The sequence below is a fragment of the Ornithorhynchus anatinus genome, chromosome 5 (genome assembly GCF_004115215.2).
Source record: "Ornithorhynchus anatinus isolate Pmale09 chromosome 5, mOrnAna1.pri.v4, whole genome shotgun sequence".
NCBI classification, from domain to species: Eukaryota; Metazoa; Chordata; class Mammalia; order Monotremata; family Ornithorhynchidae; genus Ornithorhynchus; species Ornithorhynchus anatinus.
Genome location: NC_041732.1, coordinates 34,667,075 through 34,734,269, shown reverse-complemented (window position 1 = coordinate 34,734,269; position 67,195 = coordinate 34,667,075). Strand labels below are relative to the sequence as shown.

Sequence of the window (67,195 nt, the reverse complement as noted above, 5' to 3'; positions counted from 1 at the left end):
TGGGGATGAAGACCGTGAGCCCCATGTGGAACAGGGACTGTGTCCAACCTGCTTAGCTTGCATCTACCCCAGCGCTTGGAGCAGTGCTTGGCACCTTGTGCTGTACGGGTAGCGTAACTATTATCATTCCTCTTGCCCGAGGTCGTACAGTCGGCAAGTGGCAGGGCCAAGATTAGAAGCCAGATCTCCTGATTCCCGGGCCCGTGCCCTGCCCATTAGGCCACGCCGCTTCATATCAGGGCAGAGGATGAGAACGAGTTCAGAGCGGGTGCCCAGGGAGTCGGGAGGCTGGCAGAGGGGGGTAGAGAGAAAGCAGCGCCCCCGCCTAACCTCCCCTCCCTCCCCCGCACCCCGCCTCGTCGCAGGGACGTGGCCGCCAACCGGCGGGAGCTGGGCCGTCTGGGCATCACGCACGTGCTCAGCGCCTCCCACAGTAAGTGGCGTGGGATCCCCGAGGCCTACGGGGGGCTGGGCATCCGCTACCTGGGGGTCGAGGCCCACGACTCGCCCGCCTTCGACATGAGCATCCACTTCCAGGCCGCGGCCGACTTCATCCACCGAGCCCTGAGCCAGCCGGGAGGTAAGGGCGGAGCCGGGGAACCGGGGTCCGGGGCAGGAGGGGACGTCGGGGGACAGAGCGTGGCGGAGGGGGGGAGACGCGGCCTCTTCCCTGGGTGGCCAAGCGGGGGCTGGGGCCGACGAGGTCTCCTTGTGGCGTTTCTTCATTTGCTCGTTTGTTTTACTGGTAATCGCTAAGCGCTTACCGGGTTGCAAACACAGTTCTAAGCGCTGGGGGAGATGGAAGTTGACAAGGTTCGACACACAGTCCACGTGGGCTGACAGTCTAAGTGGGAGGGAGAACGGGAGAACGAGGCCCCGAGAAGTCAAATGACTCTACGGGGATTCGAACCCAGGTCCCTCGACTCCCCGGCCCGCGCTCTTTCCACCGGGCCACGCCGATGATGGGTCGGCCCGTGTGACTCCTCCTTTCCGTAATTCTTCTGATTTTTCTCCGGGTACCTCTTCCCCTTTCTGCTTCTCTCCCTACCTGCCTGAACGTCCTTCCGCCGGCCCCGTCCCTCCCCTGGCGTGCCTGTCCGTCTGTCTGTCTCCAGGGAAGATCCTGGTGCACTGCGCCGTCGGCGTGAGTCGCTCTGCCACCCTGGTGCTGGCCTACCTCATGCTGTACCATGGCCTCACCCTAGTGGAGGCCATCAAGACCGTCAAAGACCACCGTGGCATCATCCCCAACCGGGGCTTCCTGCGCCAGCTCCTGGCCCTGGACCGCAGGCTGCGGCAGAGCCGGGAGGCGTGAGGGGCCCCCGCGGGCGGCTGGCTCCCCGGCTCCCGGCCCGAGGGTCCGGCGGGGCCGGGGGGAAGATAGCCGGTAGGCCCGGAGACCCACCCGTCCGCCGGCCCGGGAGATGAGAGAGCCAGAGGCCGTCCCGCCCGTCCTCCCCGCGGACCCCCGGGGAGCTCCAGGGGCCGGGGAGGAGAGGCCGGCCGATCGAGGGGGAGGTGGGGAGGCCTGGGGAGTCGGTCCAAGTCTCGGCTCTGCCGCCGATTTACCGTAGGAGCCTCGACTAGGCCTCTCCTCTCTCCGCGCCTCGGTTTCCTCCTCCGTAAAACAGGAGGGGCCCTCCCTGCCTCCCTCTGGCCCCGGGAAGCTGTGAAGGCGAATGAGCCGAGGCCTGGAAAGTACCCGGGGGGGCGGTGGAGGGGGGGCGGAGGGAGCCGCACGCGTCGTCGCTCCGCTCGTAGGCCCGCGCGGCGGATGGGGGCGGGTGGGGCCCTCGGGCGTCCCCCCGAAATGTAAATACGGCACGTCGGGTGGTGGGGATGCGGGCTCGCTGGAAGAAGAATAAAGATGCGGAGAGAAGGGAGGCTTAACTGGAATCATTGCCCCGTTGGGAGATTCTGCATCCCCCTGCCCCCCGTCCGATCTCCCCCGGTCCCAGGGGATCAGCGTGGGTGGCAGGAGAATGAACGGTTTCCTACCTCCGCTCTGAGATTCCGTCCTGGCCACGACCACGGCGGCGAGCAGCAGCCCGACAAGGACCTCGGACTCTCCCCTCACACGTGGGAAGGAAAGGAGGGGAAACCAAATCGATCGATCCGTCGATCGTGCGCGGGGCACGGTGCTAAGGCCTTGGGAGAGTTCAGTACGACGGAGTTGGTAGACGCGTTCCCTTGCCCACAGTGAGCTTACCTTCTAGAAGGGGAGGCAGAGAGTTAGTCGAGCGTGTTTCCTGAACGTTTACCGTATGCGGAGCACTGTACTAAGCGCTTGGGAGAGAACAACGTAACAATACAACAGACACATCGCCTGCCCACGACGGGCTTGGAGTAGACGCGCGGCCTAGCGGAGAGAGCACGGGGGGATGGGCCTCTGGCTCCGCCACCTGTCTGCCGTGTGACCTTAGCGGAAAGAGCACGGCCTGGGGAGTCAGAGGTCGCGGGTTCGAATCCGGACTCCGCCCCTCGTCGGCTCTGTGACTCTGGGCGAGTCACTTACTTCACTGCGCCTCAGTCACCTCTTCTGTAAAATGGGGATTAAGACCGTGAGCCCCCCGTGGGACAACCTGATAACCTCTTACCTACCCCGGCGCTTAGAACAGTGCTCGGCACATAGTAAGCGCTTAGCGAACGCCGTTATTATTATGGTTATCGTGCAGCTGACAACTTAATAATAATAATGTTGGTATTTGTTAAGCGCTTACTATGTGCAGAGCACTGTTCTAAGCGCTGGGGTAGACAAAGGGGAATCAGGTTGTCCCACGTGGGGCTCACAGTCTTCATCCCCATTTTACAGATGAGGTAACTGAGGCACCGAGAAGTGAAGTGACTTGCCCACAGTCACACAGCTGACGAGTGGCAGAGCCGGGATTCGAACTCATGACCTCTGACTCCAAAGCCCGTGCTCTTTCCACTGAGCCACACCGCTTCTCTGGGCCTCAGTCACCTCAACTGTAAAATGGGGGTTAAGAGCGCGAGTCCCGTGAGGGACAGGGACTGTGCCCAACCCGACCGACTTGCATCTACCCCAGAGCTTGGAACGGTGCTCGGCACATGGTAGGCGCTCATCGGGTGCCATCATCATTATTAGTAGTATCAATAAACTACCGTTGTGGACGTAAGCGCTGTGGGCCCACAGAGCGCCCGTCCCCAGGCGACTTCAAGGGTCCCCCGCTTCTTCTTCTCCTCCTACGCTTTTCTGCTCCTCTTCCTCCTTCTCCGGGAGGACGGCAGGGGACCAAAGTGCCAGCCGGCCCGTAGGCAGCCTCCTGCTTCAGCCCGTTATTCCGGGACCGCTATTTCTCCACGGTAATGTTATTGAGCGCGGCCACGGAGCGGCGGGCAGAGGATCAGGCCGCTGTCCCGTCCCGGCCTCACGACGCCTGTCCTCAACCCGAGCGGCTGGTTCGAAGGGCCCGAGGCCTCAGAGGACTGGAAATGTGAGATATTTTCAAGAGTCCCCGCCTCCCCCGAGGTTCTGCGATCCGCCCTCGCTCCGTTCCTCCCGCTACTGCTTACTCAGACCAGAAGAGGAAGAGGAGGGAGAAGGAGGGAGGGCGGCGAGGGAGCTAAAATCAGAAATTCCCTAGGCTCCAGGTTCTGTCCATCCCCGGCGGTCGGTAAGTTCCAGCCCCCCGGGGAAAGGGAAGGATGATGAAGGTGTCGGAGCGACAGCGGCCAGGTTTTACTGACTGTCGCCTCCTCTGCCGGCCCTCTAGGCTGAAAGTTGGTTGTGGGAGGGAATGTGTCAGTGTGTTGTTAGGGTGTACTCTCCCAAGGGCTTAGTATGGTGCTCTGCACATAGTAAACGCTCAATAAATACCACTGAGTGACCCTGGAGCCTAGCAGGCCCCAGATCATTCTCCCCTCCCTTAATGTTGGTATCTGTGAAGCGCTTACTATGTGCAGGGCACTGTTCTAAGCGCTGGGGTAGAGGGAGGGGAATCGGGTCGTCCCACGTGGGCCTCACAGTCTTAATCCCCATTTTCCAGATGAGGTCACTGAGGCCCGGAGAAGTGAAGTGACTCGCCCACAGTCACGCAGCTGACAAGCGGCAGAGCTGGGATTCGAACTCATGACCTCTGACTCCAAAGCCCGTGCTTTTTCCACTGAGCCACGCTGCTTCCCTTCTAACCTCCTCGCTTCGGTCGCCTCGCCTTTACCTCTATTCCAGCCGGGTGGATGGAGGCCTTAGACCTCGGGGCTTCTCCATCTAACAACAATAATAATAATAATAATAACAACGCTATTTGTTAAGCGCTTACTACGTGCAGAGCACTGTTCTAAGCGCCGGGGTGGATACAGGGGAATCGGGTCGTCCCACGTGAGGCTCACGGTCTTCATCCCCGTTTGACAGATGAGGTGACTGAGGCCCGGAGAAGTGAAGTGACTTGCCCACAGTCACACAGCTGCGGGTGGCAGAGCCGGGATTCGAACCCATCCCTGTCATGCAGATAATGGCCAGGGCCGGTGCCCACCTTACCCCCCGGCAACGGCCTCTGTGCTATAACGGGCTGGAGGGTTGCCCGGTCTGGATGGAGAGTGGGATAATAATAATAACAGCGTGGCTCAGTGGCAAGAGCCCGGGCTTGGGAGTCAGAGGTCATGGGTTCGAATCCCAGCTCTGCCGCTTGTCAGCTGTGTGACTGTGGGCGAGTCACTTCACTTCTCTGGGCCTCAGTTCCCTCATCTGGAAAATGGGGATCAAGACTGTGAGCCTCACGGGGGACAACCTCATTCCCCTGTATCTACCCCAGCGCTTAGAACAGTGATCTGCATGTAGTAAGCGCTTAACAAACACCAACATTATTATTATTATTATTAGTTGTTAAAGTGCTTACTCTGTGCCAAGCACTCTTCCAAACCCTGGGGTTGATAGAAGATTATGAGGTTGGCCCTCATGGAGCTCAAGGTCTTAATCCCCATCAATCACCCATGTTTACTGAATGCTTACTATGTGCAGACCACTGTACTAAGCGCTTAGGAGACTACAACAGTTTTTTTTGTTTGTTTCTTCTTTGCTGGGGGCTTATTACGTGCCCGGCACTAGACTAAGCGCTGGGGCGGATCCGAGCTAATCAGGTTGGACGTAGGCCCCCCATGGGGCTCACAGTCTTCATTCCCATTTTACGGAGGAGGGAACCGAAGCGCAGAGAAGTTTACTAATTTGCCCGGCGCTGCACAGCAGACGAGTGGTGGCGCCGGGATTAGAACTCAGGTCTTCCCACCCCCGGGCCCGTGCTCGATCCACTAAGCCACATTGCTTCTCAGAGTTGGTAGACGTGTTCTCCGCCCACGGGGACCTTACAGTCTGGAGGGGGAGAAAGACATTGATATAAATTAATGTGATTTAATTAATGCAATTAAATGGAATTGATTTAATTAATGTAAACGAATATAAATTAGAGAAGCAGCGTGGCTCAGCGGAAAGAGCACGGGCTTGGGAGTCGGCGGCCATGGGTTCGAATCCCGGCTCCGCCGCTTGTCGGCTGTGCGACTGTGGGCGAGTCAGTTCGCTTCTCCGCGCCTCAGTTCCCTCATCTGTAAAAGGGGGATTAAGACCGTGAGCCCCACGTGGGACAACCCGATGACCCCGCATCTCCCCCCGCGCTTAGAACGGTGCTCGGCACCTAGTGAGCGCTTAACGGACACCGACGTTATGATGATTATAAATAAGGGAATTGTGGAGGTATATATAGGAGTCGTGGGGCTGAGGGAGGGGTGGATAAAGGGAGCGGATCCAAGCGCCGGAGGATACAGAAGGGAGGGGGAGAAGAGGAATTGAGGGCTCAGTCAGGGAAGGCTTCTTGGAAGAGGTGTGCTGGGGTGGGAGGTAGGAAGCGGGAAGGATGAGGAGCCGAGGAAGTGAAGCAGGCAGTGGCTACGAGTGTTGGGCACCGTTGGGCCAAGAGGCCAAACCACACCTAGGAACACGCAGGCGACACTGGGCTGCATGATTCCCACTGCCTCCACCTCGTTGCGGACGGGGAACGGGCCTGTTTATTGTCACGTTGTCCTCTCCCGAGTGCTCAGTACAGTGCTCTGCGCCATCGAATGATTGACGGCTGCCCTCACCAGTCCCTTCCCTCGTTCATTAGGATACACACACATACACACGCAAATGTACGCACGGAGCTGTCACTCCGACGGAAGAGGGGAACCGGGATTTGGGACGGGCCGGAGTGAGCTCGCTGTGGGCTGGGAATGTGTCAGCTTATTGTTCTGTAGTCGTCTCCCAAGCGCTTAGTACAGGGCTCTGCGGGCAGTAAGCGCTCAATAAATACGATCGAATGAACGAGATGCCACCTGTATCAGCGTCCCTTCCCTGCCGCCGCACCTCTGCCGCCGGTGTAACAGCAAGTAAAAACGGTGGGGTCTGGGTGTGGAGGGGAAGCAGGAGTGGGCGTCAGAGGACCTGGGTTCTAATCCCCACTCTGCCGCTTGGCTGCTGTGCGACCTCGGGCAAGCCACTTCACTTCTCTGGGCCTCAGTTACCTCATCTGTAAAATGGGGATTAAGACTGTGAGCCCCACGTGGGACAGGATGATTACCTTCTGTCTACCCCAGCACCTGGAACACTGTTTGGCACATAGTAAGTACTCAACAAATACCATTATTATCATCATTATTATTATTATTATTATTACAGGGACAGTTCTCCCATTTACCTCCAATTCTCCGAAGGAGAACAGAGGCACAGAGATCTGAGGACACGTCATGAGGAGCAGACCGTGGGGAGAAATCCATCCAGCAGTCCATCTATCTATTGTATTTACTGAGCGCTTACTGCGTGCACAGCGGCGTAACTAAGAGATCTTCCGCTAAGCGAGCCGGCGGACACGTTCCTTGCCCACGAGGAGCTAGAGGGAAGCTAAATTCAGAGAAGGTTCAACTAAGCGCCCCCCCCCACCCCCACCAGTTACCCTAAAGACAACTTGGCGTGAGGCGGGGGAACGTTCAGCGTGGCTCAGTGGAAAGAGCCCGGGCTTGGGAGTCCGAGGTCATGGGTTCGAATCCCGGCTCTGCCGCTTGTCGGCTGGGTGACTGGGGGCGAGTCACTTCGCTTCTCTGGGCCTCGGTCACCTCATCTGTAAAACGGGGATTAAGACCGTGAGCCTCACGTGGGGCAACCCGATGACCCTGTATCTACCCCAGCGCTTAGAACGGGGCTCTGCACATAGTAAACGCTTAACAGATACCAACATCATTATTATTCAGGTGAGGCAAAGGCAGAGTGGGGTCAGAGCTAGTCAGATCCCCTTCCCCACCCCGCCTCCCTTATCCCCCGCACACACTCCCCCGACTCCACAGTCTCCCATTCCTAACTGGCATCCCCATTTTACAGATGAGGTAACTGAGGGTCAGAGAAGTTGATTTTTTTTTTTTTATGATGTCTGTTAAGCGCTTACTATGTGCCAGGCACTGTACTAAGCCCTGGGGCATTTACAAGCCAGATTGGGCACAGTCCATGTCCCACAGGGGGTTCACAGTGTTAATCCCCATTTTACAGATGAGGAAACTGAAGCACAGGGAAGTTGAGACGTAAGACGCCGAAGGCAGAGTCCTAAGAAAATGGAAGAGGGGCCTAAAAGTGCCAACCCTTAAAAAAACTTCACCTGAAAGGGCAGGGGACATTTTCTGGGCCCAAGGAGAGGAGCAGAGCAAGGTCGAGGCGATCCAAACCGACCGTCTGGCCGGCAAGACTGGGGTCGCTGACAGCCGAGCAGATGAGGAAAGGCTGTTGGGCTGGACCAGGACTGGAGGGGAAGCTGGAGAAGAGGAAACACAGTAGAAGGGAGATTCGCTTCTCTCTCACATCACTGCTAATGGAGATGAGAGAAGGTAGCCATGACAGGTCGGGCCTAAGTCTCATGGAGAGCCCAGGCCTCCCCCTTTCCCTGAGAGGCAGAGTAGGCTGGGGCGAAGGGCCGGGGGAAGGTCAGCCCCACGCCGAGTCAGTTCCAGCATCATCCAGGTCAGCCGTGCCGTTTTTTTCCCCTCATTCTCTTCCTCGCGATATTCCTTAAGCGCTTACTATGTGCCGGGCGCTGTACTGAGCACAGGCGTAGAGCCGAGGTAATCGGGCCGGTCGCGGTCCCCATCCCTCGTGGGCTCACGGTCTCCATCTCCTTTTTATAGACGAGTTAACCGAAGCGCAGAGAAGTGAAGGACTTGCCCAAGACCGTACAGCAGACAAGCGGCAGAGTTGGGAATTAGAACCCGAACACTTATTATGTCCTAGGCACCGTACCGAGTGCTGGGGTAGATGAAAGCTGGGGGGCGGGATCACTGGGAGGCCAGAACAAACCTCGCGAGAAGCAGCGTGGCCTAAAGGGGAGAGCGCGGGCTTGGGAGTCAGAAGGACGTGGGTTCTAATCCCGGCTCTGCCGCTTGTCTGCTGTGTGACCTTGGACAAGTCACCTCGCCTCTTTGCCCCTCGTTTACTTCATCCGTCAAAGGGGAATTAAGACTGCGGGAGCCCCATGCGGGACACGGACCGTGTCCGCTCCGATTAGCTCGTAGCTACCCCGGTGTTTAATACAGTGCCTGGTACCTAGTGAGTGCTTAACAGATCCCATTTGAAAAAATCGACTTCTCCGGCCCTCAGTCACCTCATCTGTCAAAGGGGGATTAATACTGCGAGAGCCCCATGCGGGACACGGACCGTGTCCGCTCCGATTAGCTCGTAGCTACCCCGGTGCTTAATACAGTGCCTGGTACCTAGTGAGTGCTTAACAGATCCCATTTGAAAAAATCGACTTCTCCGGCCCTCAGTTACCTCATCTGTAAAATGGGGATTAAGACTGTGAGCCCCGGCTGGGACGTGGACCGTGTCCAATCTAGCTTGGATCTATTCCAGATCTTAATACGCCGCCTGGCCCGTAATGCCACAGCAAGTATCATCAAAACCAATAAAAATAAACAACTGGCCCAGAGGCAGTAGCCATTAAGTGGGTCCTGGCCGGCGTAATGGCATTCGCCGGGCGATCTGGGTGGCGGGGGGCTCCCGGGAGAGCAATGGCAGAGGAGCGCTGTCTTCCCTCCCCTCGTGAGCTTGGACCACGGGGCAGTCCCGCTTCTCTCCGGGCCTGGTTCGCTGCCAGGCACCTTGGTTGTAAAATCCTGTGGTCGCCTGGGTGGCCGAACGTCCCGGTTTGAAAAATCGGGGCTTCCTCTCAACTCCGCTGAGAAGTCCCAGCTAGGCAGGCCTCCTCCGGACGTGTGGCCCCTTCTGGGAGCCCCCTCCACGGGCTCAGTTGCCAGGAATTTTCCGTACGGCTTTTATGGTAAAAGTGCCTGAGGTACAAGGGGAGGTTGATTGTTCTTTTTTTTACGGTGTCTGTTAAGGGCTTACTCCGCGCCGGGCACTGTATTAAGCACTGGGGTAGGTACTAACTACCTCTGTACCTTGTAGGGAAGCAGCGTGGCTCAGTGGAAAGAGCCCGGGCTTCGGAGTCAAGAGGTCATGGGTCCGACTCCCGGCTCTGCCACCTGTCAGCTGGGTGACTGTGGGCGAGTCACTTCACTTCTCTGGGCCTCAGTGACCTCATCTGTCAAATGGGGATCAACCGTGAGCCTCACGTGGGACGACCTGATTGCCCTGTATCTCCCCCAGCGCTTAGAACAGTGCCCTGCACATAGTAAGCGCTTAACAGATGCCGACATTATCATTATTACGGACTAATCACGAGGGACACCTTCCGTATCTCACGTGGAGCTCCCAGTCTTCATCCCTTGTCGGCTGTGTGACTGTGGGCAAGTCACTTAACTTCTCTGTGCCTCAGTTCCCTCATCTGTAAAATGGGGATTAAGACCGTGAGCCCCACGTGGGACGACCTGATTCCCCTACGTCCACCCCAGCGCTTAGAACAGTGCTCGGCCCAGAGTAAGCGCTTAACAAATACCGACATTATTATCATCATTATCCCCATTTTGCAGATGAGGGAACTGAGGCACAGAGAGGCACAACCAATCGATCGATCAATCACTCGGTCGTATATATACTCACTTTAGTAAGAGCTCGGGAGAGCGCAACAAAATTCTCCCTCCCTTTTAGGCCCAGAGCCCCTTTTAGGGCAGGTACTGGGCCTCAGTGATTAGCATAGTGCTCGGCACATAGTAAGAAATTAATAAATACTATCATTATGGTCTTTTTGGACTAAGAAAACGCCCTGGGGGATCCTTGGCAAGCCGCCATCTCTGTCTTCCTCACCTCTAAAACAGGCCAAAACTCTGAGCGGAGAGGAGTGATGCAGACTAAACCGGTCTGGAGTTTGCAAGCTACCTCCCCGGCCCGGAGCTGGATTTTTTTTTTTAACGGCATTTGTTAAGCACTTACTATGCGGCCGGTACTCTACTAAGCGTGGGGTCAGAGGCAAGACGATCAGGCGGCATACAGTCCGTGTCCACCTGGAGCTCGCGCTCTTCACCCCCGTTTTACGGATGAGGTGACTGAGGCACGGAGAAGCGAAGCGACGTGCCCAAGACCGCACAGCAGACAGGTGGCGGGATGGGGATTAGAACCCAGGTCCTTCTGACCTCCGGGCCCACGCTCTATCCACTAGACCACACCGCTTCTCAATCCATGTCCATCATTCTTCCCAGGGCTCAGGGGGAAGCAGCGGGAGACGGTACCGAGCGCCCTGGAAGCCCTTCATTAACGCAGTGACTTGACTGTCCCCGTGAAGAGGCGCGTGGGAGGTTGTCGGACAAGCGCCATTTCTCTGTACCAAGCGCTACGCTAAGCGCTGCGGTAGGTACAGGATAACTGGATCGGAAAAGCTCGGTCTCCCACACAGGGCGCCCAGCGCAAGGGGGAAGGAGATCGAGTTCACTCGTTCGTTCGTTCGATCGTATTTATTGAGCGCTTACTGTGCGCAGAGCACTGTGCTAAGCGCTCGGGAGAGTGCACTTTAGCACTGAACAGATACGTTATCTGCCCGCAACAAGCTCACAGCCTGGAAGGGGAGATAGACATTAATAGAAACGGATACATTTCAGATACGGACAAAAGTGCCGTGGGGATGGGAGGAGGCTGGAATAAAGGGAGAAACAGAAGGGAGTGGGAGGAGAAGAGAGGAGAGGAGGGGCTTAATCAGGGAAGGCCTCTTGGAAGAGATGTGCCTTCGATAAGACTTGGAAGACGGCGGGGAGAGTCACTGTCGGATTTGAGGAGGGAGGGCGTTCCAGGCCAGAGGCGGGACGCGGGCCGGGGGTCGGCGGCGGGATAGGCGAGATCCAGGTGCGGGGAGAAGGTTAGCATAAGAGGAGCGAAGTGTGTGAGCTGGATCGTAGTGATATTTAATCCCCATTTTACAGATGAGGAAACTGAGGCACCGAGAAGTTAAGCCACTTGCCCGAGGCGACACAGCAGGCAAGCGGCATCAGAACCCAGGTCTCCTGACATTCAGTCATTCAACAGTATTTATTGAGCGCTCACTGTGTGCAGACCACTGTACCGAGCGCTTGGGACGGACAGATCGGTAACCGATAGGGACGGTCCCTGCCCTTTGACGGGCTCGGGGTCTCATCGGGGGAGACGGACGGACGAGAACGACGGCGGTCGACAGAATCGAGGGGAAGGACGTCTCGTTGAAACGATGGCGGATACATAGGATCAAGGGGATGTACATCTCATCAACAAAACAAATCGGGTAATAAAAATATAGACAAATGAGCGGAGGAGCACAGGGCTGAGGGGAGGGGAAGGGAGAGGGGGAGGAGCGGAGGGAAAGGGGGGGAAAAGAGGGTTGAGCTGCGGAGAGGTGAAGGGGGGTAGAGGGAGGAGAGGGAGAAGGGGAGCTCGGTCTGGGAAGGCCTAAGCAAAAACTTCTCACTCTAGGCTTCGAGGCTCTCCATCACCTCGCCCACTCCCTACCTCTCCTCCCTTCTCTCTTTCCACCGCCCGCCCCGCACGCTCCGCTCCTCCGCCGCCCGCCTCCTCGCCGTCCCCCGGTCTCGCCCGTCCCCGCCGTCGACCCCCGGGCCGCGTCCTCCCGCGGTCCCGGACCGCCCTCCCTCCTCACCTCCCTCACACCCTCACGCATACGGAAAGCGGCGTGGCTCGGTGGCGAGAGCCCGGGCTTGGGAGTCAGAGGTCGTGGGTTCTAACTCCGGCTCCGCCGCTCGTCAGCTGGGCGATTCGGGGCAAGTCGCTTCACTTCTCTGGGCCTCAGTGACCTCATCTGGAAAATAGGGATGAAGACTGGGAGCCCCACGTGGGACAACCTGAGCACCTTGTATCCCCCCCCCCCCAGTGCTTAGAACGGTGCTTTGCATATAGTAGGTGCTTAATGAATGCCATTATCATTATTATTATTATCCCCCAAGCTAACTCTCTTCTCCTCTTCAAAGCCCTCCTGAGAGCTCACCTCCTCCAGGAGGCCTTCCCAGACTGAGCCCTCCCTTTCTTTCCGCCCCTCCCCATCTCCCCTACTCCCTCCCTCCGCTCTTCCCCCTTCCCCTCCCCACAGCACTTGTGCCTATCTGTATATATTATCGATTACTCGAGGGAAGCAGCGTGGCTCAGCGGAAAGAGCCCGGGCTTGGGAGCCAGAGGTCATGAGTTCGAATCCCGGCTCTGCCCCTTGTCAGCTGGGTGACTGTGGGCGAGTCACCTCACTTCTCTGTGCCTCAGTTCCCTCATCTGGAAAATGGGGATGAAGACTGGGAGCCTCGCGTGGGACAATCTGACGACCCTGTGTCTCCCCCAGCGTTTAGAACAGTGCTCTGCACGTAGTAAGTGCTTAACAAATACCAACATTTTTTTTTAGAAAAGCAGCGTGGCTCAGTGGAAAGAGCCCGGGCTTGGGAGTCAGAGGTCAGGGGTTCGAATCTCGGCTCTGCCCCTTGGCAGCGGTGTGACTGTGGGCAATTCACTTCACTGCTCTGTGCCTCAGTTACCTCATCTGTAAAATGGAGATTAACTGTGAGCCTCACATGGGACAACCTGATTACCCTCTATCTACCCCTGCGCTCAGAACAGTGCTCTGCACGTAGTAAGCGCTTAACAGATACCAACATTATTATTTATTTTGTTAATGACGTGTGGATGCCTCTGATTCAGTTTATCTTGACGATAGGGACGCCTGACTCCTTGTTTTGTCTTGTTTTGTTGTCTGTCTCCCCTGTGTAGACTGAAAGCCTGATGGTTGGGCAGGGACGGTCTGTCTCCGTTGCCCAATTCTACCTTCCAAGTGCTTAGGACAGTGCTCTGCACACGATCAGCGCTCAATAAATACGATTGAATGAATGGGTAATAATAATGTTGGTATTTGTTAAGCTCTGACTATGTGCAGAGCACTGTTCTAAACGCTGGGGTAGATACAGAGTCATCAGGTGGTCCCACGTGAGGCTCACAGTCTTCATCCCCATTTTCCAGATGAGGTCACTGAGGCCCAGAGAAGTGAAGTGACTCGCCCACAGTCACACGGCTGACGAGGGGCAGAGCCGGGATTCAAACCCACGACCTCTGACTCCCAAGCCTGGGCTCTTTCCACTGAGCCACGCTGCTTCTCTATGATTGAATGAATGAATGAGTGAATGAATGGATGACTGATTGATTGAATGAACGAACGAACAATTGAGTGAATGAATGAATGAATGGGTGACTGATTGATTGAACGAATGAATGAATGAATGAACGAATGAATGAACGAACAAAGGAATGGATGATTGAATGATTGAATGAATGAATAAATGAACGAACAAATGAATGGATGGTTGAATGAATGAATGATTGAACGAACGAACGAATGATTGAATGAACGAACGATTGAATGATTGAATGAATGAACGAACGAACGAATGATTGAATGAACGAACGAACGAACGATTGAATGGACGGACGGACGGACGGGTGGAAGGATGATTGAATGAATGAACGAATAAATGAATGAATGAGCGAACGAATGAACGAAAGGACGGATGGACGATTGAATGAATGAATGAATGAATGAACGGAAGAATGCATGAATGGACGAATGAATCAATGAACGAATGAACGAATGAATGGACGGAAGAATAAATGAACGCACGAATGAATGAATGAATGAACGGACGAATGGACGAATGAATGAATGAATGGAAGAATGCATGAACGGACGAATGGGCGAATGAATGAATGAACGAATGAATGAATGAACGAATGAATGAATGAACGCACGGACGAATGAATGAACGGACGAATGAATGAATGAATGAACGCACGGACGAATGAATGAACGGACGAATGAATCGATGAACGAACGAACGAATGAATGAAGGGACGGAAGAATGAATGAACGCACGAATGAATGAACGAATGAATGAACGGACGAACGGACGAATGAATGAACGGAAGAATGCATGAACGGACGAATGGACGAATGAATGAATGAACGCACGGACGAATGAATGAGCGGACGAACGACTCAATGAACGAACGAACGAATGAGTGAATGAACGAACGAACGAACGAAGGAATGACTTGAACGAACGAAAGGGCGCATGAATGCACGGGCGAATGAATCAATGAATGAATGCACGAATGAATGAATGAGGCCAGGGCCCGGCGGGCGGGGCGGAGAGCCACGTGTCCGGAGGCGCTCGGGGGGGGGGGGGGGCCCTCCGCGCAGGCGCAGCCGGAGGCCGGATGCTAATGAGGGGGGCGGGACCAGCCCTCCCATTGGTGGAGAGGAGAGGAGGGGGGGCGCCAGGAAAGGGGGCGGAGACTGCCCGCGGAGGGGGCGCCGCGGCGCCCCCTAGAGGGAGAGCCGGGGCCGGCCTGCCGGGCGCGCCGGCGGCCGGACAAGGAAGGGAAAGGGAGGGCAGGGGAGGGAGGGGACGGGGAGGGGACGGGACGGGACAGGGAGGGGCTTCCCGAACCGTACCACCGGCAAAAGCGGCAGCAGCAATTGCAGCAGCAGCAGCAGCAGCAGCTCCAGCAATTGCAGCAGCAGCAGCAGCAGCAGCACTAGCATCCTCCTCCTCCTCCTCCTCCTCTTTCCCCCTCCCCCGGTCCCAGAGCTCAGCCTCTGCCTTTCATGTGTGGCGGTCTCTGCCCCCTCGAGCCCCTCTTTTGTCTTCTCCTGTTTTCTTCGCCCTCCCCTTTGTTAGTCTGCAGCCGTCCTTCCATGCCCCCTTTCCCGGGCCCTCCTTGAAGGCGGCCCCTCGCCTCCCCTCCCGTCCCTCCCGCTCCCCCTCTCCTCCCGTGCGCCCACCGGAGTGTCCGGCCCGAGGGGGAGAGAGAGGAAGGGGGTCGCCCAGGTGGTCCCCCCCGCGGACGGCAGCTCCAGCCGGGCCTCATCGATGCACCCCTTTCAGTGGTGTAACGGTGAGTAGCCGGGGTCGGGGGGCGTTGGGAGGGTTGGGGAGAGGGGGGTCTGTCGCCCGGATCCCGCCGCTCCAGCCTGGAGAGTAATAACGAGGTGGAGGATGGTGTGCCTTCAGCTCTCACTGTGTGCCGGACGCTGTTCTAAGCGCTGGGCTAGGCGCCGGGCCATCGGACCCGGTCCCCGTCCCGCGGAGGGCTCCCGGATAGGAAACTGAGGCCCGGGGACGGTCCCTGGCCCGCACAGGGGTCCCAGGCTTTCCAGGTGAGGAAACTGAGGCCCGGAGACGGTCCCTGGCCCGCACAGGGGTCCCACGCTTTCCAGGTGAGGAAACTGAGGCCCGGAGACGGTCCCTGGCCCGCACAGGGGTCCCAGGCTTTCCAGGTGAGGAAACTGAGGCCCGGAGACGGTCCCTGGCCCGCACAGGGGCCCCAGGCTTTCCAGGTGAGGAAACTGAGGCCCGGAGACGGTCCCTGGCCCGCACAGGGGCCCCAGGCTTTCCAGGTGAGGAAACTGAGGCCCGGGGACGGTCCCTGGCCCGCACAGGGGTCCCAGGCTTTCCAGGTGAGGAAACTGAGGCCCGGGGACGGTCCCTGGCCCGCACAGGGGTCCCAGGCTTTCCAGGTGAGGAAACTGAGGCCCGGAGAAGGGAAGTGACTTGCCTAAGGTCACGGAGCGGACGAGCGGCCCGGGCCAGATTAGAACCCGTCACCCTCCGGCTCTCGGGCCGGAGCCGCAGCCCCTGGACCGTGCCAGTTCGGAATGGCAGGTCACGGAGCGGACGAGCGGCCCGGGCCGGATTAGAACCCGTGACCCTCCGACTCCCGGGCCTGAGCCGCGGCCCCTGGGCCGTGCCAGTTTGGAGTGGCAGGTCGCACAGCGGACGAGCGGCCGGGGCCGGGTCAGAACCCGTGACCCTCCGTCTCCCGGGCCCGGCTGTAGCCGCGCCAGGTGGGAGCTGCCGATCCCCAAGGGGAGCTCCACTTTTGCTCTCCCTTGCCCGGACCCGGGGACCGTCGCCCCTTGAAGATGTGGCCGCCTGGACGGCGCGGGACACGTCGATGGCTTTGTTGGGCCTCCTTTCCCCCACCTCCCCCCGCTCCTGCCTTTGTGTCTCCACACCGGCCTTTGTTGTGGTCGTCGAAAGGGGGTCGGAGCTTCCTAGAGGGAGCTCAAGTTCCCGGCCAGAAACTTCACTGGCGTTTTCCAAAATGTATACGATGCAGATCTACGCACCGCCGGTCGCCTTTCTCCTTCCCTCCCTTTGTTCCGGGTCTCCGGTGCCCTGGTCCCCACCCCGGGTGGATCTGATCTCCCGGGACCTTCCCACTGGGAATCGTGTGTGGTGGCCAGCGCACCTCAAGGACCGAACCCCGGAATCTTTTCTAAATCCGTTCCCGCCCGGCTCGCCCCAGAGCTAGTCCTGCCCCAGTGCTAGTAATGAGAATGATAATTATGGTATTTGTTAATGATAATAATAACGTTGGTATCTGTCAAGCGCTTACTAGGGGCAGAGCGCCGTTCTAAGCGCCGGGGGTGGATACGGGGTCGTCAGGTCGTCCCGCGTGAGGCTCGCGGTTAATCCCCATTTTACGGAGGAGGTAACCGAGGCCCAGAGCAGTGAAGTGACTTGCCCACGGTCACACAGCTGACAAGGGGCAGAGCCGAGGTTCGAACCCACGTCCTCTCCCAAGCCCGCGCTCTTTCCACCGAGCCACGCTTACTATGTGCCGGGCGCTGTTCTGAGCGTTGGGTTAGAGACCAGCGAGTCAGGTCGGACCGGGTCCCTGTCCCACGCGGGGCTCACGGTGACGATCCTCGTTTTACAGAGGAGGAAACTGAGGCCCGGAGAAGTGAAGTGACTCGCCTGAGGTCGCACAGGAGTGGCCCAAGAGGGATTAGGACGCCCGACCTTCTGACTCCCAGGCCCCGGGCTCTATCCGCTACGTATGTTGCTTCTCTGATCGTTTCCCTGGAACCTCCGCTTTGTCTGGGTGAACTTTTTTCGGACCCCCTCCGCCCCCAGAGCGCGGTCCGTCGAATTCACTGCATTTGAGTCGTAGAGCCCCCTCTGATGCAGCCGTTTGGAGCCGTGGAGAAAGTTCAGGTTCTGTCCAAGCCCGGCGGGACCTCTGGATCTCTCGGCGGGGCGGATCGAAATCCCTGGGCCGCAGAGTTTCCCGGTAGGGGGTATGGAAAGGTGACTGTCTGAGCCTCGGCCCGGCTCTTACCCCGGTAGTTTTAGTGGCGGAAGGGCTGGGGTTAATAACCGGCAGATGGTCCAGCCTCTGGGCATAGATGCTGGCTAGTAAAAGAATTCTTTCTCAGAGTAGACTCTGCCAAAGCTTGGATTAATTATTTCAAGGGGCTTTTGTTTTACGGCCGGGTTTGGAAGAGGGGGAGGGGGAGGGGGAGAGAGAGAGAGAGACACCTCCCCCTCTTACCGCCGTTAACCGTACATCGTTTCGCGAAGGACCGACCGAGCCGCGGCCGCTGAGCCGGGTGCTCGGGGAGACGACGAGACGGAAAAGCGGTATCTGCCGAATCGGAGGAGCCGCTGGCAAATTCACTTGCCTCCTTGCCCCACCCTCTTTGGGACGGAGTAGAGGAGGTGATGAAGAGACGGACTTTCGGACGTCCGCGCTCCAGTGGGAGAGGGTCCAAGGGAGAGACGGTGGACAACGGGCCCGTGGGAAGGATATCGTTTTGCCTTATTAGTTGTTCCTCTTGACCTCTAACCAGCCTAAATCAATCCAGGGTACTGTCCGGGCCCCCCCTCCCCCAAACCCGGGTCTGACTCTCTGAGACCTTGCTTCGGGGGAGCCGGAAGGTTCGCTGCATTCAGTTTTGCTTTCTAAAGCGCCTGCGAACTGGGTTCGGGATGTAGCCGGAGACGTAGGCTTTTATGCAAAACATCTGGGGGCTGCTGTTTTCTTGAGCCACAGTTTCCTGTTCTTTCAAGTTTTGGGTGGAGGAGGAGTTTGGGGCGGGCTGGGGGAGGGGAAATACCGTCTCTAGGTTTCCAGAGCAAAAGAAATCCATCGATCTTATTTACCGTGTGTTTTCCGTGCGCAGAGAACTGTGCTAAGCACCCGGGAGAGTGCGGTACAACAGGAGTCGGCAGACGTGATCCCTGCCCTCAAGAAGCTTACGGTCTAATAAGTCGTCCCCCGATCAGGGTGGCTCTACCAAGCTGCTTCTCTTCCAAGGCTCTCCCACCCCTCCTAGTCCTTAACCCCGGCACCTCAGCAAGACAGGGAATGTGTCCGTTTGTCGTTACAGCGTCCCGAGCGTTTAGTACGGCGCTCCGCGGGTACGACGGACTGACCGAACCACTGACGGGAATCCCCCGCTGAGCCTCCAGGAAGATGTTCGGATGAGCGTGTCGGTCAGGAGAAGGGTGCCGTCACTGCGGAGGGCGGCTCTGCCCGCGGTGGGTCTGGATGCCTGGAGCGGGGAATGCAGATAATATTAACGCTGGGCGCCTGCTACGTGCCGGGCACCAGACTAAGCGTTGGGGTGGGTGCAGACGAAGCAGGTCGGGCACAGTCCCGTCCCACTTGGGGCTCGCGGTCTCAATCCCCGTTTCACAGACGAGGGACCCGAGGCCCAGGGGAAGTGAAGCGACTCGCCCGAGGTCGCACGGCAGGCAGGTGGCGGGGCCGGGATTAGGACTCGTGACCTGCTGACTCCCGGGCCGGGCTCTATCCGCTGTTCCGGGCTATTGTAGTCGCCTTGCCCGGGCGCTCGGGGATTTAGCGCCGGGAGGATAGGGGATCTCCTCCTGGAGAAACCGCTCTGACTGGTCGAGGCCAATTCCGTGAAAGGGTAGAGGGAAAACCCCTACTCTGCCTTCCTTGCGTAGCCCGTGGGGGTGGCTCAGGGATGCATCGCCTCCCGGGAGCAACTCTGGACAAGCCTCGGGTGTCGTCGATGGATCGATGGTATCTATCGAGCGCTTTCTGTGTGCGGAGCTCTGTCCTAAGCGCTCGGGAGAGTACGGTGCAACAGAATTAGCGGCCATGCTCTCCGCCCACGACGAGCTGACAGTCTAGAGTCAGTCGCACGGCCATTCCCTGGGTGGTTTTCCCGGCACCCGCTCCCTCCCCCGACCCGGGCCGTCTCTGAGCCGGGAGGTCCAGAAAGGCCAGAGCCGGAGAGGACGGTGCCCCCCGGGTCCCGGTGGATCCCGGTTCCCCCGCTTGTCAGCTGTGTGACTTTGGGCAAGTCACTCAACTCCTCTGAGCCTCAGTAACTTCATCTGTAAAATGGGGATTAAGACTTGTGAGCCCCACGTGGGACAACCAGGTAACCTTGTATCTCCCCCAGCGCTTAGAACAGCGCTTGGCACATAGTAAATGCTTAACAAACGCCCTCATTATTATTATTATTAACTCCCACCTGCTCCCTGCCTCCTCGGATCACTGCTCTGGGGAGACAGGGCCGGATTGCTACTTTCGGCCCCGGTAGGGAAGCGGTGTGGTCTAGACTGGAAGCTTGTTGTGGGCGGGGAATGTGTCCAGTGATGATAATAATAATAATTACGCTATCTAAGTGCTTACCACGTGCCAGGGACCGCACTCGGCGCCGGTCTGGATCCGAGCAAGCGGGACCGGACGCGGTCTCTGTCCCACTTGGACGGTATCGGTTCCCCTTTTACCGAGGAGGTGACCGAGGCCCAGAGAAGCGAAGCGACTTGCCCGAGGTAACACGGCAGACGAGGGGCGGAGCCGGGATTAGAACCCATGACCGTCTGACTCCTGGGCCCGTGCTCTATCCAGTTGGCCGGGTTGCTTCTCCGTGGTATCGAACCCTCTCCGGTGCTTAGTACGGTGCTCCGCACTCAGCGAGCCCCCGATAAGTACGATCGACTGATGGATCGATCGGTCTCGTGGGAAGGGCGTGGGCTTGGGAGTCAGAGGGCCTGGGTTCGAATCCCGCCTCTTCCAGTTGCTCGGATAGATCGCTTTTCCCTGCCTCAGTTCTACCGTCCTCCCTCCTCCTGAGCCCGTGAGCCCCACGTGAGACAGGGACCGGGTCCGACCTGATTAACCCGCACCTACCCCAGTGCTTAGAACTGAGTTTGACGCACAGTAAGTGCTCAACAGATACGGTAAAAAAATAAAAACGGTAGCACGGCCTCGTGGATAGAGCACAGGCCGGGGAGGCAGGAGGACCCGGATCCTAGTCGCGGCTCCGCCACTCGTCCGCTGGGTGACGCTGGGCAGGTCACCTCCCACCTCTGTGCCTCGGTTCCCTCATCTGTAAACTGGGGCTCCGGACCCCGAGCCCCGCGTGGGCCCGAGACTGCGTCCGACCCGATCGGCTCGCGTCTGCCCCGGCGCTCAGTCCGGTGCCTGGCACGTGGGAAGCGCTTCACGGATGCCATCTCCCTCCCCGCGGTCCGCACCCTCCGCCGTGCCCGGCTCTGAAACTCCCCGGGTAGTGGCGGCTGGGCAGACGGAGCGCCGGAGAGGAGGGAAGCCTCCCGCGACACCACCTGTCGCCCATCGTGCGGTGGCCCCGGAGCCGAGGGAGATCCGCACGGTGGACGGAGCAGGGGAAGCTTCCTTCCCGAGCCCCGTGGGAGCCCGGCATCCGCTCGGCGGCGGGGCGCGTCCCGCTCCCTTTGTCCGGCGGGCAGGCGGGGAAGGAGCGGAGGAGAGAGGGACGGGATGGGACTCCGGGCCTCCGGTCTCTTGGACGGCTCTGGCGGGCTCGCTCCTTCTCTTCTCCTCTCTCCTCCGCCACCTCCTCCTCTGGGCTCTCCCGCTTCCTCTTGGGCCCTCGCTCTCCTCCTTTCTTCGCCTTTCACAGAGGTAAAGGTGCCTTTTAGAAGAGCCAGCCTTGGGGAGAAGCACCGGAGAGAGGGTAAGAGTTAGGGGCACACGCCCTCCCCGTCGAGCCCCGAATTGCCCCGCCGGAAGGCTTCGGGGGGCGTTACCGGTGCCGGCAGCTCACCGGGCGGCGGCGGGAGTAAGACCTATCCCCCTCTTAGCGGCTCTAAGGGTGACCCTCTCTCTTCCGCTACCGTGCGGCCTTTCTGAAATGTGGATTTTAGCGGGCAGCAATGACACGACAACTTTCCGAGGGTCGCCCGGCGGAAAAAGAGGACAGGGCTGGCAGGGAGCAGACATACATTCTCATCCTTTGGGGCTCTCTCCCTTTCTTTTTCTCTGTCTCTCTGTCACCTCTCAGCCCCGCGACATTTATGTCCATATCTGTAATTCGTTTATTTATATTAATGTCCGTCTTCCCCCTCTGAACTGTAAGCTCGCCGTGAGCGGGGAAGGCAACTCTGTTGTATTGCACTCTCCCAAGCGCTCAGTACAGTGCTCCGCACACAGTAAGCGGTCAGTAAATACGATGGATTTCTCTCTCTCTTGTTCTCTCTGCCTTTCTCTCCCTTGTGCAGTAATTAAGGTGCGGTCCTGCCGTGGGGAGGGGGTGCGGTCGGTTGGCTTCCCCGATCCCTTTCCAACTCCGTTCCTGGTTTTTGGAGGATAATACTAATAGCGATCATACTTACGGTACTCGTTAAGCGCTTCCTACGTACCAAGCGCTGGTCTAAGCGCTGCGGTAGATAGAGGTCAATCGGGTTGGACCCAGCCCTGTCCCACGTGGGACTCGCGCTCTCAATCCCCATTTTACAGACGAGGCGACTGAGGCCCTGAGAAGTTAAGTGACACGGCAGACTCGTGGCAGAGCTGGGATGAGAACCCGGATCCTTCCGACTCTGTGCTCTATCCACCGAGCCGCGTCAAGCCCTCCCCCCGTCCCCAGGCGAGCTGCGGAGCCAGATATCTGTTGCCTAAAGCTTGAATCTCTTCCCCTCCTCTCTCCGCCTTTGACGGATGTATTAGCGACCAGTGGATTGCCCAAAAGCAGACTTCCAGAGAAGTAGCTAAGAGCGCTGACCCGGGAGTCGGACGACCTGGCTTCTAACCCCTCGCCCTGCCACCTGCCTACTGCCTTGGGCAAGTCACTTCACTTCTCCGGGCCTCCATTCCTTCATGTGTCGAGTGGGGATTAAATACCTCTTCCTCCCTTTAGACTATGGGACGGGGACCGTGCCTATCTTGCCCATCTCGTATCTACCCCGGCTTAATACGGCGTTGGGCACACGGTAGACGCTTAACCGATGCCACTGGGAAAACCAGGACAGATCGGAAAGGAGGAGGAGAAGGCCGAGTTTAGTGAACGGTCTCCGAGCGGGCTCTCTGAATCCCCGGTGTGTGATGATAGTGTTTCCCTTTTATCCTTCCCAGGGTGTTTCTGTGGTCTGGGACTGGTTGCCGCCAACAGGTCGTGTGCGATGCCTCCCATCAGCTTCCAGGATCTCCCGCTCAACATCTACATGGTCATCTTCGGCACCGGCATCTTCGTCTTCGTGCTCAGCCTCATCTTCTGTTGCTACTTCATCAGGTGGGCGCGCGGAGGGGCGGGAGGAGGGCCCGGGGGTCCGGGGTGGACCGGCGGACCCGGGCACCGTCCTTCGGGCGGGTCTGCCACCCTGAGGTTGCCCTCCGCTCTTCCGGGTCCCCCCCCCAGGCCCTCATCTGTCAGTGCTCAGGCCTCCCGGGTTGTTGGAATGCCAGGTCGTCGCCGTCAAACGGTGCCCCCGTCACACTCGCTCGGTTACCGTGGGCTTGCTCGGAATCGCTGGCTTGTTGCAGCAAGGTTACCCGGTAACGTCCTTCGAATGCCCATCCGTAAGCCCGGGCGTGCTTGCTCCCGGCGGGCGGCCGGAGGCAGCGGGCGTTAGAATACCCACGGCGCTTCCCCCCGGGCTCCCGAGAATCTCCAACCCCATCGCTTTGCCCCAGGCATCAATTTTAGCCTAGGACCTCCTTGCTTATGAGGCCTTGTACTGGGAAAAGAAAAACTGAAGCTATCACTCGATCGGTGGCACGTCCCGAACGCTGACTCTGCGCTGAGCACTCTGCCGAGGACCCGCGAGAGTCCAGTGGAGCAAGTGGGCGCGATTCCCCCCCTTAAGGATCGACGATCGAGTGTATTATTCCCGGCGATCCCCCGAGTAGGACTGCACGCTTAAGGCAGGGCTTGCGCAGGCTGGGATTTCTGGAGTCTGTTTCGCCCACGAAATATTAAGTCGCACGGAACAAACTCCAACGGCGTCTTCTGTCTGGAGGCCTCTGTTAACCCAGCGAGTTGAGAAACTGTTCCCCCTTCCCTTTCTCCTCTACCTGGTTGCACTCACTTCTTTCTCCTCCAGCCCGGAGGCGCTTTTTGCTCCGCCGGCTAGTAGAGGTCCCCGCCCACCCAACCCACTAAAAGATCTAAAATGCTTCGGAGGAGTAACATTTCGGCCTGGGGGAATTCCTGGGTCCATCGCCGTAGGGAACAGTAAAAAGTTCCAAGGGAACTCAGCCGAGATGCCTGGTCCGTTCTTTACGGCCACGCGTATCATCTGCATTTTATTAAATAGAAATGTCTGATGGCAATTCCACTGACCATAAGGTCTGTCGCTCAGTGGTTTTTAATGAGCACGTGCTGTGCTCCGAGCACCGTGCTAAGTGTTTGGGAGAGTACAGTGATGATAATAACAATAATGTTGGTATCTGTTAAGCGCTGACTATGTGCCGAGCACTGTTCTAAGCGCTGGGGTAGATACAGGGTCATCGGGTCGTCCCACGTGAGGCTCACAGTTAGTCCCCATTTTACGGAGGAGGTAACTGAGGCCCAGAGAAGTGAAGTGACTTGCCCACGGTCACACAGCTGACAAGTGGCAGAGCCGGGATTCGAACTCATGACCTCTGACTCCCAAGCCCGTGCTCTTTCCACTGAGCCACACTGCCTGGCACATAGTAAGCGCTTAACAAATGCCATAATAATAATAATTATTATTATTATTATCACAGCACAATAAAGTCGGAAGACGTGATCCCTGCCCACGGGGAGCTTACAGTCTGTCTCTCCCAACTTTACTCCCAACCATCCTCACCTTCTCCAGTCCTCTCTTCCTCATCTCCCCCGGTCGAAGGGCAGGGACCGTCTCCATCTGTTACCGATTTGTCCATTCCAAGCGCTTAGTACAGTGCTCTGCACGTAGTAAGCGCTCAATAAATACTATTGAATGAATCTCCCCCTCCTCAAATCATACCACCTTGATTTTTCCCTCTGTATTCTCATCTTTTTCTTCCTTTATTTCTTTCCGATGTTCCGACTAGACCGTGAACTCTTTGGGGGCAGAGAGTGTGTCTACCAACTCTGTGCTATTGTACCCTCCCAAGCGCTTAGTCCAGCGCTCAGCACGCAGTGAGCGCTCGGTAAATGCGTTGGATTGACGCAGCGTCCTTGACACGTGGGCGCTTGAATAGGTGTTGGCGGGCAGATTGGGTGTGAGCGTACGGGTTTGTGTGAGTGAATATGAGGCTGAGATCTGAGTGTGAGAGTGATTTTCTTGGTCTGTGACCCGCTAAGAACATACGGAATGGCTGCTGTGTCTCAGTGGGAGGGGGAAATAACGCTGAAGTGAGGATTAAGCACTTGAATCTTTGGGCATTTGATATTTGCCTCCACCCCACAACACTTGGGTACGTATCTTTAAATTATATATCATAAATTATTTACCTATATTAACGTCTGCCTCCCCCTCTAGACTCTAAGCCCGTTATGGGCAGGTAAAGAGTCCTCTAAATCTGTCGGCTTGTACTCTCCCAAGTGCTCGGTACAATGCTCTGCGCATACTAAGCGCTCAATAAAGACCATTGATTGGTTAATTGAAACATTTTTTTCCCCGTGACTTTTTCACCTGGGTGGGGAGAGCAGCCAGGAAGGAGGAGAGACAGATTTACTTCAAGACACTTCACTTCTCTGCACCTCGGTTACCTCTTCAGTAAAATAGGGATGGAGACAGCGAGCGCCACGTGGGCCAGGGACTGTGTCCAACCTGATTATCTTGAATCTGCCCCAGCAGCCACTACAGTGTCTGGTACACGATCAGCACTTCGATAGCGTTTTTTAAAGAAAAGAAAAGGGGGAGAAAGACAATAGGAAGACAGAAAGGAAGACAGAAAACGTCTTAAACGTCGGGTGGAGACCTTACATTCCCACTCCCCGGTCCCACAGCACTTACGTATACATCTGTAATTTATTTTTTTAGATTAATGTCCGTCTCCCCCTCTAGACTCTAAGCTCGTCGTGATGCGATCTGTTTATTGCTATATTGTGCTCTCCCAAGCACAGAGGACAGTGTTCTGCCCACGGTAAGTGCTCGATAAATACGGTTGGCCCAGGAGAGGGAGGACTTTTTTTTTATGGCATTTGTTGAGCACCTACTATGCGCCAGGCACTGTACTGAGCGCTTGGGGTAGAGACAGGCCATTCAGGGTGGACAAAGTCCATGTCCCTCATGGGACTCACCTTCTTCATCTCCGTTTTACGGGCGAAGTTACCGAGGCCCAGAGAAGTGAAGTGACTTTCCCAAAGTCACCCCGCAGACAAGTGGCAGAGACGGGATGAGACCGCGGGTCCTTCGGACCGCCTGGCCCGCGCTCTTTCCGTCAGGCCACGCCACTTCTCACTTGCCTCGGTCGGGGCAGTCCGGGAGCCAGCCGTGACTCAGAATGACGGAGAGGTCACGGCCCCGAGGCCGCCGAGAACTCACACCCACCCCTGTTGCTTCAGACTTCCTCTTCCTTCGTCCGGGGCTGGGGGGCTCGGCGAGTCTCCGCGTAGAGGAGAGAGTCCCGTGTTGGGCTCGGTCAGGGGAGGATGAAGAAAGCTGAGTGTTTACTTGGTCTCATCCAGCTTCCGACAAGATGGAGGAAGCGTGGCCTGATAATAGCTCCTTGTGGGCAGGGAGCGTGTCTACTCACTCTTTTATCTTGCACTTTTCCAAGCACCGAGCGCAGGGCTCTGCGCACGGCAAGTGCTCAATAAATGCCCTCGGTTGATAGAAAGGGCCTGCGTCCGGAGTCAGGAAGCCTAGTCCCAGCTCTTCCCCTGGCCTGCTGCGTGACTTTGGACAAGTCTTTCTGTGCCTCGGTTTCCTCGGGTGTAAAATGGGGTAATAATCCCTGCCTCTCTTAGACCGCGAACCCCGTGAGAGAAGCATCGCGGCCCGGGCGTCGGAGGACCTCGGTTCTAATCCCTGCTCCGCTACTTCCATTCCATAGCATTTATTGAGCGCTTACTACGTGCAGAGCGCTCTGCTGAGCGCTTGGAATGTACAGATCGGCAACAGAGAGAGACGGTCCCTGCCCTTCGACGGGCTCACGGTCTAATCGGGGGAGACGGGCGGACGAGAACGACGGCGATAAATAGAGTCGAGGGGAAGAACGTCTCGTTAAGACAGTGGCAAATAAAGAGAATCAGGGTGACGTACATCTCATTAAACAAAAGAAATAGGGTGATGAAGATATATACAGTTGAGCGGACGAGTACGGTGCTGAGGGGGTGGGATGGGAGAGGGGGAGGACCAGGGGTACTCGTCTGCTCCGTGACCTTGGGCAAGTCACAGCTTTCTGTGCCTCAGCTGCCTCATCTGTAATAAAGGGGATCGAGACCGCGAACCTCACGTAGGACGTGGACTGGGTCCAACCGGCGCTTAGTGCGGTGCCTGGCACGTAGAAAGCGCTTCACAGAAAAACAAAAGGACGAGGATCGCGTCAGATCCGTTCTTCCTGGAATGATGGTAATTGTTAAGCGCTTACTATGTGCAAAGCACTGTTCTAAGCGCTGGGGGGATACAAGGTGATCAGGTCGTGCCACGCGGGGCTCACGGTTTTAATCCCCATTTTCCAGATGGGGTCGCCGAGGCCCAGAGAAGCGAAGCGACTTGCCCGAAGTCACCCAGCTGGCACGGGATCAGAACCCATGACCTCCGACTCCCAAGCCCGGGCTCTTTCCGCTGAGCCGCGCCGCTTAGCACGGTGGTTCTACTATAGTGAAGGCTGAGTGAACGCTATCTTCGTTATTGCCGTCTGCATTCCCGGACCCGCGTGTCCCTCCGTAAAGCACTCCTCCCCTCCGTGCCCAGGAGCACGGGCAGGAGAGGAGCTCTTCGGAGCCAACTGCTGGATAAAGGCCGCGGTCGTTTATTTATTTAGAGATTGGAGATTCTCTCCGCAGACCTCCCTGGTTACCGGTGGCGGGGGGGAGGATTTAAAGTTGGGAGGATGGAAGGAGGGGGCAGGGAAGCCGGGCTGGAGAAAAGGTGAGGGGGGCCGAGAGGGGTTGCAGAGGGTCTTCCCCCTCCTCTTTCCCCTCCCCGCCCCACAACCGGGGACGGCGTGGCCTCTTGGGCCGAGGGGTCCGTCTCCGGGCGGGGAGACCCGGGGCCGGGGACCCTCCTGGCTCTTCCTCTCCTCCGGTCGTGCGGCGGCCAGGGGAGCCGGGGAATAGCCGCGCGACGCCCGGGCCTCCGGGCTCCCCTTGCCCAGGCAGCGGGGTCGGACCGCCACCGAGCCCGGCCGGCGCCTCACGTGCCTTTCTGTCCGGGCGTCAAGTACGGCTCTGTTTCGTGTGTGTGTGTGTGTGGGGGTGGGTGCTTCTAAATATAGAAGGATACACAAGCCCAGAAGCCACTTCCTCCCCGCGTGCGTCTCCGTTTCCTTCTCGGCCCAGTTGGAACCATGCCGGCCTCCTTCCCCCGCCCCCGTCTGGGGATGAACTCATCAGAGCCGAGCCGGGCCTCCCTTCGCTCGTTCTTCTGTCCTCCCCCGGGGCCGCCTCCTGCCCCGAGACAGGATGAGGGGCCGGAGAGGCAGGAAGCGGCGGGAAAGGAGAGATTATCTTGGGGCCCGGCGGCGTTGTTCGGCGGGGAGAGGGATCACCCGGGGTTGGCGTCTCCCCCCCCGCCGGGCCCGTCCCCCCGAGCGCTCGCTATTTTTAGACTCCTGCCCGTCGCTGGCCCGACGGGGGGGGGGGGCCTCGGCATCCGTCGCCCCGACGCCCCGCTGCCTCCCGCCCCCGCCCGGGCTCCGCCCTCCCAGCCGGGCCGCCGGCCGGCCGTTCCGTGCTCCGGCCGGCGGGGCCCGCTGGATATAGAGCCCGGGCCCGGGAGTCGGGAGGAACCGGGTGACCTTGGGCAAGTCGCTTCACCTCCCCGGGCCTCAGTTCCCCCATCTGGAAAGTGGGGCTGGAGACCGCGAGCCCCGTGGGGGATGGGGACCGTGTCCGACACGATTGCCTTCTATCTTCCCCGGGGCTCAGTAGAGCTCCTGGCATATAATAAGTGGCTCTGCCACTTGTCAGCCGCGTGACTGTGGGCAAGTCACTTAACCTCTCTGAACCTCGGTTCCCTCATCCGTCAAATGGGGATGAAGACTGTGAGCCTCACGTGGGACCACCTCATGACCCTGTAATCTCCCCCAGCGCTTAGAACGGCGCTCTGCACGTAGTCAGCGCTTAACAGATACCAACGTCATTATTCTAGAGGAGCAGCGCGGCTCAGCGGAAAGAGCCCGGGCTTGGGAGCCGGAGGTCGTGGGTTCGAACCCCGGCCCCGCCGCTTGGCAGCTGTGTGACCGTGGGCGAGTCACTTCACTTCTCTGGGCCTCAGTGACCTCATCTGTCAAACGGGGAGGAAGACCGTGAGCCTCACGCGGGACGACCCGATGACCCCGTTTCTCCCCCGGCGCTCAGGACGGTGCTCCGCACGGAGTAGGCGCTTAACAGATACCAACGTTATCATTATTATCAAGTGCTTAACAAATACCAATAATTATTATTACTGTGGGGGCGGCCGAGCCGCCAGGCCCCGGACGGCCGCGGCGACAGAAGGGGATGGGGGTGGGGCCCGGGGGGTCGCCGCCAGCCACGCTGTTTGCTGGCGAAGGAGATGGAGGCTAGCTGAGGTGGGGTGGGAGGGGGCCCGTCTCGGGCACGGGGCTCCGCGCGGATTTCGCCGCTTCTGGCCGAAAAATCTGGGCTGAGCATCAGGGCGCCCGGCCCCGTTCGCGGAGCTCTGGGGAAGCGGGCGGACTGGAAGAACAAAGTCAGAAACCAGGCTGTCCCGTTAAGAACCGGTGGGGATTCTTGGGCCGTCTTGTCGTCTGGGAAATGGGGATTAAATGTCCGTTCTCCGGCCTCCTTAGATGGTGAGCCCGGTGGGGGACAAGGGACCGTGTCTGACCTGATTGCCTTGTTTCCCTCCCCCGAGCGCTTAGTACAGTGCTTGACACAGAGTAAGCACTTCACAAATGCCATTATAACAATCGTCGTAATAATAGTTTGTCACTGAATGGACCCACGTGCAATTGCTAAAACTAGATCTGCGCGGTACGTTCCCCTGTGACCGAAATCTGAACCGCGTCACGGTTTAGCTTGTACGTACCCCAGGCGCTTAGTACAGTGCTCGGCACGTAGTGAGCACTTGACGTAACGCTGTGATAACAGAAGGCACTTGAGTTATAATCATATTATTATTACATCGTCATCAGTGGCCTTCCCACACTATAGAGAGGACTGTGCCTCAGTGACCGCATCTCCCCTTTTCCCTCTGCTCCCCCTGCTCCCCCTTCACCTCTCCTCAGCTAAGCCCTCTTTTCCCCCCTTTCCCTCCGCTCCTCCCCCGTCCCTTCCCCGCCCCTCGGCACTGTACTCGTCCGCTCGACCGTACATATCTTCATCACCCCATTTATTTTGTTGATGAGATGTACATCGCCTTGATTCTATTTACCTGCCATCGTTTCAACGAGACGTCCATCCCCTCGATCCTGTCGACCGCCATCGTTCTCGCCCGTCCGTCTCCCCCGCTTAGACCGTGAGCCGGTCAAAGGGCGGGGACTGTCCCTATCTGTTACCCGTTTGTCCATTCCAAGCGCTCGGTACAGTGCTCTGCACATAGTAAGCGCTCAATAAATACGATCGAATGAATGAATCTGACAGGTGGGGATTAAGACTGTGAACCCCCTGTGGGCCACGGACCGTGTCCGACCCGGTTAGCTTGGATCTACCCCGGTGCTCGGTACGGTGGCCGGCACGTAGTAGGCGCTTCGTAGATTACGTTACGGAAAAGAGGGGAGGTAGGGGGAGGATCTGGGGCTCAGCCCCGGTAACGACTCTCTGTCTCTGTCCCTATTCTCTCCTCCAGCAAACTTCGCCACCAGGCCCAGAGCGAGCGGTACGGTTACAGAGAGGTAATGGAGCGGAGTCACGGCGTCCTCAGATGGCACACTCATCCGAGCCGGAAAACGGACCCACCCGCCTGCCTCCGGGCAGGCGGGTGCCTCTTAGCCATCCACGGTGCTCGGTTTCTTCCCGAGGGAGCCCGAGGGGCTGGCTAGAAAATAATAATGTCGGTATCTGTTAAGCGCTTACTATGTGCAGAGCACCGTTCTAAGCGCCGGGGGAGATCCGGGGCATCGGGTCGTCCCGCGTGAGGCTCACGGTTAATCCCCATTTTCCAGATGAGGTCACCGGGGCCCAGAGAAGCGGAGCGACCCGCCCACGGTCACCCGGCTGACGAGCGGCAGAGCCGGGAGTCGAACCCGTGACCTCTGACTCCCGAGCCCCGGGCTCTTGCCACTGAGCCACGAAAATGCACGGTTAGGGTGGCTCCTCTCACCTCGCTGCCCCCCCCGGGAAACTCTCTTCTGGGAGGTCCTCAGAGGCCTGGAGTAGAATTCTCCTTCTGCGGGACAGATAATAATAATGGCGTCGGTTAAGCGCCTACTATGTGCCAAGCGCTCTTCTGAGCGCCGGATGTCTGAACATCATTCATTCGGTAGTATTTATGGGGCGCTTACTACGGGCAGAGCACCGAGTGCTCGGAACGGACAATTCGGCCACGGATTCCGTGGCCCGGTGGGGAAGAGCACGGGCCCGGGAGTCAGAGGACGCGCGTTACCGATCCCGGCTCCTCCGCGTGTCCGGTGCGTGACCTCGGGCACGTCGCTCTACTTCTGGGCGCCCCAGTTCCCTCATCTGTAAAATGGGGATTAGGACTGTGAGCCCCATGTGGGACGGGGACTGTCCGATCCGAGTAGCTTGTAACAATAATGTAATAATAATGTTGGTATCCGTTAAGCGCTTGCTACGTGCAGAGCACTGTTCTAAGCGCCGGGGGAGATGCGGGGGAATGAGGTTGTCCCACGTGAGGCTCACAGTCTTCATCCCCGTTTTCCAGATGAGGGAACTGGGGCCCGGAGAAGTGAAGTGACTCGCCCACAGTCACACGGCTGACGAGGGGCGGAGCCGAGATTCGAACCCATGACCGCGGACTCCCAAGCCCGGGCTCCTGCCGCTGAGCCACGCTGCTTCTCTAGTTGTATCTACCCCAGTGCTCAGGACAGTGCTTGGCGCGTAGTAAGCGCTTAACGGATACCACGGTTATTATTACGATCTGCAATTGCAGCGTGGCTGAGCGGAAAGAGCCCGGGCTTGGAAGTCAGAGGTCGTGGGTTCTAATCCTGGCTCTGCCACGTGTCAACCGGGTGACGTTGGGCAAGTCACTTCACTTCTCTGGGCCTCAGTTACCTCATCTGGAAAATGGGGATCGAGACCGCGAGCCCCGTCCGGGGCGACCTGCCCAACTGGTATCTCCCCCAGCGCTTGGGACGGTGCTTGGCCCGTACCGTCGTTATTATCGTATTTATCGAGGGCTCGCCGTGTGCAGAGCGCTGTTCTAAACACTGGGGAGAGGACGACCTGTCAGAGTCGGCGAACACTTTGCTTTAGGCAGGCGGTCTGGTTTCCCAAGGGCCCGCCCGACCGGGAGGAGGCGATTGGGGGCGCGGGGGGCGTGAAGCGCCCCTTAAATCAATCGATCATAGCCATCGGGCGCCTGCCGGGTGCGGAGCACTGTACCGAGCGCTCGGTGAAGTACAGCACGATATACGGAGTCCCCTGCCCACAGCGAGCTTCTTTCCCCGGCGAATCCCGTCCCCCCGCCAGCCCCTCCGGGCCGCGGCTGACGTCGCTCCAGGCTCCTGTCTTTCTTCCTTCCCCTTCCAGGTCGTGCTCAAAGGAGATGCCAGGAAGCTCCATTTATACGGGGTGAGTGAAGCAGGGGAACGCGTCCGTTGGTTGTCGTATCGTACTCTCCCCGCCGCTTAATCCAGCGCTTTGCGCCCGGTGAGCGCTCGTGAACCAACGGTGTGGGAAGGGGTGGGGGGAACGGGGGCTTCTGTTTGTCCCTTCTCCCCGGCGGCTTCCCACCTCTGGGACTCCGGGATGGGAAATCCCACCCGGCCCGGTCCTTTCGGCGGCTTCTCGTCGCCCACCGGGCCCCCGCCTCCTCCCGCCGGCCGTTTCGTTCACCGGTCCGGCCTTCCCGCCCGAGCTCCCTCCGTTCTCCGTCTTTCCTCAGGAAGCTGGTGGACAGTATGTCCTACCTCCCCCCCGCCCCGGTTCCTTCTCCCTGGAGCGAGGCCGCGGCCAGCTGGGCGGGAAGGGGCCGGGGGAGGCCGGGGGGACGGCGGGGCGGGGCCGGGCGGATCGGGGTGACACGTGCCGTCCCCTCCGCCCCCTCCTCTCCCCGCAGCAGACCTGCGCCGTCTGCCTGGAAGACTTCAAGGGAAAAGACGAGCTGGGCGTGCTGCCTTGCCAACACGCCTTCCATCGGAAGTGAGTCGTCGCCGCGGAGGTCGGGTCGGGGGCCGGCGGCGGGGCGGGAAGGGGTGGCCGGGCGTTAAGGGACCGTGGTGAGGTGTCTCCGCGGCTCCCCGGGAAGGGGCGAGGATTCCCGCCCCCTCCCTGAGGTTGTCCTTCGGGCTGGCACTCGTCCGGGCGGTGGCCGGGCGCCGGGAGGGGGGCGGGGGGGGGGGGGGGGGCGAAGCTTTCGGGGGCCGAGGGTGGGCCGGGTCCCCGACGCCGAGGCTCCCGCTCGGACAGGCCGTCCGGGTGAAGCAGCGCGGGCCCGGGACTCAGAGGGACCTGGGGTTCCTGGCGGCGTCCCCCACTCTGCCACTTGTCCCGGAGCAAGTCTCTTACCTCCCCCGTGCCTCAGTCGGTCAATTCATGGCATTCATTGAGCGCTCACTAAGTGCAGAGCAGTGTCCCGAGCGCCCGCGAGAGCACGCTGCGGGAGGAATCAGCAGATACGTAATAGGCTCGGTCGCCTCATCGGTCAAATGGGGATTCGTTTTTTTTTTTAATGGTGTTTTTTAAGTGTTTACTCTGTGCCAGGCACCGTTCTGAGGACCGGAGTAGGGACAGGTCAGTCAGTTCGGACCCGATCCCTGTCCCACACGGGGCTCCCGGTCTTAACCCCCATTATCCGGAGGTAGTATCTGAGTCGCAGAGAAGCGAAGGGACTCGCCCGAGGTCACACAGCAGACAAGCGGCGGAGCCGGGATGAGGACCCGTGACCTTCCGACTCCCAAGCCGGGGCTCCGTCCGCTAGACCACGCCGTTTCCTCCGTAGGTTGAGACGCTGAGCCTCCCGGGGGACGGGGACTGGGACCGGCCTGATTAGCTTGCGTCTCCCCCAGCGCTTAGTGGCTGGCCCGCAGTAAGCTCTCGACGGATACCCTTTAAAGCAAAAAAAAAAAAAAAACAAAAACCCCCAAACCTGGCAATCCCGTATCTACTCCACCACTTGCTACGGTGCCCGGCGCAGAGTAAGTGCTTAACGGATACCATTAAAAAAGAAAAAAAAAAATGGAGGTGGAAAGGTGAGGGAAGGAGGTGGAAGGGGATAAACGAGCCCGACTAGGCAGCGTGGCTTAGTGGACGGAGCGCGGGCCCGCGAGTCCGAACCTGGGTTCTGATTCCGACTCCGCCACGCGTCTGCCGTGCGACCCCGGGCGAGGCGCTTCGCTTCTCCGGGCCTCAGTTGCCTCGCCTGGAAAACGGGGACGGGGAGCGTGAGCCCCACGGGAGACGGGGGCCGCGTCCCACCTGCTTAGCTCGCACGTGACCCGGGGCTTCGAACGGCGCCGGGCACAGGGTGAGCGCCTACTCACCGAGTACCGTCGCGATCGTCCCGCCCGCAGGTGTCTGGTGAAGTGGCTGGAAGTCCGCTCCGTGTGTCCCATGTGCAACAAGCCGATCGCCGGCCCCCCCGAACCCACCCAGAGTATCGGGACCCTGTTGGACGAGCTGGTCTGAGCCGCCCCCTCCCCCGGGACGCAGAGGGCCGGGCGGGGAGACCCCGACTCCTCTTGACCCCCGGCGGCCGGTGACTCCGGCCCGGGAGGGGCACGTTCTTGGCGGGGAAGAGGGTCAGAGGCCGGCCTTGCTCTTCCCCTTGGGGGATCCCAGAAGCCGCTCCGGCGTCGCCCCCGCGGGGCACGGGCGACGGACGGTTGGACCGACGGACGGCCCGGGGTCCGACCGCCCCCCCTTTCTCCCGTCCTTCCGGGGAGGCGGCTCGGCCGTGGGGTCGGGGGGGGGGGGGGGGTGGCCGCCGGGTGTCTTCCCCCTTCAGCTGGGCCGGGGGAGCCCGCGGCGGGCCGACGGCGAGGGGACGGAGGGGGCGATTCCGTCGGCGGGAACCGCCGGCCCACAGTCGGAAAATCAAGTCGACGTTTACAGAGCGGATGGGAGCGTCGCCCCTCCGACCGAAACCGTCGGCCGCGGTCTTAGAGTCGGGGCAGCCGCCGGACCTCGGACGGGCCCCGCCCCTCCCGGGGCGACGACGTTCCCAAATCCTCCGTCCCCCTTGAGGTCGGCGAGAGGCCGGGGGCTCCCGCCGGGGGGGCCGGTCTCCGTTCCGGGCGCCTGCCAGTGGTTAAGACGCCGGCGGTCCCCGAGAGGGTCCTTTCCGGTAGAGGACGGGGGTGGCCGAGATCCTCGGGAGGGCTGGCCGCCCACACCTTTCCGTAAATAGTCCTTTTTGTATCGAATCCTCCCCCCACGTCTCAGGCTTTATACGTGGGCTACCCGGGGCCCCCGGTTTATCCCCGCAAGGGGACGGGGGGGGAACCGGTTCCCGAAGGAGAAAATAAAACCGTCGGCTTCAGCTCTCGGTCTCCGTGGCCGGGACGGGCGGCTCTTCGAGAGGGGTCGTCCGTCGCGGGTCCCGGGCGCGTGGCCGAAGGGCAGCCGCGGAAGGGGGAGACGCGAGGAGAAGGGGCCGGACTCGGGGATTGGCTCATCTGGAAAACGGGACCCCTTCCTCCCGCGGGTTTTGTAAAACGCGGGGAGTGGGCTCGGGGTGGTGGGGAGAGGTCTCTCCGCTGAGAGAAGTCAGGATCTGGGAGCGGGGGAGGTACAGGGAGGAGCGACGTGAGGTTCGCGAGCGACGAAAACGCGAGCTTCCCGAGAAGGTGCTGACGGTGGATTTTCAAGGTCGTCGACGGAGCGAGCCGGACTGGCTTTGTGAACGTCCCCCTCGGCTTCCGAAACAAAGAATTTGCCTCTTAACGGCCATCTGCGGTTCACTGAAAAAGGGATACGGAGCTCGATTGTTCTCCATAGGGGCGGGGCGGGGCGGGGCGGGGGATATCCTGAGATGTAGATTCCGGCGAATTCGCGTCGGGTCTGACCGAGGGGAGCCACGCGTTCGGTCTGAGTGAGAGATGGAGACCGTCACCTCCACCCCCACGCCACTGACTGTCTTAAAACGTTCCGACGTAATTGTTTCCAAGAGATCTCTTCCTGGGTGTACGAGGAGTCTGCAGCAAGTTTAAACGGTCTTAATGTGGGACCGTCTCCCGTCCCGCTCCGCCGACACCTAGAGGTCGACGGAGAGGCCAGCGCGTCGTTTGAGAAAACGTTTCGCCACGTGTCGGACGCCGTTCTAAGCACCGGGGAGTTCAGTAGGTCCGACGGTCCCTGAACCGCGAGGAGCTCACGGTCTAAATGGGAGGGGGGAGGCGTAGCCCCATTTTCCAGTTGAGGAGACCGAGGCACAGAGAGGGCGGGTGACCCGCCCCCGGTCACGCGGCACGCGCAGTCGGGATGGGAACCCAGCCCCGTGCTCTCTCCACGGGGCCCTCCTGCTTCTCGCTCACGTCTCTCTCCGAGACCGGTGGGGTCACCGTATCTCCGTAGCGTCGGGGTAAGACTTCATCTCGCAGGGTGAAGAAAGCGGGTCCCGTCTCAGAACCGACGGATCACCCGACCGGGCCTAGAGTTATCGAGCGTCCACCGCCCGCCCCGTCCCCGGCTGTTCCCGGGGCAGGAGCCGGAAGAGGGGAGAGGGCGTCGAGGGGAGGACGGGAGCAATCGAGGAGAAGGCGGGCAAGGTTCATTCCCGGCGATCTCCCCACGGCAAACCGCGTAGGAGGTGAAACCGAGGGAGCGGCGAACGGGCCCGCGGCGCCGTGAAACCGGGATCCGGTCGAGGCGAGGGCGTCACGGCGGCCGTCCGGAGGTCTGCGGAGTCGCTCTTCTAGAGAAGGATCGTCGATGGCGCCGCTCCCGGGGGGGCGTACTGAGCGCCCGGCCGGCTGCTGGCGGCCGGGGAGCAGATTGGGGAGGAAGAGGGGCCGTGGTCCGATCCCAGAGGCCTCGCCTGCTCCGTGGCCGGGGAGAGGGAGCGGCCTGCGCCGTACGGGATTCGCTCTCTCGGCCGCTGGCTCACCTTATTATTGTGTCCGTCTGTCAAGCGCCTACTCTGCGCTGAGCATCGCGCCCGGGGAGGGATACAGATGGAGGCGCCACCCCCGTCCCGCACGGGGCTCCCGCCCGCGAAGCGGGGTGGCCTAGCGCATAGAGCGCGGGGCCAGGGAGTGAGAAGGAGCCGGGTTCTAAGGCGGCTCGTCCGCGGAGTGACCTCGGGCGGGGCGCCTGGCTTCTCTGGGCCTCAGTTCCCTCGTCTGTAAAATGGGGATGGAGACCGCGAGCCCCGTGTGGGACGTGAACGGCGGCCAACCCAATTAACTTGGGATGACGGTGGTGATGATGACGGTATCCGTTACGCGCTTACTGTGTGCCAAGCACCGTTCTGTACTTCCAGAGCCTGGGACGGCAGCGCTTAACAAATATTATATATATATATTTTTATATAAATTTATATGTTTACACATACGTATCAATATATTTATATAGATTTATATGTTTACATCATATGTTTAGACATGGATATATTTATATAAATATTGTATATATTTTTACGAAAACATTTATAGATAGATATAGATAGATTTTACATACGCACCCTCTCATAGGAGTGGGTTCTCGAGGCTCCACCTGGCTTCCCTGCTCGATCCTCTTCCTCCCCGCCCCTGTAAAATGACGATGATAACGTTGGTATCTGTTAAGCGCTCGCTGTGTGCAGAGCACCGTTCTAAGCACTGGGGTAGGTACAGGGTAATGAGGTTGTCCCACGTGAGGCCCACGGTCTTTCGTCCCCATTTTCCAGATGAGGTCACTGAGGCCCAGAGAATAACGATGACGGTGATGGCATCTGTTAAGCGTTTACTACGTGCAAAGAAACACCGTTCTAAGCGCTGGAGAGGATACGAGGTGATCGGGTCGTCCCCCGTGGGGCTCCCGGTCTTCGTCCCCCTTCTCCAGATGAGGTCACCGAGGCCCAGAGAAGCGAAGCGACTCGCCCGCGGTCACGCGGCTGCCCAGTGGCAGAGCCGGCATTCGAACCCGTGGCCTCCGACTCCCAAGCCCGGGCTCTTTCCACGGAGCCGCGCCGCTTCTCTACGCCTCGGTTACCTCAGCTGTGAAGATCGGGGACGAAGACCGCGAGCCCCACGTGGAACAACCTGATCACTCCGTTTCTACTCCGGTGCTTAGGACGCACAGCGGCAGCGCGGCTCGGCGGGAGGAGCCCGGGCTCGGGCGTCGGAGGTCCCGGGTTCGGATCCCGGCTCCGCCGCGCGTCAGCTGGGTGACCGCGGGCGGGTCACCTCGCTTCTCTGGGCCTCGGCGGCCTCATCTGGACAATGGGGATGAAGACCGTGAGCCCAGAGAAGTCAAGTGACTTTGCCCCCAGTCACCCAGCTGCCGGGCGGCAGAGGCGGCCTTCGAACCCGTGACCTCCGACTCCCAAGCCCGGGCTCTCTCTTCCACTGAGCCACGCCGCTTCGTACAAATACAACAGTAAACAGGCGCGCTCCCAGCCCGCGGAGAGTTCACAGGGCCATCCTTACTACTGCCAGAGAAGCAGCGTGGCAAGAGCCCGGGCTCGGGAGTCAGAGGTCACGGGTTCGACTCCCGGCTCCGCCGCGCGTCAGCTGCGCGACCGCGGGCGAGTCGCTTCGCTTCTCTGGGCCTCGGTGGCCTCATCCGCGAAATGGGAATGAACCGTGAGCCTCCCGTGGGACGGCCCGATGACCCCCGCATCTCCCCCGGCGCTTAGAACGGTGCTCGGCACATAGTAAGCGCCTTACGAACACCCACGTCGTCGTCATTATCACTCACGTACTTCTAAAGCACCGTGATGGCTGCACCGGGTTTACCGCCGCACGACGCCTTTGCCAGCGGAAGAAGCCTTTCCTCTTCGATGGTTAAAGTGGCGCCCCTTCAGTCGTATTTATTGAGCGCTCACTGTGTGCAGAGCACTGTACCGAGCGCTCGGAGTGGACAGACGGGCAACGGATAGAGACGGGCCCTGCCCAGTGACGGGCCTACGGTCTGATCGTCTCCTGCAAAAGAGGAAAAACAGAACATTCATTCATTCGATCGTATTTATTGAGCGCTCACTACGTAGAGAGCACTGTACCGAGCGCTCGGAACGGACAGATAGGTAACCGATAGGGACGGTCCCCGCCCTTTGACGGGCTTACCCTCTAATCGGGGGAGAACGACGGCGGTCGATAGAACCGAGGGCAAGGACGTCTCGTTGAAACGATGGCGGATAAATAGAATCGAGGCGATGTACATCTCATCGACAAAATAAATGGGGTAATAAAAATATAGATAAATGAGCGGAGGAGCACAGGGCTGAGGGGAGGGGAGAGGGGGAGGAGCGGAGGGAAATGGGGGGGGGGAAAAGGGGAAAAGAGGGTTGAGCTGCGGAGAGGAGAAGGGGGGGGGGGGGGGCAGAGGGAGAAGGGGAGCTCGGTCCGGGAAGGCCTCTCGGAGGAGGTGAGCCCTCGGTAGGGTTTTGAAGAGGGGAAGCGAGTTTTCCTCTCTGATGATTAAAATGGTGCCCCTTCATTCATTCGATGTATTTACTGAGCGCCTACGATGTGCAGAGCACCGTCCGGAGCGCTCGGAACGGACAGATGGGGACGGTCCCCGCCCAGCGACGGGCTCACGGCCCGAAGCGTGGCGCGGGGGAAAGAGCCCGGGCCTTGGAGTCAGGGCTCGCGAGTTCGAATCCCACCTCTGCCACTTGTCGGCTGTGTGACTGTGGGCGAGTCGCTTCCCTTCCTCGGGGCCTCGGTCCCCTCATCTGTAAAATGGGGACGAAGACCGGGAGCCCCACGGGGGACGACCTGATTCCCCTGGGCCTACCCCGGCGCTCAGAACGGCGCTCGGCACGTAGTGAGCGCTTAACAAATCCCAACGTTATCATCAGCTGCGGAAGAGGAAAACCAAGACATTCGTTCATTCAAGAACATTCATTCACCGTTCATTCTTAGTAAGCGCCCAACAAGTATCATTCCGATGACGACGACTCAGTCATTCGTTCAAGGGTATTTATTGAGCGCTTCCGATGTGCGGAGCACTGGACTGAGCGCTTTTCGGCAACAGTCTGACCATCCCCTCTCGATTCTATTGACCGCCATCGTTCTTCCTTCCTTCCTTCCTTCCTTCCTTCCATAGTATTTATTGAGCGCTTACTATGTGCAGAGCACTGTACTAAGCGCTTGGGACGAACAGGTCGGCAACAGGTACAGTCATGGTATTCAGCTAATCATGGTATTCGTTAAGCGCTTACTATGCGCTAAGCACCGGACCCTGCGTAACGTGGCTCAGTGGAAAGAGCGCAGGCTCGGGAGTCGGAGGTCGTGGGTTCGAATCCCGGCTCTGTGACTGAGGGCGAGCGACTTTCACCTCTCTGTGCCTCAGTGATCTCTGAGTCCCTGCCGTTTGACGGGCTTACAGTTCTCGTCCGTCTCCCCCGAATTAGACCGTGAGCCCGTCCCCGTCCGTCCCCAGCGCTCAGTACAGTGCTCCGCACATCGTCGGCGCTCGAGAGATACTCTTGGACGAACGACTGAATCGTCGTCATCAGAATGATACTCGTTAGGCGCTTACTAAGAGCCCGGGCTTTGGAGTCAGAGGTCATGAGTTCGACCTCTCAGGGAGAAGCAGCGGGGCCCAGTGGGAAGAGCCCGGGCTTTGGAGTCAGGGGGCATGGGTTCGAATCCCGCCCCTGCCGCTGGGTCAGCTGGGCGACCGTGGGCAAGTCACTTCACTTCTCGGCGTCTCAGTTCCCTCATCTGTAAAATGGGGATGAAAAGCGAGCCCCCCACGTGGGACGACCCGATCCCCCTGCGTCTCCCCCAGCGCTCAGTACGGTGCTCGGCACATAGTAAGCGCTTCACGGATACCGACGTTATTATTACCTCTGGGCAGGTCACTTCACTTCTCTGGGCCTCAGTGACCTCAGCTGGAAAATGGGGACGAAGACCGGGAGCCCCACGTGGGACGACCCGATCCCCCTGCGTCTCCCCCAGCGCTCAGAACGGTGCTCGGCACATAGTAAGCGCTTCACGGATACCAAAATACCAACATTATCATCACTATGGGCCGAGCATGGATTTTTTTGTTGTTGTTTTCTTTATCTTGGGGACAATTCAAGCCGCTAATAATGTTGGTATCTGTTAAGCGCTTACTATGTGCCGAGCACCGTTCTAAGCGCTGGATAATAATGATGGCATTTGTTAAGCATTTACTATGTGCAAAGCACTGTTCTGAGCGCTGGAGAAGATACAAGGGGATCAGGTTGTCCCACGTAGGGCTCGGTCTTAATCCCCATTTTACAGTTGAGGGAACTGAGGCACAGAGGAAATGAAGTGACTTGCCCACAGTCGCCCAGCTGAGAAGTGGCAGAGTCGGGATTCGAACCCGTGACCTCTGGCTCCCAAGTCCTGGCTCTTTCCACTGAGCCACGCTGCTTCCCGCTAATCACCGTATTTGTGAAGCGCTTACTACGTGCTAAGCACTGGGGGGGGGGGTGGACCCTGGGTAACGTGGCTCAGTGGAAAGGGCGCAGGCTCGGGAGTCGGGGGGTCGTGGGTTCGAATCCCGGCTCTGCCCCTTGTCGGGTGTGTGACTGAGGACGAGCGACTTTAACCTCTCTGTGCCTCAGTGATCTCATCTGCAAGATGGGGATTAAAACCGCCAGCCCCACGTGGGACACCCCGCTCACCTTGTATCCCCCGGCGCTTAGAACAGTGCCCTGCACATAGGGAGTCAGAGGGCGTGGGTTCGAATCCCCGCTCTGCCACTTAGCTGCGGGACGAGTCGCTTCACTCGGCCTCGGTTTCCTCCTCTGTCAAATGGGGATGAAGACCGTGAGCCTCACGTGGGACCACCTGATGACCCTGCATCTCCCCCAGCGCTTAGAACGGTGCTCGGCACGTAGTAAGCGCTTAAATACCACCATTATTATTATTACGGCGCTCTGTGCGCGCTAAGCGCTCAATAAATACCATCCACTGACACAGCGGTCGAGTGGCAGAGTCGGAATTAGAACCCAGGTCCTTCCGACTCCCCGGCAGGCCCCCCCCCCCCCCCCCCAAGCTGCTTTACATTTACATCTGGAGAAGCCGCGCGGCTCCGGGGCAAGAGCCCGGGCTTGGGGGTCGGAGGTCACGGGTTCGAATCCCGCCCCTGCCGCTGGGTCAGCTGGGTGACCGTGGGCAAGTCACTTCGCTGTGCCTCAGTGACCTCATCCGGAAAACGGGGATGAAGACTGCGAGCCCCTCGTGGGACAACCCGCTGACCTTCTATCCCCCCCCCCCCCACCCCCAGCGCTTAGCACAGTGCTCGGGAAGCGCTTAATAGATAACAAATAATAGCGCTTAACTTAGTGGGCAGGGATAATAATGTTGGTATTTGTTAAGCGCTTACTATGTGCCGAGCACTGTTCTAAGCGCTGGGGTTGACATAGGGGAATCAGGTTGTCCCACGTGGGGCTCACAGTCTTCATCCCCATTTTACAGATGAGGGAACTGAGGCACAGAGAAGTTAAGTGACTCGCCCACAGTCACACAGCCGACAAGTGGCAGAGCTGGGATTCGAACTCATGAGCCCTGACTCCAAAGCCCGTGCTCTTTCCACTGAGCCACGCTGCCCTAGCTGCTTCCGCAGGGTTCGCTCCGAGCAGAAGCAGGGGAAAGAGCCACGGGCTTTGGAGTCAGAGGTCGTGGGTTCGAATCCCGCCTCGGCCACTTGTCAGCGCTTAGAACAGTGCTCGGCGCCTAGTAAGCGCTTAACAAATACCCACCTCATTATTATTATTACAGTGCGCGGCTTAGTGGAAAGAGCCCGGGGGGGGGAGGGGTCGGAGGTCATGGGTTCGAATCCCGCTTGCCTTGCGCAAGTCATTTCACCGGGCCTCAGTGACCTCATCCGGAAAATGGGGATAAGGACTGAGGCTTTACGCGGGACGAGCCCGCGATCCTGCATCTCCCCCCGACGCTTAGGACGGTGCCCGGCCCCTGCTGACCGTCTAACAAATACCAACGTTATTACAGTAATAAGCGCTCGCTGAATACTACTTAATGAGCCCTATCACTCGTAAGAAAAGCTTAATCGTATCACTCCGCGTCATAGAAAAAAAAAGGATCCGCGGTTCAGATCAGAAGGGTAATGTGCGCATGCGTAACAAAAGGGCGGCACATCTCACGCAGGCGCGTGGCAACCCAATCATCATTTTTAATGAACCGAAAGGATCATCCCCATCGACCGCCCCAGCGGCCACCCTAGCGCCTGCCAACCCCTTTTCAGCGAGGGTGACTCTTTCTCCCGGAAAAGACTTCTTTCTCGAGCTCGAACACTGTCGCCCCAAGCCCCCACCCCCTATCCCCTGCCCCTCCCGAGGACCCTTCTGTCCCTCCCAAAGCCCGCCTGGAGAGAAAGGCGCGGCGACCCCCCCCCTAACCCCGTGCGCCACGGCGTATGCAAATGAGGTCCGCGCGCCCCTCCCGCCGACTCTTCGGCTTCCTCTTGGAGCCCCTGCCGGAAAGGAGCGTCGCAAACGCGGCGGGCGCTTTACGGCCGCGTCGCGCAGCAGAATGGTAGTTCGGAAAGGAGGCTCGCGGGGGAGTCTGGGAAAGGACCAGCCCAGGAGCAAGACTTCTTGCAGGAGGAGGAAGAGGAAGAAATAATAACAATCCTCCATCTTTGGCTGCTGCGAATCTGATCGCCACCCGCCTGTGGGTCCCCGCTTTGAGTCTGTAACCTTTATTTTTGTTCTCTTTTAGATAGTTTTGCCTGGGAGCCCTCTCCCCTGCCCCTCCCCCTTTGGTGGCACGTGTTAATAATGGTGGTATTTGGGAGGCGCTTACTATGTTCTCTTCTGTTCAATAGTATTTATTGAGCGCTTACTCTGTGCAGAGCACTGTACTGAGCGCTTGGGACGAACAAGTCGGCGACAGATAGAGACGGTCCCTGCCGTTTGACGGGCTCACGGTCTCATCGGGGGAGACGGACGGACGAGAACGATGGCACTAAACAGCGTCGAGGGGAAGAACATCTCGTAAAAACCGATGGCAACTAAATAGAATCGAGGCGATGTACAATTCATCAACAAAATAAATAGGGTAACGAAAATATAGACAGTTGAGACAGAGCACTGTTCTAAGCGCTGGGGGAGACACGGGGGAATCAGGTCGTCCCACGTGGGGCTCCCCGCCTTCATCCCCATTTTCCAGATGAGGTCACTGAGGCCCGGAGAAGGGAAGTGACGGGCCCACAGTCCCGCCGCTGACGAGTGGCCGGGCTGGGATTCGAACTCATGACCTCGGACTCTCTTGCCACAGAGCCGGCCCGTAGGCAGAGAAGCAGCGTGGCCCAGTGGCAAGAGCCCGAGCTGGGGAGTCAGAGGTCGTGGGTTCTAATCCCCGCCCCGCCACTCGTCAGCTGTGGGACCTTGGGCCAGTCACTTCACTTCTCTGGGCCTCAGTTCCCTCATCGGTAAAATGGGGATGGAGACTGGGAGCCCCACGTGGGCCAACTTGATTCCCCTGTATCTGCCCCAGCGCTTAGAACGGTGCCCTGCACCTAGTCAAGCGCTTAACAACCACTAACATTATTATTATTAGAGCTGAACTGATACCATCCTCGATTCTATTCGTTGCTATTGTTCTTGGCCGTCTCCCCCGATTAGACTGTAATAATGTGGGTATAAGCCGGGATTCGAACCCGGGACCTCTGACTCCCAAGCCCGGGCTCTTTCCACTGAGCCACGCTAGTGACGATGATGATGATGATGGTATTTGTTGAGCGCTTACTACTACTACTAATGTTGTTATTTGTTAAGCGCTTACTACGTGCAGAGCACCGTGCTGAGCGCTGGGGGAGATTCGGGGTCATCAGGTTGTCCCACCTCAGGCTCCCAGTCTCGATCCCCATTTTCCAGATGCGGGAACCGAGGCCCTGAGAAGTGAAGTGACCCGCCCACGGTCACACAGCTGACAGGTGGCGGAGCTGGGATTCGAACCCATGACCTCTGACTCCCAAGCCCGGGCTCTTGCCACTGAGCCACGCTAGTGGTGATGATATTTGTCGAGCGCATACTAATAATAATGTGGCTATATGTTAAGCGCTTACTACGTGCAGAGCACCGTTCTAAGCGCTGGGGGAGATCCGGGGTCATCGGGTGGTCCCACGTGGGGCTCACGGTTTTAATCTCCATTTTACGGATGAGGGAACTGAGGCAGAGAGAAGTGAAGTGACCCGCCCACAGTCACCCAGCTGACGAGTGGCAGAGGCGGGAGTCGAACCCGTGACCCCTGACTCCCAAGCCCGGGCTCTTGCCGCTGAGCCACGCTGGGTATCTACCCCAGCACTTACTGCTTGGCACACGTACGTACCCCAGCGCTTAGCCCAGTGCCCTGCACATGGTAAGCGCTTAGCAAATACCGTAATCATTATTAATCCTTTCAATTGTATTTACTGAGCGCCTGCTGCGCGCAGAGCGCTGTACCAAGCGCTCGGGAAAGTACGACGCCCCGGCGCCTCTACCCCGCTGCCTGTCCGCCGCGTGGCCTCCGGGCGAGTCGCTTCCCTCGGCCTCAGTTGCCGCGTCTGGAGAATGGGGACGAAGACCGCGAGCTCCCCGCGGGCCAGGGCCCGCGACCGATCTAACCTCGTATCTCCGCCGGCATTTAGAGCGGCGTTGGACGCCTGTTAAAGCCCGAGGAATGCTGGAATTGTCATCATCGTCGGTGGGTTCCGCCGGGTGGGACACCCGGGGCCGAGGGAGGGTCACCGTCTCCCAACCTTTGCCACCGGTGGGTCATTTACCAGTCATAAAACGCTTCGCTGCACCGATTTTGGGGGGCGGGGGAGGAGGGATTCCTCCGTGCCAGACTTTTCTCCCGAGCTGAGGCCAGCTCCCGTCACCCTAAATCTCGTGTGCCTGGAAGTGGGCCGACGGAGGGGGAACGGCGGGGGACGAGAAGTTAGAGATCTCCAAACCGTGACCTCGCCGTGGGCAGGTGTCCGGTTTTGTTTTTTTTTTGAGCGCTTACCACGGGCAAAGCGCTAAGCGCCGGGGAGGATGCGAGGCGATCGGGTCGTCCCTCGCGGGGCTCCCAGTTTGAACCCCCGTTTTCCAGATGAGGTCACCGAGGCCCAGAGAAGCCGGGATCCGAACCCGTGACCTCTGGCCTCCCGAGCCCGGGCCCCGGCCGCTCCCGTCCCCTCCCGAGCGCTCGGTACGGCGCTCGGCCCGGTAAGCGATCAGCAAACCCGGTGGCAAGAGCCCGGGCTTGGGAGCCGGGGGTCACGGGTTCGACTCCCGCCTCTGCCGTCGGCCGCGTGACTGTGGGCGAGTGGCTTCGCTTCTCTGGGCCTCGGTTGCCTCATCTGGGAAATGGGGATTAACCGCGGGCCTCCCGTGGGACGACCTGATGACCCCGCGGCCGCCCCGGCGCTTTGGAACGGTGCCCGGCCCCCCGGTAAGCGCCTCACCCACACCGACGCTATTATCGAACGCGACGGACGGGTGAACGAGCGCCGACCCCCGTCGCTCTCTCTCGCAGGGACGCGGTTTCCTCCCGAGGGGCCGTCCCGGCGTGGCGCTCCCCGAGCTTCCCGAACGCGGGGAATGGAGCTGGCTTCCGGCCTGGAGTCCCTGCGGCTGGAAGGTGCCCCCTCGGCCTCGGGGGCCGCGGCCCCGGCGCGGGCCCTGGCCCGGATCCTGCGGCGCCTCGCCCCCCGGGGGGACCGGCCCGGGACCCCCGGGGACGCCGCGGTCAAGGACCTGCGCGCCCTGCTCCAGGGTACCGACGGGCGCCGGCTCTTCGAGGGCCCCGACGAGCCCCTGCGAGCGCTGAAGGAGGTGGCGAGGGCCCTGTGCGGCCACGCGGTCCCGCCCCGGGACGAGCCGGACGCGGGGGCCGGCGGCCCCCGGCCGGGCGACGCGGCGGAGAGGGCGGCCGAGGTGGGCTCGGCCTTCCTCCTGCTCTTGGGGAAACTGGAAACGGCCCGAGGGGCCTTGAAACCCGGCACGGCGGAGCGGGCGCTGAGCGAGCTGGCGGGCCCCGTCTACGTCTTCGCCGTCACCCACGGCCCGGAGCGGCCCTGGACCGGCCCCGGCTCCCGGACGACGAGCCGGGAGGTGTTAGCTCTGCTCCTGCGGGTCGCCGGCTGTGGTTCCGTGGCGGAATTCCTCCGAGGAGGGGACGGAGACGGCGAAGGGAATTTCTCGGGCGTCCTGGGCCTCCTCAAACCCGAACTGAACAAGTGAGCCTGCCGTGGGCGGGGGCCGCGGGCGGGGGGGGGGGGGGGGCGGGGCGCGCCGGCCGGTTCCGTCGCCCCGCGGTCTCCCCGGCGCGTGGCGCGCGGTCGGTGGGATTTACTGAGCGCTTCCCGGGAGCGGAAGCGGCGTGGCTCGGCGGAGGGAGCCCGGGCTCGGCAGTCGGGGGTCGGGGGTTCGAACCCCGGCTCCGCCGCCTGGCAGCCGTGGGACCGCGGGCGAGTCGCTTCGCTCCTCTGGGCCTCGGTCCCCTCCTCTGGAAAATGGGGATTAAGACGGCGAGCCTCACGTGGGACGACCCGATGACCCCGTGTCTCCCCCGGCGCTTAGAACGGTGCTCTGCGCGCGTAGTGAGCGCTTAACAGATACCAACATCATTATCGTTATTATAACGGACACACTCCCTGCCCACCACAAGCCTCCTTCCGGGCTAGGGGGACAGAGCGCTCAGTAAATACCGCTGCCGATGACGTCGACGCCCTGAGGGGTCAGTTTTTTCCACCGCGTGGGGGGATTGGGAATGAAAATCTGGTGACGGCTGCTTGAGCTAAATTGGGAATTCTGCCCCCGAGACGTTGAACCTTGATCGTTCGGTCAGTTGGACAATGACCCTGGGGATTTAGTTCACGGCGTGGCCTAGCGGAAAGAGCGCGGGCCTGGGAGTCAGAAGGGCCTGGCTCCTAGATCCCAGCTCCACCCTTTGTCTGCCGTGCGACCTCGGGCAAGTCCCTCGGCGTGGCTCAGCGGGAAAGAGCCCGGGCTTGGCAGTCAGAGGTCGGGGGTTCTAATCCCGGCTCCAACGGTGCTCGGCGCATAGCGGGCGCTTAACAGATACCAACGGCGGAATTTCTCTGCGCCTCAGTAGCCTCATCTGTAAAATGGGGCTCAAGACTCTGAACCCCACGTGGGCACGAACCGGGTCCAACCTGATTAATCCGTATCCATCCGGCACCCAGTACAGTGCCTGGCACATAGCGAGCGCTTAACGGATACCATTTAAAAACAGCAGCAACAGAAGAATGCTGATGTAACTGCAAAAAAAACTCCTCATCATTATTAGTACCCGCTTGAAAACTCCTAACAGGCCAAGAAAAAGAACCGAGGAGCCCGATGCCGTTTCCGGTTCGACACCCACTCGATCGGCGGGTGTCTGCCGATTAAGGAAAATTTATACCGCGGCGGGATACGCGCCGGAGATCGTAAGAGGTTGCACGGCGGGAGGAGTCTCCGGAGGCCCGGGAGCCTCCAGGTGGTGTCCCTGCCCCGATCTCCCGTTGTCCCTCTCCGCGACTTTTAGGGAATGTTGGAAGAGGAACCCCGCCACCCGGCACGTGTTCTCCTGGACGCTGCGCCAGGTCACTCGCCCCTGGCTGAGCCGCTACCTGGAAAAGGTCCTGCCCCCGGCGTTGCTCATGTCGGATGACTACCAGACGGAAAACAAAATCCTCGGGGTCGACTGCCTCCATCACATCATCCTCAACGTGGTAAGGATTCCCCGGGGATCGGGGCTGCTTGATTCCGCGGTCCGGGACTCTCCCGGGCGCTCGGAGCGCCCCGCGCGTAGCCGGCGCTCAGCCGGTACCGCCGATCGATCGACCGACGGGTAGAGCCCGTTCTCAGTTGATGAAGCGGGAGGACAGAGAGTGGCCCGTCCCTTGCCGTCATCGTCCTCGTTTTTATCGGGACTACTGAGGACGGAAGCGTAAGCGACCGATAAACCGTGCCTTTTCCCCGATTTATCTTGAACCTGCCGATGCTCTTGCGAGTTACCGTAGGAAGGTGGATCGCGTTCACTCAGTATGCCCCGCGGGAATCGTTCCCCCGGGCTTGGTTGGATCCTACCGCCGTTAAGCTCAGACGGACGCCACCTCCTCCCAACGTAGGATCCGCCCGCGTGTCCCCTTCGGCTCCGAGCTCTCCGATGCTGTGAATCTCTACCCCGTTGGGCTAGCGTCCTTCCGAACTGCGGTCCTGATCCGCGCGATTTGGCCCCGCTCGGAAGCCGTCCCACCCTAACCCCTAAGGATCTCGATGACTCCGCCGTCCTTCTCCGATGTCCTCGCCGAGATGCGGGGCCCCGGACTGCATCTGGCGTTCGGCCCCGCCCGCCCCCCGCATCCAACTTCAACCAGAGCCGTTAAGAGAGCGGAGAGACGACTGGTTTGTAAGGTTTCTAACACCTCCGACCTATCTTAAAAAAGGCTCTCTTGGTCTGACGGTCCCCGTAGCCTCTTCTAAGCCCTCCGGCACATTACTGCGAGCCCTCGAACCTTCCACCTCAAATCTCCAGTGGTCTTCAGTTGACCGTGGTGCTTATCGAGCCCCGGGGCGAACACGGTTCGGACCCGGGGCTCGCACTCCGGGGGAGGGAGGATGGGCGTGAAGAAAAGGTAAATTACAGACCTCGGCGGGGAGGGCATTGAAAACGCAAGAATCCCGAATGAGGGGCCGAACGACGGTCCCCCGGCCGCGGTCCGTGTCCCCTTCCCCCTCGACGTAATAATGCCGGCGTCCGTTAAGCGCCGACTACGTGCACGGCGCCGTTCTGAGCGCCGGGGGAGATCCAGGGTCATCGGGTCGTCCCCCGTGAGGCTCACGGTCAATCCCCATCTTCCAGAGGAGGGAACTGAGGCCCAGAGAAGTGAAGTGACTCGCCCACAGTCACCCAGCTGACAGGTGGCGGAGCCGGGAGTCGAACCCGTGACCTCTGACTCCCAAGCCCGGGCTCTTTCCACCGAGCCACGCCGCCAGCCGTAGCATCCGGCGGTCTAGCAGCTGGGGAGACTAGCTCTTTGTGGACTCCAGCTTCTGCGCGGAGCAGGGCCGGGCCTCCCGGGCCGTTCGTTCAGTCGTCTTTAGCGAGCCCTTACCCCGGGCAGAGCACCGCGCCGAGCGCTCGGGAGAGTCCAGTGCAACAAAAAACCAGACACGTTCCCTGCCCGCAACGAGCTTGCAGTCTAGAGAGGGGCAGACGGACCTCAGTACGGGTGATAATGTCGGTATCCGTTAAGCGCCCGCTACGCGCGGAGCACCGTTCTAAGCGCCGGGGGAGATACGGGGTCATCGGGTCGTCCCACGTGAGGCTCACGGTCAGTCCCCATTTTGCAGAGGAGGGAACCGAGGCCCGGAGAAGTCTGAAACGATGACAGATGAGCACGTGAGTGCTGTGGGCCCGGGAGGTGGGGAAGAGCAAAGGGAGCGAGTCGGGGTGATGCAGAAGGGAGTGGGGGAAGAGGAAAGGCGCGGCCCCTGTCCGGGCGGCGGCTCCGCTCGAATGGAGCCCAGTCATTCGTTGGTTCGATAGTATTTATTGAGCGCTCACCGCGTGCGGAGCACCGTATCGAGCGCCTGGACGGTACAGGTCGGTGACGGATAGAGACGGTCCCCGCCCTTCGACGGGCTCACGGTCTAATCGGGGGAGACGGACGGACGAGAACGACGGCGGTCGATAGAATCGAGGGGTCCCGGCCCACGCGGAGCCTCCCCTCCCCTCCCCAGACCGTCGACCGCAGCCCGTAGGTCAGAGGGGTGGGACGGCGGGACGGTCCTTCCGTCGTAGTTATCGGACGCCCACTGTGCGCAAAGCGCCGTCCCGAGCCGGCAACGCAGCCGGGTCGTCTTAGAGGAGGTGGCTCGATTCGTCAGCTGGGAACGGACCACCGGGACCGCGCGGCACGTTCACCTGGGGCGGCCGAGGAACCCGAGGCGGGACTTGCCGGCGGGAGTCCGGGCGAGCCAACTGCCGCCCCGGAGGGTCAACCCTCGGACCGTTCGGGGCGCTTTTTGGAATGGCGGTCCAGGGAACCCTCCCCTATCTAAACCTGGAAAGACGGGCCGTCCGGTCGTCTCCGACCCCTAGCGACTCCGGGGACGCGGCTCTCCCGGGCCGCCCCGCCTCCGTCCGCAATCGTTCCGGTACCGTCCCGTCGTTCCGTCCGTGGCCGGTTTGTCCGTTCCAAGCGCTCGGTACAGCGCTCGGCACATAGTGAGCGCTCAATAAATACGACCGAATGAATGAATACCGCGTCCTTAGAGTCTCCCTGGTAAAAACCAATCCGGCAGCGGTTCGCCGCCGCCTTCCGCGCGGTAAACTCGAGTCTCCGCCCTCGACTCTCTCCCGTGCCGCCGCTGCCCGGCACGGGGGAGTTTTGACTCGTAGCAGCTGGCCTCCCCCTCGCTAGCAGCGTGCCTTCGGAGTCCGAGGCCACGGGTCCGACTCCCGGCTCTGCCACTTGTCAGCCGTGTGACCGTGGGCGAGCCGCTTCACTTCTCTGGGCCTCGGTCGCCCACGGCCACCCAGCTGACGGGGAGCTCGTGAAAGGAGAGAGAGTGCTGCCGTCCGTGAAGGAAAGATTTCGGAGCGGCGGCTCCGCTCCTGCCACGTCGAACTGCCGAACGCGGCTCGCTTGCCGCCCCCCCCCCCCCCCCGCCCTTCCTTTTTAACCCGCGTTCTCCGTCTTGCTGCAGCCAGCTGCCGACCTGCGCCAGTATAACAGGGACCAGGTCGTGTACCACGCCCTCTTCAACCACCTGTACACGCCAGAGCCCAGTCTCATCCAGGTAACTGGACCCAGGGGAAGGTGGGAAGTGGATTCCGAGCGCGTCGCACGGCGCTCGGCACCTGGTAGGCGCTCAGTAGATACCGTCGAACGGATAAAGCGGGAATGGTCCGCCGAGCCTTGCCCCCGTGGACCGTCAGTTCCCGCTCGGCCCGACGTACCGGTCACCGAGGGGCGTCGCCGGTCCGGCGCGGGCACCGGTGAGGGGCGAACGACCGCGGTATCCGTCGAGTCCCCGCTAGCTGCCGAGGACCGGGGTAGATACGAGGCGATCGGGTTGGACGCGCACCCCGTTCCTCAGGGGGCCCCCGATCTCGGCCGGGGGGGGGGGGAGGACCCCGTCCCCGTCTTACGGGCGAGGAAACCGAGGCCCAGAAGTGAAGCGGTCCCGCCCGAGGACGCGCGGCGGGCAGGTGGCAGAGCCGGGATCGGGACCCGGGTCCTCTGACTCCCGGGGCCGGGCTCGCCGCTACCCGAGGGACGTCCAGAGAGCCGAGAGACGTCTCTCCGGGTCTCTGCACCGCGCCGGGGCGGTGACTTAACTGTCAGTCGACGTCAACCCGCAGTCACTTCCGCGTTGACCCGCTCGAGATTGAGACCGATCCCCGTGTCCCCCCTTCGCCTCTTCCCCCGAACCCGGTCCTCGCCGGATGAAGTCCAGGCCGGCCGTCGTGTCGGCCGGGAGGCTGCCGTCCGGCCCTTCGTTCGGCCGTGTCTCCTGAGCGCTCACCGTGTGCCGAGCCGCCGCCCTTACGTGCCGTCGTCCTTGTCCGTCGGCCCCGATCAGACCGTGAGCCCGTCAGAGGGCGGGGACCGTCTCTATCTGTTACCGATCTGTCCGTTCCGAGCGCTCGGTGCAGCGCTGTGCACATAGTGAGGGCTCGGCAGACACCATTGAACGAATACTCCTTACCGGGCTCTCGGCGAGCGCCCGGTGCACCCGCCGGACCGAGCGGCCGGCGGCGGAGGGGGCGGGGGAGTCCCGCGGCGCTGCCCTCCCTCCCTCCCTCCCTCGGTCCCCCCCGTCCTTCCCCCGGGTCCGTCCGTCCCCTCAGGCGACGCTCCGGTGCCTGCTGGCCCTGCTGCCCGTCGTGGAGGGCCCCCTGCGCTGGCAGGCCGCCGCCCCCGGCCCGCGCTCCCACTCCCCGACGGACGACGTGCTGCGGCTGGTGCTGACCCACATGGAGCCGGAGCGGCGCCTGCTGCTGAGGAGGGTCTACGCCGGGAGCCTGCCCGCTTTCGTGGAGAGGTGAGGGGCCGGCCGGGACCGCCCTCCCCCCCCCCCCCCCCCCGGCGCCCCCCCCTCCCCGCCCGGCCCTTCTGAGCGCTCCCCTCCTCCCCGCCGGGCAGCCTGGGGATCCTGACGGCGCGGCACCTGAAGAGGCTGGAGCGGGTCGTCGTGAGCTACCTGGAGGTGTACGACGGGCCCGAGGAGGAAGCCCGCTTGGCCATTCTGGAGACCTTGAAAGTCACCATCCGGCACGCCTGGCCCAGGTAGGACCCGCCCCGGGGGGGGAGGCGGCCCCTCTCGCACCCGCCCCCGGGGAGCGGGGCGGCCCGGACCGGCGACCGCCTCTCCGGGCACCTCGGGGGGTGCCCGGAGACGGGCGATGGGATCGAGGACGGGTGGGCCCGACGGGTCCGTACGCGTCTCTCGTTTATTTAGGTTAGATAGATTATGATCTGTGTATGTGTTGTGTATCGTTCACGTATATTATTCGTATACTGGGATATAATCTTTATACGGGATGTATAATGATATATAATAGTATATATACCAGCGTATACGATACGTAATAATAGATTATGTAATTTATTATTATAAAACACGATGTTAGTAATATATAATGTATTCGTATATCATATACTGCAATCTATGATTTATATTATACATATATTAAATTAGATCAATTTAGAGGTCATGGGTTCGAATCCCCGCCCCGCCGCTCGGCGGCGGCGTGGCCGCGGGCGAGTCGCTTCGCCTCCCCGAGCTTCGGTCCCCTCGTCTGTAAAACGGGGATTAAGACCGTGAGCCTCGTGTGGGACGACCCGATCACCCTGTATATCCCAGCGCTTCGAACAGCGCTCTGCACATAGTGAGCGCTCAGTAAACACCAGCGTTACTGTCGTCTGGCTCCTCCGGACCGTAAGCTCCGCGGGGGCCGGGAAGGCGTCTCAGTGATAGCGACGTTACCGTTGCGATGATAACGGCGATCGTGTCGGTCAAGCGCTTCCGTTCCGGCCACCGTGCTAAGCGCCGGGGTGGATCCGGACGGAGTCCATCGCCGTCCCCGTCCCACGCGGGGCTCGCGGTCTCGGTCCCCTCTTTACGGGTCACCGAGGAGGGAGGTGACTCGCCCGAGGTCACGTACCGGACTCTCCCGAGCGCTTAGGAGAGCGCCGTGCCCACGGCGGGCACTCGGGCGATACGACTGACCGTGGCCTCGGGCGAGTCGCTTGATTTCTCGGTGCCCCTCTTAACCTCGTGTAAATTGGGGATTAAGACCGCGAGCCCCGTGTGGGACAGGGACCGCGTCCGACCCCCTGGACGGTGTCCGACCTCGTCCCTGCCCCCAGCACGTAGTGTATAAGCTTATGTAGCTGTACCCAGCTATTAAGCTCATAGTGAGCGCTTAATAAACCACCCTCCCCCCCCCCCAAAAAGGAGGGGGCCGGCCCAGAGCCGTGAGGCAGCAGAGTCTCGTGGAAAAAGCGTGGCCGGGAGTCGGGCGGCCTGGGTTTCGATACCGGCTCCACCGCCCGACTGTCGGGCCAGTCATTTAACCTCAGCGTGCCTCAGTCTCCTCCTCTGTAAAATGGGGGTCGAGGACCCGTTTCTCCCTCCTACTCCTGCCGCGAGCCCCACGTTGAACGGGTTGCGTCCGACCTGACGGACCCACGTATCGACCTCTCGTGTATTCTTCTCGTATTAACCCCTGTACGAGAAGCAGCGTGGCGCGGCGGAAGGAGCCCGGGCTCGGGAGTCGGAGGGCGTGGGGTCGCGTCCCGGCCCCGCCACTCGTCAGCCGTGGGACCGCGGGCGAGTCGCTTCGCTTCTCTGGGCCCCGGTTGGTTACCTCATCTGTCAGATGGGGACGAAGACCGGGAGCCCCACGGGGGGCGACCTGATCCCCCCGTGTCCACCCCGGCGCTCAGAACGGTGCTCGGCACGTAGCGAGCGCTTAACCGATACCAGCGTTATCGTTATATCTACTCCCACGCTCAGTCCAGTGCTCGACGTAAAGGCTCGGTGGAACGCCACGGTGATCCCGGCCCTCCGCAGACCGTGCCCGTTTCCGCGCGCGCCGCCCGGACTGTTGCTTGGCGCTACCCGTCTCCCTCGGCCGCGCCAGGCCCGTCAGACCCCGGTGCGGTCTGGGAGGGACCCGTAACGAGGCGGGGAGGAATCAGAGCTGGCGGGGAGAGAACGGTTCACCGCGCCCCGACCGCTCAAGCGCCTCGGCCCGGGGGCCGGGCTGACCGGGTTTCCCCTCCCCGTCCCGTCCCCCGCGGGCCAGAGTGCCCCGCAGGCTCGACGTCCTGCTGAAGGCCCTGTTGAAGATGGTGTGCGACGTGGCGCGGGACCGCAGCCTGACGCCCGAGCCCGTGAAGGCCGCCCTCCTGGAGGAGGCCACCGGATGTCTCATCCTCCTGGACCGCTGCTGTGGAGGCCGGGTGAAGGTACGTGAGGGGGCACCTCGGCTCCCACCCCGCGCCCGCGCCCGGTCCCTCCCCGGCGGTGACGGCCCCCCGCGGAGGACCGCGCGTGGACGCTGCTCCCCGCCTTCCACCTGGGAAGTTGGGGAGTTGAGGCGACGGGTTACCAACGATGGGACGGCGGTATCGGCGCGTCCCCTCGGCGCCTGGGGTGCGCGCAGGGCGGGCTCTAGCGGGCGGCCGCGCGGTCGAGTCGTCGGACGCCGCCAGTGCGGTTCTCCCCCCCCATCACGGACACCCGCCCGACCTCCCCACGGGGCTTTCGGGGCCGTGCGTCCCCGTCGCCTTCCGGAGACTTGGTTGGAGGAACCTCCCCGTGGGCAGAGACCGCGTCTACGCACCGTTGCGGCGGACTCTCCGCGGCGCTTGGCACGGTCCCCTGCACCCCCTAAGCAAGGACCGAGGTCCTGCCACGTCGCGTGTCTGCTAACTCTGCTCTATTTAAGGCTCCCGAGCGTTCCGTACGGTGCTCTGCACGCCGTAAACGCTCGGTGCCGTCGATCGATCGAACCCGAGAGGAAGCGCTTAGGGAGTTAGGTCTGGGTAACGCTGGGGCGGGTCCCACAAGTCGGCGGTGGGAACTGGGGAAGGCCAAGAGGGGCGGTAGGACGGGGGCTAACCAGGATGGGAGATGAGGGCGCAGGGCGGCGGGAATTTTCGAAAGCGGGGCCACGTCGGCGTCTTCCTCCAGCCGGGGAGAGCGCGGTGGGGATGGGCGGCGGAGAACGGGTGCCCTCTCCCCCTCTCCGGTAATCTGAAAACCGTCCGGGGCAGCGGAGGGCAGAGGGCTCGGCTCAGGACGGACTCCAGGCACGGAGGGAGTCGAGGTTATTGGTGAGAAAGGCCTTTTCTTACCCTTGGAGATTTCAGAGGGCGAAAGAAAAAAATCCGGTGGCAAGCACAAGTCCCGAGCTTCGCGAGGAGACCGCCGGAAGGACGAGGGTGCGGATAGCGGGCTTGGGCCTGCGTTTCCGGTAGCCCCCAGCTGGGGTGCCGGGAAGGCCACTGCCGGTGACCCGGCGGCCTGAGCTTACTCTGAATACTCAGGCCGGGGCCCCTTCTCAGTTAAACCCGAGGTCAGACTCTAACGGTCAACGGTAGAAAGCCAAAGGATAGTACGACTTTCTCCTTCCTTACCACCTAACTGTCGGTTTGGAAACGCCTCGCCTCGTCTCCCGACCGTGGAGGGAGAGCGAAGGGTGGTCACCAGCGTAAGGTCGAAGTACGCCAAAAATCTCACGGCTCGCGGCGGGAGGCGGCTCCGGGCGGCCGACACACCCACGCGCTCTCTCTCTTTCTCCCGTTCCCGGGTCTTGCCCCCCCCCCCCCCCCCCGCCGCACCCAACTAGAGGGGGAGGGGAAACGGAACGTGCCCGAGCCCCTTTTCCCTCTTTCAGGATCTCCTGGCCCCGCTTCTCCACAGCTGTGAAGACGGCAAGGTCCGGGACTGCGTCAGGAAAGTCCGAGACGCCGACGGACCCCCCCCGGATGGAACCGAACGCGATGCCGTTTAAAGTTTCGCTCTTTTATTCGAAAGGTCTGTCGTCGTCGTTTCTCCCTTCCGGCCCGGCGGCGGTCCGCCTTCCCGGGAAAAAGTTGGGTGCCTCGGATATGCTCCCTTAGGCCCCGATGGGTTTCCCTCCCGTCCAAGGCGGCGGAGGGGAAGCGAAGGGCAGACGCCGGTCTCGACTCCTTCGCTTTCGAGGCGGGCGGGGGGGATAGGGATATGAGGCCAGCCTGGAAAGACCTCAGGTAGGAGGCCCGTGTGCGCCTCTCTCTCTCTCTCTCTCTCTCACCCACCCACCCACCCACCCTCCCCCCCAGGCGATTCTTCGTCACACCACCTCCCACCGGGGAGATCGCACTCCTGGCATTTTAGGAGGCTTCCTCGGGGTCAGGAAGCTTACCGCCTCGTAATCCGGGAAAAGGTGTGAACGGTCGACACAGATGTCGCGTATTACGGCCGTAGAGTCGGATACGGGACGAGGGCTGTCTTTAAATAGAAGCGCGGGCACCGGGGCCCAAGTGTTCAGCTGGTGGCCTCGGTTTTGGACACGGGCTCCGTTTCCCGCTCGTACTCGATCTCCACGTAGGCTCGCTTGCGGTGTGCGGGTCCTTTCGGAGGAGCTTTACCCTTGCCTTTGACTTTCTGGTCGCCGTCGTCGTCCTCCTCCTCCTCCTCGCTGCTCCCTTCCAGCTTATCCATATCCTACAGAGGGGGGAAGAGAAGCAGAGAGGATGGAAGAGATAACAGATGCAGCTGGACAACTGACACTCTTTGCCCGAAAGGCCAGCTTACCTCAAAGTCACTCAGGTCGCTTTCATCCATCTCGTCATCTGCCACAAACTCCCTTTCCCCCGCATCCTAAAAGAAAGCAACGTGCAGTTTAGGTCCAAACCGTACCAGAATCACTCTCCCTCCCACTTTTGTTCCGGGGGACAAGAAAAAGGAAAAAAACAAACCCCGGTGCCTTTTCTTTTGTAATAGAAGCGGTGAGCTGATATCCTTTCTTTCCATACTCCAGAGAATGGCAAATTGGATCTGGCTACAGGCAACTTAAAGTGTACTTACAAAGAGCGACCCCAACCTTGCCCCAGGTCACGTTGGGACTCCGGTGACGCCCACCCGGGTGTTTCTGCCGAGGAACGGGGACTATCCCCTCCCTCACGACTGTGAACGGATTCGGCTCCAAAAGAACCCCGAGTTACGACCCTCCTCAGCCAAACAAAGGCAGTAAGGTTTACTTCATCTTCCTCTCCGTCCTCCTCGCCCTCTGCCTCGGAAGAGTCGGATTCACTCTCGGCTTCCTGCTGCTCCAAGGCCTTGTCGAAGGCGTGGATGGGGAAGTTGTAGACGTCGCCGTACTGGAAGACGAAAAAGGGCGGCGTCCGTCACCCGGGAGGACCGTCCCCCGCACGTCCCCGGGGAGGCCGGGCCCGTGCCACCGGTCACGGGCCGGGCCACCCGTCCATGACGACGAAGGGGAGGGAATCCCAAAAGACCCGCTCAAAGAGCCCGTCCGAGCGATTCTAATATTAAGAAAGACCGATCTCTCCTGCCGTTTCGACCGGCACGCGCAGGCGGTCTGAAAGACGAAGTTGGCGACCCCCGGCGCGGGGAAGGGCTTGGCTCGCTCACCGTTTCTTGCTTCAGTCTCTGCAGCAATTCCTTCTCTATGGCGTTATCCAGCTGGGCCGCAATTAACGCTTTTTCCTAGAAGCAGAACGAAAGGGAGGCCGTCTTACTGCCCTACCACCAAGAAGGTCCTGGCTTCGGCCGAGAAAAGCTGACGGGTCGCAGCCGGGGAGTTTTGTCTCCCGGCTTTACTCGACCTAGAACCGTCGCTCACCTTCTTTAAATTCTTCTGCAAAGCCTTTCCAGAATCGCCTCTACGGTGACTCATCAAAAGACTTTCACTAGAGGGGTCTAAGCTATACCCTTTCTTCCCCACAAGTCTCACGGCCTTGGGACTAGGGCACGGGCCTGGGAGTCAGGGTTAGGGTCTGATCCCAGCTCCGCCACTTTTCTACTGTGTGACCCGGGCCAAGTCGCTTCACTTCCCCGGGCCCGTCAGGCTCCGAGCCCCACGTGGGACACGGACTGCGTCCGACCTGACCGACTCTGAATCTACGCCCCCCCACTTAGGACGGTGCCCGACGCGGAGTCTCCAGAGACGAGGACCAGTCCAGCGAGGGCGTTGGTAGGTAGGCGAGAAAGAGAGGGTGCCACGACCTTTATAGATGGTGAGCCCGGGCAAGGGACGCCATCTGATTCCCAACTTTTATATTCTTTCCCGATGCTTAATACGGCCCTCTGTACCCAGTCGGCGCTTATTACTACCGCCGTCACTTACCGACGGTCTAGTGAGGGCACGGCCCAGATGGAGAAGTTAAAAACAGTGTATCTAACGTGAAGACGGGCTCCCTTACCCTCCCGAAGCCTGGGTCCTAAACCAAGTGGGTAAGGAGTTAAAGGACGGGGGCCAATATCCCATCAACCGCATGTGTCTAAGAGCGTGCGAAGACCTATGAATTCCCGTTACTAAGGGGGGTGGGGGGGTGTCAGTAATGCAACCAAGTTCTGCCTGGTTAAGCCAACTCAAGGTCGGTCTGGCGCTTCGATTTTAATCGGGAGGCTCGGGGGTGCAAGTACCAAATGATGGAAACTCTTGAAGGCCAGCACCAAGGAGCTGCAGCGACAGGCTCCTAGATGAGAAAGTGCCGCTGTATTCTCCAAGCCCTAAGCCGAGTGCTCTGCACACAGTAAGTGCTCCGTAAATACGACCGACTGACTGACCGACCGAGGGCGTCCTGCTCCGGTGCCCCGAGACGCCGAGGAGCCCCCGGTCACCGGCTCCGGCCGCTCCTACGCTTGTTTCCGAAAAGCGGATCCGGTGAGCGGGTGCCCGGGTGGGTTACGGTCAACGGGGGAGTCGTGATTCGGGCCAGAGGTGAGGCCCGGGACCGGAGCCAAAGACAATGAACGTCCTGGGTCTCGCACTGGATCCCGACAGAGACCCGGAGTCCCCTGCTCCCCCTTACTGGAGGGATAGGGTAACCACCAAAATAACGGCGGTATCTGTTAAGCGCTTACTAGGGGCCGGGCACCGTACCAAGTGCCGGGGTGGACACAAGCAGTTCGGGTTGGACACGGCCCCCGTCCCACTCGGGGCTCACGGTCTTATCCCCGTTTTACGGATGAGGTGACTGAGGCAGGGAAGAGAACCGACTTGCTTAGGGACACACGGCGGACGAGCGGGGGAGCCGGGATTAGGGCCCGGGCCCTTCTGAATCCCAGGCCCGAGCTCCGCTCGCTAGACCCTGCTGTCTCTCTGGCTCTCCGTCGTCGAGACGGGTGTACGACGTTTTAGGCCAGTTCCGCCTACCCGGACTTTACGGCCTCCGGGAGCGCATCCCGCAGTGTACGTTTTAATTCTCGGCCTGTCGACGACCTTCAAATACTTAACGCGACGACGAGGGCCCTTTGTCGTCAACCTGTCCCCGAGGGAACCGACCGCCAGCGGCACCGAACGATCCCCAGGGTCAGCCCCGGAGTCGTTTCCCCGCTCACCGCGGAACGACTCTAAACGCTCGGGGTCCCGGGACCCAGCCGCGGACCGTGGAAACGGCGATGTCGTTCCCACACCGGGAACCGACGATCGCCCGGTATCCCGGCGGAGGGTGGTGAAAAGAGGACCGGTCTTCCGGCGTCGCAGGTGAGGACACGGCTGTCCGTCAGTCGGCCGGGGGTGTCGGCCGAGCACTTGCTGCGAGCGAAGCGCACGATATGAACCGGACGCGTTCCCGGCCCGCGGCCGAGCTTACAGTCTAGGGTCTACCGTCGTGGATCCCCGGTGTCCTCCCGCTCCGTGTAGCGCTTCCACCACAGGACAGCCCATCCCTCTTCCCCCCTTCACCCTTAGCTCTTAGAGCTGCTGCCGTGCAGAGAGAAAAAGGACCCCGACGGCCCCCCGGAAGATCCCGCCCCTCTGCCCTTCCAACTTCAGGGTCTCGGGCAGCCCAGGATCAGAGCCATCGTTCACCCCAGGGACCAACGAGAGCGTGACACCCCTCAACCCCCCCCAAAATAAAATAAAATTACCTCTCTCCTCTTTTCTCGCCTTTCAACCTTTTTGCTCAAGGGGACCAGCTTCCTCCTGCGAGAAACAGACACACACGCAAAGGGGGAGCTTCGACACACCGGTGAGGGAAAGGGACGAGGGCCGGGCCCGTCCCGGTCAGAGCCCCTTACGAAGTAGTCTGTCGGTCTCCCCAGAGACCCCGTGAGAGCGGCCTCGGCCCGGCCTGGCGGGAAGACCACAGACCCGGGATCCACGGGACCTGGGTTCCAAACCCCTCCCCGCCACGGGGCTACTCTCGGGCCTCGGGCGAGTCACGGAGCTTCTCCGCGTCTCTTCGCCTGCAAGGTAGGAATTCGATACCTGTCTTCCCTTCTACTTAATAACAGTAGTAGTTGTATTTGTTAAGCGCTCACTGGGACCAGCGTCGTCCTAAGTACCGGGGTGACCCGATACAAGGTCAGATCGGACAAAGTCCTCGCCCCACATGGAGCTCACGGTCTTAATCCCCATTTTACAGATGAGGTCGCTGAGGCACAGTCACACAGCAGGACCCGGGATTAGAATCCGTGACCTTGGGCAGGGATTGTCTCCAATCTGATTAGCTTGCATCAACCCCACCATTTAGTACGGGGCCTGGCCCGTAATAAGTGCCTCGACTCCTCAGTTATTACTACGGAGTTGGTCGCTGTCTTTCCGCTCAAGGTCCCAACCTTCACGCTCCATGTAAAATGCCCCTCGTCCGGTACTCCGAAGGGCTCTGATCTTGGGAATTCTCTGCCTGGGTTGAGAATTCCATAATGCAAGATGCCACCAGGGCAGGGAGGAGCAGTAAAATACTGCATCTGGAATATGGTTGTGTTTTTTTAATGTATTTTTTTTAAAATTTGACCGTATTATTTCATTTGCACGGCGGCTTCCCGATGGCACAGTCTTCGTTTCTAAAATAAGGCCTTTTCTTCTCCCCAATCCACCCGACACACGATCCGGCCAGGAGAAGCTAGACGCTGGGAGAGAGCGAGCGTGGGGGACCCTGAAACTTACTGCCGCTTGAGCGTCAGTTTCCGGATCCGGATGAGATACTGGGTGATCTTGGTGAACCGCTGCTTGCATTTGTGCCGGAGGAAGCGGGGCCAGTAGATGAGGTTTTCGTCGATCTGTTCCAGGGCTCTCTCGTAATTCTTGCTCAGTCGGACCTGTCGGGGAGGGGGGTGGGTCGGGGGCTGGCGCAGGGTCTCGCCGCGCTCCGCTCTATCCACGGGGGTCCCCGGGCTGGAATCGTCTCGGTCAGGCCCCCCCATCCGTCGGTGGCATTTATTGAGCGCTTACCGTCTGCCGAGCCCTGTGCTAAGCGCCAGGGAAAGTACAACACGAGAGAGCTCACCTCCCCCAAGAAGCCTTCCCGGACTGAGCCTCCCCCTTTCCCTCTGCTCCTCCCCTTAATACTGTGCTCATTTCTCGATATTATCACCCTATTTATTTTGTTAACGAGGTGTACGTCCCCTTGAGTCTATTCATCTTGATAACGTCTTGTTTTTGTTCTGTTGTTCTGCTCTGCCGTCTGCCTCCCCCCATTAGGCAGGCCGTCACGGGGCAGGACTGTCTCTCTCTGTTGCCGCATTGTCCATTCCGAGCGCTCAGCACGGTGCTCTGCACCCAGTAAGCGCTCAGTGACTACTATCGAATAGAAGAGAGTAGGTCGGCGCGATCCCTGCCCACCGGGAGCTTACGGTCCGCGGGTCTTTTTCGGACCGCGGCGGGGGGAAGCGCCTGTCTTCACTCACCCGTTCCCAGAGCCTCCTAGGAAACGCCGCTCGCTCTATGACCTTCATGTACAGATAACACTGGCCTGCGAGAGAGGAGGCACCGATTAACACCTCCACGGCGGGCCCGGAGAATGAGGCGGGAAGGGCCGGCCGGGCAGGCGGCAGGCGGGGGAGGGGACCGAGCCGCCGAGTCACCTTTCTCCTCTCTGACGGTGGCGTACTGGCTGTTGGCCAGGGGGCAGGACGAGCGGTTGCAGAGCCCCGTCACGCTGTATTCGTTCCGGCAGAAGCCCTGGGTCTTGGTTCTGGGTAAAGGAGAGAGAGACGACGGGGTCAAACATCAGCACCCGACCGCCTACCAGCCCCCCCGGGCTCCAGATTCTCACTTTATTTTGAAGGAGCAGAACTGCCTGTTCCCCAAGGTGTCCCAGATGATCTGCGAAGACAAAAAAAAAGAAAAGATTCTCTTACTAAATCTCATCGGCGACATAATAATAATAATAACGTTGGTATTCGTTAAGCGCTTACTCTGTGCCGAGCACCGTTCTAAGCGCTGGGGTAGACGCAGGGGGATCGGGTCGTCCCACGTGGGGCTCACGGTCTTAATCCCCATTTTACAGATGAGGGGAGTGAGGCACCGAGAAGTTCGGTGACTCGCCCGAAGTCACGCAGCTGACGCGTGGCCGAGCCGGGATTCGAACCCATGACCCGTGACTCCAAAGCCCGCGCTCCTTCCACTGAGCCACGCTGCTTCTGCTTCGATATCTATCGAGGGCTCACCGTCCGCAGAACGCCGTCCTAAGCACCCGGGAGAGCGCGACCCCCGCCGTCGCCCGGACTCGGCCCGGGTCGCCCACGGTGCGGCTTCGGTCGCCCGGGTCCCCGGGCCAGCCAATTTACTTCTTCCCGCCGGCTCCCCGGGCCCGGCGGCGGGCACCCGGACTTCACACGCTGGGGCTCCCTGGCCGGACGGCGCAGCCGAGGCGGGCAGGGGACCGGGGAGCACCGTGGCCTGCTGCAGGAACACGGGCCCGGGGAGTCGGGAGGACGTGGATTCTGATCCCGGCTCCGCCACACCCCTCCTGTGTGACCTCGGGCAAGTCACTTCACTTCTCTGTGCCTCAGTTCCCTCATCTCCAAAATGGGAATCCGGACCGGGGGCCCGCGTGGGACGGGACCGTGTCCGACCTGATAATCTTGTATCTACCCCGGTGCTTTAAAGGGTGCAGACGGTAAGCGCTTCACAACACCGTTATGATTATTAGATTATTATTACAACAACGGTGTACGAAGAGACACCACCAGGGGCGGCGAGGGATACTCTGCCACTCGTCTGCTGTGTCATTTTGGGTAAGCCTCTTACCCTCTCTGGGCCTCGGTTCCCTCATCTGGAAAATGGGGATGAAGACCGGGAGCCCCACCTGGGGGCAACCTGATTACCATGTATCTTCCCCATCTCTTAAAACAGTGCTTGGCACACAGTAAGCGCTTAGCAAGCAAGCGCTTACCCCGGCTCTGCCCCCTGTCAGCTGTGTGATTTGGGGCAAGTCACTTCACTTCCCTGCGCCTCAGTTCCCTCATCTGTACAATGGGGATTAACTGTGAGCCTCACGTGGGACAACCTGATGACCCCGTGTCTACCCCAGCGCTTAGAGCAGTGCTCTGCACATAGTAAGCGCTTAACAAATACCAATGTTATTATTATTATTAGCAAATACCATAGTGATAATTATTATTCTCTGTGCCTCAATTCTCTCATCTGTAAAATAGGGGGCGGTTTAGACTGGGAGGCCCACGTGGGACTGCCCGATCACCCTGTATCTTCCCCAGTCCTCGACACATTCGCAGTAAGCCCTTACATACCGTTATTACTATTATTCTCTGGGCCTCAGTTCCCTCATCTGTAAAATGGGGGCGGGGGGGAAGGTGAAGCCTGGGAGCCCCACATGGGACAACCCTATTACCTTGTATCTACCCCAGCGTTTAGAACAGTGCTTGGCACATAGTGAGCGCTTAGCAAATACTAATTATTATTCTCCGTGCCTCAGTTCCCTCATCTGTAAAATGCGTGTGTGTGTGTATATGTGTGGGGGGGGAAGAAGGAGGAGGGTAAAGGCTAGTAGCCCCATTTGGGCCAACCTGACTACCCCAGTGCTTAGAACAGTGCTTGGCACGTAGGAAGCACTTAGCAAATAACCTAATTATTACTATTCTCTGTGCCTTAGTTCCCTCATTTGTAAAATGGGGGGGGGGGGCGGTGAGTGATGATGGTGGTGATGGTATTCGTTAAGAGCTGATTAGGTGCAGAGCGCTGTCTTAAGCGCTTGGAAGGTCAAATTGGGCAGCAGAGAGAGACCATCCCGGCCCAACCACGGGCTCACGGTCTAAAGGGGGGGGGAAGACAGCATGACAAAACAAGGAGACAGGCCTCAATGCCATCAAAATAGATAAACAGAATTCATTCATTTATTCGGTGCTATTTATGGAGCGCCGACCGCACGCAGAGCACTGCCCTAAGCGCTTGGAAGGTCCAACTGGGCACCAGAGAGAGACCGGCCCTGCCCAACCATGGGCTCACAGTCTAGAAGGGGGGAGACAGACAGCAAAACAAGGAGACAGGCCTCAATGCCATCAAAATAGATAAATAGATTTCACTCATTTATTCGGTGCTATTTATGGAGCTATGACTGTGTGCAGAGCACTGCCCTAAGCGCTGGGAAGGTCTAACTGGGCAAAAGAGAGAGACCGGCCCTGCACAACCACGGGCTCACGGTCTAAAAGGCGGGGGGAGACAGACAGCAAGACAAGGAGACAGGCCTCAATGCCATCAAAATAGATAAATAGATTTTAATCATTTATTCAGTGCTATTTATGGAGGGCTGACCGCGTGCACAACACTGGGCTAAGCGCTTGGAAGGTCCAGTTGGGCCCCAGAGAGAGACCAGCCCTGCACAACCACGGGCTCATGGTCTAAAATGGGGGGGAGGAAGACAGGAAGACAAGAAGACAGGCCTCAAAGCCATCAAAATAGATAAATAGATTTTACTCATTTATTCAGTGCTATTTATGGAGCGCTGACTGGGTGCAGAGCACTGTGCTAAGCGCTTGGAAGGTCCAGTTGGGCAACAGAGAGAGACCGGCCCTGCACAACCACGGGCTCATGGTCTAAAATGGGGTGGGAGGAAGACAAGGAGACAGGCCTCAATATCATCAAAATAGCTAAAAAGAATTATAGATAAATTCATCCGTTCATTCAGTGCTATTTATTGAGCGCTGACCGGGTGCAGGGCACTGTCCTAAGCGCTTGGAAGGTCCAACTGGGCAACAGAGAGAGACCGGCCCTGCACAACCACGGGCTCATGGTCTAAAATGGGGGGGAGGAAGACAAGAAGACAGGCCTCAAAGCCATCAAAATAGATAAATAGATTTTACTCATTTATTCAGTGCTATTTGTGGAGCGCTGACTGGGTGCAGAGCACTGTGCTAAGCGCTTGGAAGGTCCAGTTGGGCAACAGAGAGAGACCGGCCCTGCACAACCACGGGCTCACGGTCTAAAATAGGGGGGGAGGAAGACAGGAAGACAAGGAGACAGGCCTCAATATCATCAAAATAGCTAAAAAGAATTATAGATAAATTCATCCGTCCATTCAGTGCTATTTATTGAGCGCTGACCGGGTGCAGGGCACTGTCCTAAGCGCTTGGAAGGTCCAACTGGGCAACAGAGAGAGACCGGCCCGGCCCAACCACCACAGGCTCATGGTCTAAAAGGGGGGGAGGTAGACAGCAAGACAAGGAGACAGGCCTCAAAGCCATCAAAATAGATAAATTGATTTTACTCATTTACTCAGTGCTATTTGTGGAGCGCTGAGCGGGTGCGGAGCACTGGGCTAAGCGCTGGGAAGGTCCAGCTGGGCCCCAGAGAGGGACCGGCCCGACCGCGGGTTATTATTAAGAGGGGAGAGGCGGGACCCTGCGAGGACCAACGGCCACGGTGGAAGAAGAAGAAGAAAAAGAAGAAGAAGAAGAAGAGGAGGAGGAGGAGGAGATGCCGAGGAGGAAGAGGGAGACTCACATCGTCCGACTGCATGATGGCGGCCGGTCCTCTCACGCCTCGACGTCTCCCTAGGCCGCCGCCACGGCCGCCGGCGCGCCAACTCTCGCGAGATCCCCGCCGGCCCCGCTCCGGCAGCGTCGCGCTCCCCCAGTTCTCGCGAGACCTCACGCACCCAGCCACCCCCCTCCCCCCCCCCCAGCGGCGCCGCCCTCCTGCGCCCCCTAGGGGGAGAAGGGCGCCCCTGCGGCCTGCCCCGCTGCCCCGACCCGGGGGAGAAGCCGCCGCTCAAGGGGCGCCCTTGCGGGATGGTGATGATGTTGGTGTTGGTTAATAATAATGTTGGGATTTGTTAACAACGATAACAATAATAATAATGATGATAATAATGATGATGATGATGGTGGTGGTATTTGTTAATAATGATAATAATACTGTTGGTATTTGTTGATAATAATAATAATAATAATAATGTTGGTATTTGTTAATAATAATTATAATGCT

The 67,195-nt window shown here is 59.8% G+C and overlaps 4 protein-coding genes and 1 non-coding gene across 12 annotated transcripts in view; 3 read left to right on the top strand and 2 right to left on the bottom strand.

Annotated features, from left to right (window-relative positions):
* The window catches only part of DUSP26 (dual specificity phosphatase 26), a 6,125-nt gene extending 4,246 nt beyond the window's left edge, over positions 1 to 1,879 (top strand). For both annotated transcript variants that reach the window (XM_007664844.4, XM_001505175.5), the window contains exons 3-4: positions 366 to 580; positions 1,116 to 1,879. In XM_007664844.4, coding sequence (XP_007663034.1) covers positions 366 to 580; positions 1,116 to 1,315 — 415 coding nt within the window. In that variant the 3' untranslated portion in view covers positions 1,316 to 1,879. The remainder of the gene's footprint in view (positions 1 to 365; positions 581 to 1,115) is intronic.
* Positions 1,880 to 14,967: 13,088 nt separating this feature from the next.
* Positions 14,968 to 34,563, top strand: RNF122 (ring finger protein 122). 3 transcript variants are annotated; one of them, XM_039912009.1, is made up of 7 exons: positions 14,968 to 15,328; positions 18,609 to 18,759; positions 22,595 to 22,751; positions 30,388 to 30,433; positions 32,250 to 32,291; positions 32,779 to 32,861; positions 34,232 to 34,563. In XM_039912009.1, exons 3-7 carry the CDS (start codon positions 22,642 to 22,644, stop codon positions 34,344 to 34,346), a joined length of 396 nt encoding a protein of 131 aa, XP_039767943.1. In that variant the 5' UTR covers positions 14,968 to 15,328; positions 18,609 to 18,759; positions 22,595 to 22,641; the 3' UTR covers positions 34,347 to 34,563. The 3 variants fall into 3 exon arrangements, with proteins under 3 accessions (XP_039767943.1, XP_039767942.1, XP_028920273.1); XM_039912008.1 differs by lacking the exon at positions 18,609 to 18,759 and having other exon boundaries at positions 32,782 to 32,861; XM_029064440.1 differs by lacking the exon at positions 18,609 to 18,759.
* Positions 34,564 to 42,892: 8,329 nt separating this feature from the next.
* On the bottom strand, positions 42,893 to 42,989 carry LOC114812756. The gene has a single exon (XR_003760404.1). It is a non-coding gene; the product is annotated as a small nucleolar RNA U13 (small nucleolar RNA).
* Positions 42,990 to 43,257: 268 nt separating this feature from the next.
* TTI2 (TELO2 interacting protein 2) lies at positions 43,258 to 56,831 on the top strand. 5 transcript variants are annotated; one of them, XM_039912007.1, is made up of 8 exons: positions 43,258 to 43,488; positions 46,304 to 47,006; positions 50,128 to 50,176; positions 51,487 to 51,579; positions 52,634 to 52,827; positions 52,929 to 53,072; positions 55,097 to 55,259; positions 56,693 to 56,831. In XM_039912007.1, the coding sequence occupies exons 2-8, from the start codon at positions 46,369 to 46,371 to the stop codon at positions 56,807 to 56,809; spliced, it is 1,398 nt and encodes a 465-aa protein (XP_039767941.1). In that variant the 5' UTR covers positions 43,258 to 43,488; positions 46,304 to 46,368; the 3' UTR covers positions 56,810 to 56,831. The 5 variants fall into 5 exon arrangements, with proteins under 5 accessions (XP_039767941.1, XP_028920272.1, XP_028920269.1 ...); XM_029064439.2 differs by lacking the exon at positions 50,128 to 50,176 and adding an exon at positions 48,317 to 48,503 and having other exon boundaries at positions 43,262 to 43,471; XM_029064436.1 differs by lacking the exon at positions 50,128 to 50,176 and adding an exon at positions 48,317 to 48,503 and having other exon boundaries at positions 43,262 to 43,488.
* Positions 56,832 to 57,109: 278 nt separating this feature from the next.
* Positions 57,110 to 66,801, bottom strand: MAK16 (MAK16 homolog). Its single transcript, XM_001505417.6, has 10 exons — positions 66,713 to 66,801; positions 63,027 to 63,076; positions 62,836 to 62,945; positions 62,659 to 62,723; positions 61,919 to 62,070; positions 60,898 to 60,952; positions 58,435 to 58,509; positions 58,041 to 58,160; positions 57,595 to 57,660; positions 57,110 to 57,504 (listed from the first exon to the last, which is right to left on the bottom strand). Exons 1-10 carry the CDS (start codon positions 66,725 to 66,727, stop codon positions 57,325 to 57,327), a joined length of 888 nt encoding a protein of 295 aa, XP_001505467.2. The 5' UTR covers positions 66,728 to 66,801; the 3' UTR covers positions 57,110 to 57,324.
* Positions 66,802 to 67,195: the final 394 nt, after the last annotated feature.

What these genes read in the sequence shown, in the direction of transcription:
- RNF122 (XM_029064440.1), top strand. Translation starts at nt 15,304, where the DNA reads ATGCACCCCTTTCAGTGGTGTAACG. An exon ending in AGCGGTACGGTTACAGAGAG is followed by an intron (nt 30,434 to 32,249) that starts GTAATGGAGCGG and finishes TTCCCCTTCCAG; the next exon opens with GTCGTGCTCAAAGGAGATGC. An exon ending in GGAAGCTCCATTTATACGGG is followed by an intron (nt 32,292 to 32,778) that starts GTGAGTGAAGCA and finishes CTCTCCCCGCAG; the next exon opens with CAGACCTGCGCCGTCTGCCT.
- TTI2 (XM_029064439.2), top strand. Translation starts at nt 46,369, where the DNA reads ATGGAGCTGGCTTCCGGCCTGGAGTCCCTGCGGCTGGAAGGTGCCCCC. An exon ending in CAGAGCCCAGTCTCATCCAG is followed by an intron (nt 51,580 to 52,633) that starts GTAACTGGACCC and finishes CCGTCCCCTCAG; the next exon opens with GCGACGCTCCGGTGCCTGCT. An exon ending in GCTGTGGAGGCCGGGTGAAG is followed by an intron (nt 55,260 to 56,692) that starts GTACGTGAGGGG and finishes TCCCTCTTTCAG; the next exon opens with GATCTCCTGGCCCCGCTTCT.
- MAK16 (XM_001505417.6), bottom strand. An exon ending in AAACTGACGCTCAAGCGGCA is followed by an intron (nt 60,953 to 61,918) that starts GTAAGTTTCAGG and finishes TGTTTCTCGCAG; the next exon opens with GAGGAAGCTGGTCCCCTTGA. An exon ending in GGCGAGAAAAGAGGAGAGAG is followed by an intron (nt 58,510 to 60,897) that starts GTAATTTTATTT and finishes TTCTGCTTCTAG; the next exon opens with GAAAAAGCGTTAATTGCGGC.